Source organism: Sturnus vulgaris, chromosome W, assembly GCF_052056855.1.
Source record: "Sturnus vulgaris isolate bStuVul1 chromosome W, bStuVul1.hap1, whole genome shotgun sequence".
Taxonomy (NCBI): Eukaryota; Metazoa; Chordata; class Aves; order Passeriformes; family Sturnidae; genus Sturnus; species Sturnus vulgaris.
Window position 1 is genome coordinate 67,069,737 of NC_142282.1, and position 71,498 is coordinate 67,141,234.

The following is a 71,498-nucleotide window of genomic DNA, read 5'->3' on the forward strand; positions in this document are numbered from 1 at the left end:
TTTCTCCAGAATCACGCGGGAAAGGCCACAATTCAGCTTGTGGGAAGAGTCTTCTCTCCCCATCTGGGGAACGTTTACGTTTGGGGCCAGAACCTTTGATCCGTATAGCCAAGATTTGGAGAATGTCCTCTTTAATCTCCTCCCTGAGTCTCTTATGATTTTCCTCCTTCCGATCTTCTAATTTCTGCGGACATGTTTCCACAGCTACAATTCTGGCATGGGTTGGGCCATGCACAGCATCTGCATATGCTCGGAGCTTCTTCGCCATATTGAGCATGGTCTCCTCCCTGTCATGCCCTTCATTATTGCTAAAGCAGAAGCGTATTCTTGTGGCCCAAGTCGTACAAGTTTTCGCCACATCACAGGTGTACATGGTACCAAGTCTGGATTCCTAGTTGTTAGGTCATCTGAAAAGACAATCTCTGACACTGCCATTTCTCTCAAGCGTTGAATCCCTTGTTCTATGGTCTTCCATTGGGTTTGCTGCATATAGAGATAGTCTGCACACAGGTATCTTTGTGCCACACTTTCCAGGACCCGTGCCCAGAGACTCTGAGGATTAGCCCCCCCTCATCATTCCTTGGTCAATAACCGGATCATGTGACACGGATCCCAAATGCCTGGCTTCAGTGCCATCCAGAATTGTAGTCTCGCCTGCAGCATCCCAGAGACGGAATAGCCAACTAATTATAGATTCATCAGGTCGTCGGGTGTAATCCTTTCTCAGGCCACGAAGGTCTTTCAGAGATAGGGACTCAGTATTGGTTTCTGATCCTGTGCCAGTTGTTCTGACTTCTGATTTTGTATTGGAAGCCTGCCTTGAGGGTCCTTCCCCCTCATCATCATCGTCCACTGGCCGATCAGTTTTGCTGGTGTGTTTTCTTCCTGCAGCAACTGCCAGTGGCTTAGGTTTACTATCTGGTTTAGCTACAACTTGAGTGACTGGGGTATTGGCTGGTTTATCTCCCTGCCCCTCTGCCTCTCTCTGCTGCCCTACGGTATTTAGCAGAGTGCGATAAGCATATGCCAGGGCCCAGCTTATTGCAATGATCCTTTTTTCATTAGAATCATCATGGCACTTCTCTTCCAGATATTTCCCCACCTCGTCTGGGTTCTGAATTTGTTCATGTGAAAATTCCCAGGCTGGGGGATCAGAAAATTTCTTCAGGGTTCTACCCATTCTCTCCTATTCCCCACACCACTCAGAATTTTTCACACCTGGGCCTACTCCTGGGTCAGGGGTCCCATCAGCTCCTCTGGACACCTCAGCCCTCACTCTAGAGAGACTGCAGACTGTGTAGAGGAAGCTTACCAGATTAAATACCAGGACGGCGGTTTCCTTGACATTCAGGGGAAACTTAACATCCTCAAAAATTGACTTAACAGATTCAAGAAAGAAAAAAGAAAGTAAAGGCTGAAAAGCCTCATTCTCTGCTCCTCCTCTAATAAACTGGGTGCAATTACTAATGAACCTCCAAAACATGCTATTAGAACTGGGATGCAGGGTAGGACGAAGAAACCATAAACCATAGATACCTGGAACAAACTCCAGTAGCTTTATGAACTTTCTATAAATCATTATTACTGAGCTCAGCACAATAGCTATTTTAATTCGTGCTCCTCTACTGAAAAAACTGCATGTTAGGGACACTACTGGAGCTATCTCCAAATAAGAAAATAAGCCCAGAGACTAGAAAGGTATTAAAACCTCAAAAAAGCCTAGAGACCCGAGACCCGTAAAAGCCTCTACCCTGACAGACACAGCAGACATTATGACTTCAAACAACATGGTTACTGAGTGCTTTACCCCAATACAGAGTAAGTATAATCAAAATGCAATTAGAACAGTTTCTTTTTTTCACTTTCTCGAGCCCCGCATTTGGGCGCCAAATGTATTTGTCCTGGTTTAGGGCAAATTTGGGAGGAAACCTCTGAATGAGGACCTTTGGAAAAAGGGAAAAAAAATCGGAGAGAAGTGGAAAAAAGAAAACTATTTATTCAACAGGCAACATACCTCCCAGCGCAACAATGAACAATATCAAACAGCAAAACCTCTCGCCGTTCTGAGGAGATGGCAGATTTAGAAGAGTTCTTTCCGTGGGCTGCCCGGCTCACTCAGTCTGTTCTCAGTCCCTCCTGGGCTGGGAAATGCCACAGCCCAGGCCAGGCCTGGTGGGCCACAGGTGTGAGCACCTGGTGCTCTTCTGGGTTTTCAGTCCAAAGCAGGTTCAAATAGTTCCAGGAAAACAGAAAAAGGGGAAAAAAACAATCCAGGGGGCTTCTCTGCCTCAGCTAGCCAAAAAACTAACCAAGAGCAAAGGAGAGCTCTCTCTGCCTGTCCACCGCAGGCAACACAGTCTGAGAGCAGGAATGCGGGGGAGCCAGTGCAGTCTCTGATAACAAACTCTGCACTTCTTCTTCCCCCCGCTGCCCATTCACTCCTGGAACCAGTCTTAAAGTTGCAGAATTTAATATTCAACACCAACAGAACAGACGATTTGGGGATATAGGCATCATACAGTCACCCCAAGACAACTTGGAGCAAGCATCAGCATTATTTCCTTTTATCATCATTAGCAATAGGATGACTCCCATGACCATTTTAATCCCTCTGCCTCTCTCAAGGCCTACGGGGTTGCTGCCAGTAGCTGAGGTTTGTTTAATCTTCTCGGCAGCAGGGAATATGTCCTGGGGTCTCCTACTTTGTCTTTCTCTTTTGGTAGTGTTTCTTAATTTTGTTCCAGCTTTTAGCTTTAACATTCCAGTACGAGGTACAGCAGTAAGAGCACGGTATACGCAACCCTTTCCGGCACTTTCTTGCCAATACCTCTGGTCTGGCTCTCTTCTTTTTCCTTATTCCATTCTCAAATAACTCCCACCAGTTATGATAATCAATTTCAATTTCTCCTTGTGCTGATAGGGTATTAAGTATCTTAATAGTTTCCTTACATTAATTTCTTTTACACTGGACACATAATGGGAATGGGGGATACCCACCATAGGAATGACACCACCACATTTTAGTACAATATGGACTCCTTTTTTTTTTTTTTTTTTTTTTTTTTAATGAACAGGCTACAATTACACCCCTTCTGGTGACTCAAAAGATTGTATTAATTCTTCTAGGGCTTGTCCAAAGAGATTAGGGGATTTTGTAAAGCCCAGAGGCAATACTGTCCAATGCAGTTGTTGTTTCCTGCCCTTATCAGGATTTTCTCATTCAAAGGCAAAGTAATCTCTACTACTTTCCTCTAATGGGCATGCCCAGAAGGCATCTTTTAGATCTATTACACTATACCAAGTGTAGTCAGGGGACAACTGGTTTAAAAGAGTGTAAGGGTTTGCTACTACGGGAAATTTGGTAACAGTTCATTGATTTATAGCCCTCAAATCCTGTACCAATCTGTAATTCCCGTCTGTCTTTTTGACAGGCAGAATAGGAGTATTATGTGGGGACATACATGGTTCTAAAGCCCCCTGTTGCAAAAGGTTTTCTATGAGAGGCTTAAGGCCCTGTCTCCCTTCCAGTGATAGTGGATATTGATGACCTCAGATAGGCAAATCGGGATCAGTGATTTTCACTTTGATAGGTTTCATTTTTAACTTCCCTATTTCTCCAGGGGTGTACCACACCTCAGGACATATTTGCTCCTCGTCCTTTTGGGTTCAAGCAAAAATTTTAAGCTGCCTTTGGGATATTTCAATTTTCAAATCCAATGCTATTATTAAATCCCTCTCCAATAAATTATTTTCTGCCTCTGGCAGTAACAGCAGATCTTTTAATTCGATTTTGGTTTGGGTCTCAATTTGCACATTTTTAATAATCGGGACCCAAAATGGTTCACCTTTTCCTCCAACCACGAGTGCTGTTTCTTTACTAGGTTTACACCCTTTTGGTAGGTGTTTAATTGTGGATTTTTCGGCTCTTGTATCTACTAAAAGTTCCATTTCCTCTCCCTGGGGACCAATCCTTAATTTTATTAAGGGCTCTTTGGATGGTATGGTCCTTAATACATACAGCCCCTGACACCCCTATTCATCCTCCTGGAACATGTTTTCATCCCTTATCCGTTCTTTACAATTTTTCTTTTTATGACCTTTCTTGTTACAGTAAAAGCAGGTTCGCCTTGGTGAATTATTTCCTGCTTCATTTCCTTGTTTTGGTGGGGGTTTTCGTGGTTTCCCTCCTCTCTGGTGATACTATCTCTCCTGGTATTTATTTGACTGGAGCGAGTTCTTAGAGCTATGGGAGTACCAGGAGGAGAAGTGGGTGCGGGGGAGGTTTCCTGTATTTTCTGTATTATACGGGGGTGGGAGATTATCGAGGGGTTCCTAGGTAACCTTTTTTTTTATCTTTATCCTCTTTTTCTTTTAAAGTATATATCAAGGATGGCTTGGACTGTTTTGCCCACAGGGCAGCATACTCACATTCCTCTCTGTTAAATGGTTCTTTATGAGCCACATATGTGTTTAATGCCCCACAAATCCAACCCTCAAATGATCCAAACATGGGCCAGTATAGGTTATCTTTACGGATCATTTCTCTGGTCCATTCTACCATGCAATATTGAATTAATTTTTTTTTACTTTTTCCTCTGTATACTGCCCCTGTGTCCCAACATTTTAATATTACTCCCAATGGGCTGCCTGGTGGTATTTCTGGCAACCTACTTGTTTTGTCTTTATTTTCCCAGTCTCCTTGTGGACCAAATGAACTTGAACCTCTTTGTGGGTTCCTGGGACTCAGAATCTTACTCCCTCTTTGTCCCATTTTTACCTCAAGGGACTGTCTTGAGGTGTTTGTACTCCCCGATGTGTTCCGCCCAAACCCTTGCCTCTCCTTGGGTCAGGATGGATTGGAACCCGCCTCTACTTGGGCTGGGATAGGAAAAGCAGCTTTTCCCTTCTCCCTCCGTGACTGGTGTGTTGCAATCTGCTTTTCTATTCCTCCCCCTTCCCCCCCCCCCCCCCCCCTTCCCGTGTCCTGCCTTTGCCTGGACTAGGATGGGAAGGACCTAGCCTCTACCTGGGCTAGGACAAGAAACGCAGTCTCTCCCTTTGTGCTCACTCGCTTCGTCCGGTCACCTGCCAGGTCCCTTGCGGGATGATGGAAACGCGGATAGAAGGACTCCACTCTCACTTCGCAGCAAAGGCCATGTCTCATTCAGGCAAGCACACAGTCATCCCCACCAAACTAGACAGATACTCACAGTCCGATGCTCCTGTCTGGGTCTTCGTGCACGAAAATTACAGGTGATTTTGCCACGGCCTTCCGGGGAGATTTTCCTTGCTCAGTCTATGCAGTGCTGTACGTCGATGGGTCCCGAGAATCACTGACAAACCGGGGCCACAGTAGTGGGGCGCCTCCCCGAAATCGCAGTGCCTCTCAGGGCTCCAAGGACGTCCCGGGTTTCGGCACCAAATTGTTATAAATGAGAGACAAAAGTCTTGATATTCAGCAAAATTTAGATTGCTTTATTTGATATAGAAAGAGCAAGCAGCGTGCTGGGGAACGTGAGGGGTCACCGCCCACTCCACGCTCCACTGAACCTTGGTTTGCAGCCTCTTTTTATACTGTGGTTTCTCGTTGTTCACAAATTCACAAAGCCTTCGGATGATAATCAGTCACAGATAGCCATCCGGTCCTTGTAGATGACCACCAGGGAAGTTCTGGGAGTCTGGTTTTTGGGATAGGCAGTATTGATTAGACAAAGGCAGGAAGGGCTTTTTGGGAAGTCCGATTTTGCAAGCTGGTAGCCGATACAACTTATTTGAAAAACATAACATAACATATTATAATGTAACATAATACAACATAACATAACAAGGTGATGTTAAACAGAATTATTTAATCATATAATTTCCTTTATCTAGTGTCCATGTTTCACTTCAGAGCTTAGTAATCTGGTTTATACAAACCCCAATGCTTTTGTGATTAACACAAATCTTTTATCAATTGTCACAGATACAAGGCCTGACCATGACAAGGTAAAACCCACTGAGTGCTGGGGGAAATCCATGCTTTCATCCTCCCTGCCTGCATGGCCCAAAGAACATTATGAGGCCACGGCAAACAAGGTGAGCACAGCAGTCCAAGCCCTTTCTCATCTGCAGACCAAACCAGCTGGTGCTATGTTCTGGCCCCCCCTCTCTGCCACCCCCACCCACAAGTGTTTCTGTCGGGCTGGGTGGCCCAGCCCCAGTCCTGGGCAGAGTAGCTGGCAAAGGCTGCCAGCAAGGCTGGAAGCTGGCTCTCCACTTGCCCCAACTCAAAAGCAACTCGGCTGAAGGCTCAGTGCCATGACTGGCAGCAAAAAGGAGAATCCCCACTGCCACACCCAGGCTGGGCCCTGAGATATTGGGCCAGGAGATGCCAGGAGCGGGAGCACACCGCTGTGTGGGCTTACCTGCAAAGTGAGTGTAGGCTGTGTCCTGCAGGTAGGTGCCACAGCCAAAGTCAATCAGTTTTGCCTGCCCAGTGGCCAGGTCAACCAGGACATTCTGTGGCTTGATGTCCCTGTGCAGGACCCCGCAGCTGGTGCAGTGCTGCACGACCTCCAGCACCTGGCGGAACAGCTCCCACGCCACCTCCTCGGACAGGAAGCCCCGTGCCCAATGAAATGCTGCAGGTCCTGACACCCCTCCGGGCGCTCCAGCACCATCACGATGTTGTTGGGGAGCTCAAGCCACTCCAGCACCTGGATGACACCAGGGAAGCCGGTGGACACCTTGTCCAGCAGCACGATCTCCAGGGGTGCGCTGGTGCCGTCAGGCTGCGGGAAGACCACCATGCCGTCAGCGGGGCTGATGCCGTGCCAGGGCTCGGGAAGCCCTCATGCAGCCCGGGATGCTCTGCTGGCCCCACGCCCGCTCTCCCTCTAGGGTCCTGGCGGCTTCCACTCTGCCGGGCCTCAGTTCTTCCCCGCCCGGCACGTTCCGGCTTCTCCCGCTGGTCCCGCTCACTCACCAGCTCGTCCCAGTGCCGGACGCTGTTCCTTGGCACCCTTTTGATGGCCACCTGCAAGCGATGGCCAACAGCGGGCTGAGCTCGCCGCCCGCTCCGCCGAGACCCATCCTCCTCCTCCTGCGCCCCCTCCTGTGCCCGCCGCCGGCCCCGCCACGCACCAGGGCGCCGTCCGAGAGCCGCGTCGCCGCCCAGACGCTGCCGAAGCCGCCGCGCCCCAGCAGCGAACCCAGCCGGTACCGCTCCTTCAGGCCCTGCTACGCCTTCCCTGCCAGCGAGACGCGGCTGTCAGAGCTCGGCCCGGGGCCAGGAACGGCCCCCGAGCGCCCCTCAGCCTCCCCGGGCCGGGCAGCCCCAGGCGTTCGCTCTGTGGAACGGGACAGCGGCGGCTGGGGGCCGGCGGCCGCGCTGCCGAGCGGCGGAGCTCGGGCCGGGGGAGCCGCAGCGCAGGCGGCGGGAGCGGCCGCTCCGCGTGTGTCCTCCGCGGGCCCCGGGAGGAGCCGGGGCCGGGGACGGGGCCGGATCCCACGTTGGGGTCGGGGTCGGGGCCGGGGCCGGGCTCGGGCCAGGGCCAGGTGGAGCCAAAGGGCGGCGATGCCGCCCCAGCCCCATGCACTGATGCCCGCCCAGCAGCGCCACCGCCAGCACGCCCAGAGCCAGGCGAAGGCGAGAGCACGGCGGGACGCCCGGGGCCGGGGACGGGTCAGGGGCATGGCCCGGCCTGGAACGGGGAGAGGGAGACTGGGAGAGGAGGGGGACACCGGGAAAGGGAGAGAGAGAGAGAGAGAGAGAGGGTGCGGGACTTCGGGAGAGGGTGTGGGACAGCGGGAGAGAGACAGGGGAAACAGAGAGTTGATAAAATTGTTTCTTTTGCTGCTGCCGCTGCTGCCGCTGCTGCTGCTGCTGCAACTGAAGCCCTGGGGCCGTTTGTCCCCGTGTCCGTTTTTCCGTTCCCTGCTCACGCCTGTGCCAAGCCCCGCGTGCCCCAGGGGCACCCCCTGAATCTTCTCTTCCCATGGAAAAATAATCTTTCAAGTGCAGGCATCCACGGCCAAAATTGGGAGTCTGCCTCCAAAATTCCCTCTCTATGCAAGGATAGCTCCCAGAGAAAAGCTGCAAGGACTGTGTAGGTTCCCTTGGCTTCCTGAGGGCCAGCTCTCATTGCCTTTGAAACACTGGGGCTCCCTACTTTCCTTCCTATGGAAAAGAAGTGTCCTTCTTGTCCTGACGCCCATGGACAGAACTGGAATTTGGCCTCCCAAATTCCATCTATGCAAGGATTGCTCCCAGACTAAGATAAACAGGTCTGGCTTGCCTTGGCCTCTGGTGACTGCCTCTCATCTGCCTTCAAAACCCTGGGCTTCTGTGCTTTCCTTCCTACAGACAAGAACTGTCATTCATGTCCAGGTGCCCATGGCCTCAAGCACATGACCACTTTATAGTGGTCAAAGGAGCTCTGTGCTCAGTGGGCTGGAGACTGAGGAGAGCAGAGGAAAGCCCCGAGAGGGATTGACAGGCAGTTTCAGAGATGATGGATCCTTTTGACGTAGTAGAGAATATCCAGAGAAAGAAACAATTAATGCCAAGAGCAGCTGGGGAGGCCCAGACTGGAAACAAGGAGAAAGGAATCTCTCTCCCAGGGCAGGGCTGTGATACAACATATCCCCCCAGAAGAAGTCTGGGCCAGCCCAAGGCACAGGGATGGGCAGCAGCTGAAAGGTTCTTCTGAATTGGACTCCTGGAAGGGTTTGTGCAATCTCCTCTTAGGCCCTGAGTTTCAAGGGCTCAGCACCAAATGCACCACGGGGCTTATTGAGGTCAAGCAAGTCCTGACAAACCATGGCTCTACATTGGCTTCCCTCTGGTCTTCTGCAGTTCATGAGGAAGGTTTCTTTCTACAGTTATGGAGAAATATTTCAAAGACCATGTAAGAAATATCCATTCCAGTTTTTAAGGGTGTATTTTATTACTGCTTTCCAGAAACAATAAAGTGCCTGTCTGCATAACATTAAGAATGGAACTCATTACAGGCTGCCCAGACTGCTTTGTGCCATGTGTCTTTTTTGCTATTCTAATTAGTGTGTTCTACTTTTCCTTTTTTTTTTTTTTAATTTTGATAATATTTTCCATAAAGGGATGCCATTAGTCACAGTATTGCTACATCAGTATCTACTGGGCTTGTGTTAAGCAGAGACAGTAAGGAGCCATGATCACTGTGCATTGAAGTAAAATAAAGTGTCCTGCTCTGCCCTGTGTGACCCAGGTGCTTCCTGAGCCCTTCTCTATCTCTGCAGGGCAGTGCCTGTGAGCAGAGGTGGAGGGAAGAGACTCCCAGCACAGCAGCATAGATGCAGGTGGTTGTCAGCTCCACTTCTTGCCTAGAAATCCTGAAACTGCTTCTAAATGCTGCTCTGCTCTGATGCCTTGAGGAACTGGAACAGAGGCTACACACAGAGATAAGGAGAATAAAATGGGTATTTATTGAGAGGCCTATGAAAGGCCTACAAAAGCCACACACTAGCAGTATGAGTGCTACAGTTGTGACCCCTGCCTGGATGGCTCCAAGATGGAAGGAAAGGAGGGGTTGGTCACAAAATCTTACACTTCTATAGGTTCTGGTTAATTTGCATGAACCCACCCTCCACCTTTCCACGTAGTTTGTGCTTAGGGTCTGAAGTTTGGAGAAACTGTCCTTGAGTTCTTAACTAGAATAGGACTGTTTTGTCTTCCTCACCCTAGCACATCAGAAAAGCACATCCAAGGAGAACAGGAAAACTTAAAACTAAAGGCATCATTTCCCTCCTTTAGAGGCTCGACAAGGCCTCTACCTTGTCAAGTCTCTATTCTAAATATTACTAACAACAAGTATTTAATTACAGATAAGTGACCAATAATAATAAATACCTAACATTAAATAAATACCTAGTAGTAAATACATACTTAATAATAAATGTAAACATAAACCTAATAATAATGAACCTCTAACAAGAACAATATCTTACACAATCAAATGTTATATAAAAGAAAAGTAATTAGACCCAGAAGAAAAGCTATGATTTCCACCAGACTTCGTTGTTACAATTGTTCAGAAGCAGAAGCTTTCTTAATTCTGGAATAGGGAATCCAGGGTCCTCTGCCAGCAACTTTGACTAGAGTGAAGGTAGTCAGCAGGACTTTAAATTGTTCTTTCCACTTGGCTTGCAGAGGATCACTGTCCCACCACTTCACATAGACCCAGTCTCCAGGCTGGAACAGATGTGCAGGGGTTTCCAGTCCTATGGGTCTGGATAGCACGATGTAACTCTGAAGCTTTCGGAGCTTCTGCAAAGTGAAACTTAGAGCCATTAAATAACACTGTAAATCACATTTCCTCTTCATGTGAATTAATTTCACCTGGAATATGTGGGGTTTTACATGGTCTACCATATGTTAACTTTTGCTTCAATCAAACAACGAAACATATTTGCCCAGAGAGGTTGTGGAGTCTCCATCTGTGGAGCTGCTCAAAGTCCAGCTGAATGCAGTTCTGGGCAATCAGTTCTAGGTTACCTGACTTGAGCAGGTTGGTTCAGACTAACTGCAGGCTGTTTGGCCTGTCTTCCCCTCCCTTTCATCAGGGTCTGGCATGGCGTGTGTCCCCACCACCCAACACCTGCTGGGTTGCAGCCAACAGCGGAGCCATAAGATCTTCTTGGTGGCAAACACAGAGGCCAACCCAGTCTTGCCCCTGATTATTTCATGAGGGTCTTGGCCAGCCCTGCTCCTTTCACCTGGTTATCAAAGCTGAGTTTCACCTGCCTCATCCGGCAACAAGTGGCTAACAAAGCACACAAATTTGCATTAACAGTGTAACTACAATGGGGTGCAGCAGCTCATTGATAATGCCAGTGGCCATGGAGAACCAGCCAAAAGGAACTTCCCACCAGTGGTGTTCTCCCGCCCTCCTAATTTGTTCCATTCCCTGTTTATAACTTTACCATCATGGTGAACTGTTATTAGAAACGTTTTAGCTTTGGCCTTGGCATTTTCTGGCAGCTGCTGTAACATTTCTTTTACAAGTGTTTGTGTTTATACACAAAACCACAGTCTCTAATTGTAGTTACATTACAAATACACATATTTAAGTTACCAAACACAGTCTGGTTAACAGCTTCCAAGCTTCTAATTCTTCTTCTTCTCCCCAACAATGGTTTTGGTGAGTTAGGCATGTAAATTGCAGTTACATTACAAATACACGTATTTAAGTTGCTAAACACAGTCTGGTTACAAGCTTCCAATTCTTCTTCTCCCCAGCAATGGTTTTGGTGAGTTAGGCATGTAAAGGAATTGATGCTTCTCCAATTTGAATTCCAAAGGTAGAAGAAAAACTGTGTTTCTCTTACCCCAGTCACCCCAATAACATGTACAGTGTTGTGACTCAGTTTCCCTTCTAAGGTATTTAACATAGAATATGCTGCTCCAGAATCTACAAAAATTGCTTGATGTCAACTTTCCCCAGCTTAGTTATAATCAAGGGCTCTGCTGGGGGAATAGCCCTTGGTCTTCATCAGTCAGAGCCTGAGCCACTTGAGGTTTGTGCTACAGAGAATTGGGGAACTGAGGATTTTTCTTTTAACTCTGGACAGTCCTTTTTCCAATGTCCCCACTTTCTACAGTATGCACACTGGTCCTTCTGTGTAGGGGAAGCTTTGTTGGGTGACTTTTCCTGAGTTGCCTTCTTACTAGGTTGGGATTTAACTCTTTCAGTTGAACCTCTATCTCGAAACACTTTCCAGGCAACCTCTAGCAGCCTCTCCATATCTCGGACCCCTTCTATCTTTTGCAGCTTCCTTCTTATATCATTTGAGGCCTGACCCATAAACAACAAAACCAGATGTGCTTTGCCATCAGCTGATTCAGGGTCTAGATCAGTGTATTTGATAGCAGTTTCTCTTAACCTGTTCAAAAAATCAGATGGTGATTCATCATCATTTTGTCTTCCTTCATAAAGCTTTGACCAATTTATAGCTTTAGGTACTCCATGTTTTAACCCATATACTACAAGACTTTGATATCGTTTTAGCCTCGCGATATGTTCTAGTATATTTGGATCCCACCCAGGATTCTCAAGGGGAAATACCTGAGTGACAGTACCTTGAAGCAATCCACTGGCTATGCTCCCCTCCACTGAGGTTATGATGGCTTTATTGACCATTTGTCTCTCAGTGGGGTCAAGTAATGTATCCAACATGGAGTTAAATCTGCCCAGTCAGGGTTTTGTGAGTTAATAGCCTGTTCAACCAGCTTTGCCACTTTATTTGGGTTCTCTTTATATTTTCCCATGGTAGTTTTCCACTGTTCTAACTCTATAAGGGAGTATGGTACTTTCACATATACTGGTCCCTGATTACCGACTGCCTGTCGTAAAGGGGCTTGCAAAACTGGTTCTCTGTCTCTTTCCCTTTTTGATCTAGTGTGGTGAGCAATTGGGCTACGCTCTCTGAGGGCTTTTCTTGCTATCCTTCCCCTCCTCCGCCTGTTTAAGGCAGCAATAATCTCGTCCATTTCCTCATCCTCCTCTTCCTCCTCAGAGACGTTTGAGTAAGAGCTGTCTGACTCTGCTGTAGCCAAGAGTCGATCTCGGCTAGTCCCAATCCTAGAAAGCATCATACAAGACCTGTTGCGACTCCGCTGCCGGGCTGTGTGTCTGCAATCTTTGGTGATGTCACCTTCCGAGGCAGCTTCTTGACCTTCGGCGTTGCCATGGCACCTCACAGGCCTGAGAATGGAGGGGGCACCGCTCCCCCCATGGGAGGTTCCCTCTCCGCCTTCCTCGTAAAAGGCTCTGCCCCCCAGCCTCTCCCCTCGGGAGGGTGCCGAAGTCTGCACACACTGGCTATCTCCTCCCCCCTTCCCCTCCCCTCGGGCTGCTGCCGGAGGTGGCGGCGGGGGCAGTGTCCATTGCTGCCCCGGCCCGCCTTCCTCCTCCTTCACTGACCAGGGCCCCGCCTGAGCTGTGCCGGCCCCAGCCCCCCTTTGCGGCAGTGCCGGAGGAGGGGCTGTGCCCTGGCCTGAGGCTGCGCCCTGACCCGGGCCCCCACCCAGCGCAGCCGGGTCCGATCCTGTCCTCATGGCAGGAGCAACCAGATCTGTCTCCGCCTCCTCTGGGTTTTTATATATACTACTGAAAGGTAGCTCTTTCTTTTTATCTTGGTCCCGCTCACATGCTAATACCATAAAAAGTCGGGCATACTCTAATTCTTCAAAGAATCTATCTCCGCATATTCGGGATATTAAACTTGATATTAATTTTCGATCTAAACTTCCAACTTTAGGCCACGTTTTTCCATTATCTAGTTCATATGTTGGCCAGATTTTCTCAGAGAGTCTGATAAGTTTAGGTTTTGAAAGTATAGACTCTTCCCCAATTAGATTCGCCCACTTTTTCAATATTAACCCCAAGGGGCTATCCCTTGGAATACTACCATTATCATGTTCACCAGAAAACACACAACCCATTCTGATGCCCAAAATAAAGAGTAAGAGACACAAACAGGGACTCGGGGTGGAACTCACAACTCTCAGAGTCACAGCAAATGCTACGCCACCTTCTGGCTCTAGATGCTGCAATTTAAACCTGCTCTTTAAGAAGAGGGATAAAGAGCAAAACAATTCTACTTGGAACTCAAAGGTTCCCCAAACAAATTTACAATTTACAAAACTATAATCCACCCAGATGCTAAACAGAATACCCTTTTATTCGGTCACTCACGTGCCTCTGTCCCCAGGGTTCTTGGCTCTGATACCTCTGGACCTCTGCTGGGCCTTTCCAGGGCTGATGGCAGAACTTCAGTCCAGGGGTTTTTCCAGATGCCTTCACTGTCCCATCTGGGGTGCCAGCTCTGATGCCTTGAGGAGCTGGAAAAGAGGCTGCACACAGAATTAAGGGGAACAAAATGGGTATTTATTGTGAGGTCCACGAAAGGCCTACAAAAGCCACACTGCAGCAATACAAGTGCCACAGTCCTGGCCCCTGCCCGGATGGCTCCAAGATGGAAGGAAAGGAGGGGGTTGGTCACAAAATCTTACACTTCTATAGGTTCTGGTTAATTTGCATGAACCCACCCTCTACCTTTCCACGTAGTTTGTGCTTAGGGCCTGAAGTTTGGAGAAACGGTCCTTGAGTTCTTAACTAGAATAGGACTGTTTTGTCTTCCTCACCCTAGCACATCAGAAAAGCACATCCAAGGAGAACAGGAAAACTTAAAACTAAAGGCATCAGATACCAGTGAGCCCCATGGTGCATTTGGTGCTGAGCCCTTGAACCTCAAGGCCTGAGAGGAGATTGCACAAACCTTTCCAGGAGTCCAAGTCAGAAGAAAAACCCAAAGTGTCTTGAGGCATTAATGGGTCCCACTGAGGTCCATCCCCAACACAGGCTCCACATCGACTCTTTGGAGGAGAGAATGGGAGACCATGATTACCCAAAAACCACTCAGAGTAAGAGAGGAAAGGAAAAAGGAAAGTACCTTAAAAAACTGAAGTAACTTGAAGCATTAATGAGCCCCAGTGAGTGTCAGTACAAAGCTCTCAAGGGACTCGTTAAAGCAGATAATTGGAGCCATGATTGCATAAACTACTGAAAGAGTTGGTGTCAAAAGGGAAGCTCCAAGTACCTTAAAAAAACAGAGTGCCTTGAAGCATTAATGAGCCCCACTGAGTATCATTACTGACCAAGGCTCTCAAGGGACTAATTAAAGCAGATAATTGGAGGCCATGATTGCACAAAGCTCTCAGAGACTCCAAGGCAAAAGCAAAACCCAAACCTTGAGTATCTCAAAGTATTAATGAGCCCCACTGAATGTCAATAGAAAGCTCTCAAGGGACTAATGAAAGTAGATAATTGGGGGCATGATTCTATAAACTACTAAAAGAGTTGCTGTCAAAAGGGAAAGACTTGACATTTCTTTGTCCCCATCTGTCATCTCTGCCTCGAATTTCCTGCTCTAACTGGAACCTGGGGACATTTTCTCAGTTGTGTCCCTCAGTGGGACCCATTAAAACTTCAAGAAACTTCAGCATTTTAATTTGGGTTCTTGAGAAGGTTTTGGAACACTCTCTCAGGGAATGATTATGATGTAAACATTTAATGATCCGAGAGGGTCATTAAAGTCCTTGTGCTGTGTCTGTGCTGCTGAGCTGGGCCGGGCTCCTGGCACAGAGGCAGCTCCCAAGGTAAACGAAGAGAAGCTTCAAAAAGACATTTCTGCTGAGGAGCAGCTCCTCTCCCAGCCCAGCAGGGCTGAGGGCACTGCCTGCAGGCACTGAGGGGACAGGAGCCAGGCACAGACAGGCTCAAGGCAATCAGGTCTGGGAAGACATTGAGCTGAGACTGCACTTGGGGAAACATCTTCACAGCCCTGGACATGGTGAGTGTGTGGGTTCAGGGCAATGTCCCCTGTGCTCCTGGAGGGATCTCCTGGAGCCAGCACAGCCCACAGCCTGGGGGATGTGTCAGGAGGACTCTCCCAGTTTCTCTGAGGCACAGGAGGAGGAGGAGGAGGAGGATGTGCTGCAGAGCGGGGCTGCCCTGGGCACCGTCAGAGGGACAGGGCAGGATGACTCCTGCTGCCAGGGATGGCTGCAGGGGCTGAACCTGGGGCTGCAGCCAGGGCTGCCCAGGGCTATCCTGCAGAGCAGCTCCTGCAGCCCTCAGGGCTCTTGGCCAGCCCAGGCCATGTACCACCTGCCAGGGACAGCTCTCAGCCTGCCTGGCAGCTCCCCATGGACTGTGGGGAGAAGTTGGAGGTGCAAGGAGGGCAGATTTCTCCTGCTGTGGAGATGGTGCTGCATGGCCAGGGCTGCTCTCAGCTTTCTCTTCAAGGGAAGGCAAAGGGGCTGTCAGGTGTGTCTGTGTCACTGACACTCCTACACTGTCCCACTGGGCATCAACAGATGTGCCTCACATCTCCCTCACAAAGTGCCTCCTCACCCTCCTCTGCCTACAGACAGCAGCAGCAGCACCTTGGCTTGCAGGAGTTCAGTTTGTGTGAGCTGCCCTTAAGGCCCTGCTGGCAGGGAGATGGCCCTGGGCAGTGCCCTGTGCTGGGAGGGGTGTGCAGGGCAGAGCTGAGCCCCCAGGGCTGGGCTGGGCTCTGGCAGCACTGGCAGGGACAAGGCTTGGATAGAGAGAAACCGCTCCCAGTAGGCACAACTCCAGGCAGCAGAGAGCCAGACCAACCCTTGGTTTCCCTCCCTCTGTTTTGAAATTAGACACTTCAAAAAGGCTATTTATTACTCAAGAATATTTTAGTGCCATCACCCTGAATTAGAGTGAGGTGTGATTAGCAAAGAGCAGCAGGAACTAGCAGGACTGACTGCACTGGGGGTCAGAAAGCCCTGTCTTCCCTCTGTGCTCCTCAGTGTTCAGACTGAGAGCAGAGTTGAAGATGAAGCACTAACTCCCCAGCACAAACAAAGCTCAAAAATAAAAATCCTTAGTGAATTTGTGCAGAGGAAGAGAAGTAATTTTGAGTGAATTCTATATATTATTGCATAGGATTGATTCAAAGAGGTTGGTCCCACCTTGTCAATGTTTTCTTTCAACAGTTCACAATGCCCAGAGAGCAGAAATGTCCAACAGCAGCTCCATCAGCCACTTCCTCCTGCTGGCATTGACAGACACGCAGCAGCTGCAGCTCCTGCACTTCTGCCTCTTCCTGGCCATCTCCCTGGCTGCCCTCCTGGCCAACAGCCTCATCATCAGCGCTGTAGCCTGTGGCCACCACCTGCACACCCCCATGTTCTTCTTCCTGCTCAACCTGACCCTCACTGACCTGGGCTCCATCTGCACCACTGTCCCCAAAGCCATGGACAATTCCCTCTGGGACACCAGCAACATCTCCTATGCAGGATGTGCTGCACAAGTCTTTTTCTTTCTGTTCTTCATTGGTGCAGAATATTATCTCATGATCATCATGTGCTACGACCGCTACATGTCCATCTGCAAACCCCTGCAGTACGGGACCCTCCTGGGCAGCAGAGCTTGTGCCCACATGGCAGCAGCTGCCTGGGCCAGTGGCTTTCTCTGATCACTGGTGCACACAGCCAATACATTTTCCCTGCCCCTGTTCCATGGCAATGCCCTGGGCCAGTTCTTCGGTGAAATCCCACATATCCTCAAACTTTCCTCCTCACACTCCAGGCTTAGGAAACTTGGGCTCATTGCTGTTAGTGCCTTTTTAGGACTTGGATGTTCTGTGTTCATTGCTTTCTCCTATGTGCAGATCTTCAGGGCTGTGCTGAGGATCCCCTCTGAATAGGGATGGCAGAAAGCCTTTCCCACCTGCCTCCCTCACCTGGCTGTGGTCTCCCTGTTCCTCAGCACTGGCACATTTGCCTACCTGAAGGCTCCTCCATTTCCTACCTATTCCTGGATCTGGCCCTCTCAGTTCTGTACTCAGTGGTGCCTCCAGCTCTGAACCCCCTCATCTACAGCCTGAGGAACCATTAGCTCAAGGCTGCAGTGTGGACAATAATAACTAGATGGTTTCGGAAACATTAAACTGCTGACCAATTTCTGCAAATCACTTGTAATAAAAGTCATCTTTGATACTTCTTTATGGTTTAATTTTGCAGATTTTTTTCTTTGATTTATATTTTAATATTCTACACAAATAAATATCACGGTTTGTACCATTACTCATTTTGTTTCTATCCACCTTTGCTGTGGACACTTACTGTGTAAATAAGCATCTGCACTCTTGATGCTTTTAAACAATATAAAGGATCTCTGTCCAAGCGAAGTTTTCTCCAGAGATGCCCCTTCTGTTCCCTTCTCTGGAGCTGCAGCAGCAATGTCTGTGTGCAGAGCTGGGGCAGATCAGTGCTGGCACAGCAGCTGTGCCCAGCAGCAGCAGCAGCACTTGGTATTGCCAGTGCTGCTCCTGTGCCACTGCCCCGCTGCCCTCCTGGCCCTCGTGTTGCTGGAGGGCCTGAGTGCTCTCGGGGCCGGGCTCAGCCCTGGGGGTGGCAGTGCCGGGGCTGCAGCAGGGACAGGCCATGGGCACTGCTGGGGCAGGGCTGATGCCTCAGGGCAAGGCCTCGGGGCTCCAGGATCCTTGGCCAGGCTCTCTCCACAACACTTGGCCAGGCCAATTCTGAGCAGAGAAAATCCCCAGGAGCAGCCCCAGGCTGGCCGTGGGCAGGCTGGGGGCAAACAGCATGGCTGGTGCTCTGCAAGCTCCCTGCAAGGGGGACACACTGGCAAGGAGCAGCAGAGCAGGGGCTGATCCATCCCCACTGCGCTGGACACCCCAGGGCAGCGTCCCAGAGCGTCCTCATGCACCTGCCAACAACATCCCCCCTCTGCAGCCCTGGCCTCTCCCATAGCTCACACAGGAGCCGCATCCTTGCAGGCACACACACGGCAGCAGTGGCTCAGGAGCCCCTGTTTGCATTGCACAGAGCAGGGTCAGCACCCCCATGGTGCTGCTGTGGGGACATGGAGCTGAGTGAGCACAAATGCCATCAGCCCCTGGGGCCAGCAAGGGCTGGGGGACAGCAGGGAAACCACTCAGCTTTGTCGTGGCCTCTGAAGTCAGCCAGAAAGTTTGTTCCCATGAGCTGTCAGTTTCTTGTCCCACTGCAGATGTTGTTGCTCAGAGCCAGGGCTGCTTGGCAGCCACACCCAAACTGCCCTGAAAATTTCCTTTGCATCATCTTTGCTTTTTATTCCTCTTTCCTGATCTATATTTCTTCATGTTGCCCATCCTTGGGAAGTCCCCTCCCCTGCAAACAGCCTATCCCTGTTTGCCCTTTCCTCTCTGGCCCCACTCCCTATTTCTGTTCCTGAGCTGGCACCATGGGAACATCCTTTGAGGAGCAGAATCATCCTGCAAGTGCTTCAGGAATTGTCTGCAGGGTCCTGCAGTGCCTCGTGCTGCTCCCTTGCCAGAGGCACCACAGGCCAGGGGGGCACATCTGGGCTGCTGTGTCTGGGTGTGGGGCTCCCTGTTGTGGGCAATGAGGAGGGGCTGGAGAGGCTCTGCAGGACTGACAGGATGGGCTTTGGGGCTGTGTGGAGAAGCTGAGGGACGTGGGCTGCTGGACCTTGTGAAGAGGATCCCCAGGGCTCATCCTGCAACTGCCCCAGGAAGGGTTTCAGAGAATCACAGAATCAGCCAGGCTGGAAAAGACCTTGGAGATCATCAAGTCCAACCTGTGCCCTGACATCACCTTGTCTCCCCTGAGCCTCCTCTTCTCCAGGATAAAGAACCCCAGTTCCCTCAGCCACTCCTCACAGGACTCAGGTTCTAGACCCCTCACCAGGCTTGGTGCCCTTCTCTTTACACGCTCCAGCCCCTCCATGTCCTTCCTAAATTGGGAGGCCCAGAACTGGGCACAGCACTCGATGTTCTGCCCAAACAGTTCTGAGTACAGGGGAAGAATCACTGCCCTGCTCCTGCTGGCCACACCATTCCTGTTCCAGGCCAGGTGTCATTGGCCTTCTTGGCCACCTGGGCACACTGCTGGCTCATGTCCAGCCTGCTCTCCATCAGTGCCCCCAGGTCCCTTTCTGCCTGGCTGGTGTCCAGCCCCTCTGTCCCCAGCCTAAAGCTCTGCAGGGGTTGTTGTGGCCAAAGTGCAGGACCCAGCACTTGGTCTTGCTAAACCTCATCTTGTTGGATTTGGGCCCTGGATCCAGCCTGTCCAGGTCCCTCTGCAGAGCTCTCCGACCCTCCAGCACATCCACACTCACACCCAGCTTGGTGCCATCTGCACATTTGCTGATGGTGCACTCAATGCCCTCATCCAGATCATCAATGCAGATATTGAAATCCACACTGGCTGGCTCTGATCCCTCAGCCATCCTGTAGGTGCCCTGTGATGGCATTCAAGGTGATCTGTTCCATCGCCTCACCAGGCACCCAGGTCAGGCTGACAGGCCTGCAGTTCCCCAGATCCTCCTTCCAGCCCTTCTTGGGGATGAGCTCACATTGGCACCTCCAGTCCTCTGGCACCTCCCTGCTGAGCCAGCACTGATGAGAAACGATGGAGAGCAGCTTGGGGAGCTCATCCAGCAGCTCCCTCATCCCCCTAGGATGGATCCCATCTGGTTCCAGAGACACCTGTGAGCATCTGAGTGGCTCAGCAGGTCCCCAGCTGCTTCCTCCTGGATTACAGGGGCTCTGTTCTGCTCCCTGTCCCCATCTACCAGCTCAGGAGAACATTTGTCCTGAGGACAACCTGTCTTATTTTTGAAAACTGAGGACACTAATGGGTTTAGGATCTCAGCCTTTTCCTCGTCATTAGTTACTCTATGCCACACAGCATCCAATAAAGAGCTGAGGTTCTCCTTGTCCCATGGTTTGCTAATAATATATTAATAGAAATATTTCTATTATTTTTCACAGAAGTGGCCAGTTTAAGTCCTAATTGAGCTTTGACTTCTCTCATTTTCTTTCTGCATGACCTAATAACATCCTTAAACATTTCCTGAGTTGCCTGCCCCTCTGTCCAAATGTGATGCACCCTCTTTTTTCCCTGAGTTGCTGGAAAAACATCTATGCCCAGCCAAGCCAGTAATTTTCCTCACTAGCTCACTGTTGGTACACAGGGACAGGCTGTTCCTGCTCATTCAAGATTTCTCTCTTTAAGTGTCCCCTTCATTCCTGGAATGCTTTCTTTTTAAGGACTGTTTCCCTTAAAAAAGTCAGTACCTGATTTAGTTATACCCAAACCTGCATCCTGGATATTCTGAATTCTGATCTCTGTAAGGCCACTGTAGAAATACTGTTGAACCTCCTTCTTTCACAAAATATTTAAAAACTCAATAATTTCATGGTCACTGTACCCCAAACAGCCTCTCAACAACACATCTCCCACCAGCCCTTCTCTGTTTGTGAACAGCAGGACACAGAGCTTTCCTTGGGAGTGGGAAGAGAAGGAAACCTTCCCAAAGTGCAGCCTGGAAGGTTCAGCCTGGAGGTGAGGAAACAGAAAAGTCCCTCCCAGGGCAGAATGTTGGTGTCCGAGGTGTCCCAGCGTGAGGCTGGGCCATGCCGTGGCTCTGTGTGCCAGGAGCCAGCAGCGCTGGGTGCAGGGAGCCCAGGGAGGGCACAGCAATGCTGGGCTGAGAAATGCTGGGGGGGACAGCGAGATGGGTGTGTGCAGCCGACCAGGTCACAGGAGCAGCACGCACAGGGGGCACAGCCTGCAGGAGAGATGGCGAAGGGCTGGGCAGGGCTGGCAGGGCCAGAGGCACCCAGGCCTTTGTGCCCTGGGCTTGGGCAGGGCCTCTGCAGCCCCACAAAAGGAATGTTCCTGGCAGGGGCTGCACTTTGCTTCTGCCTCGGCCCTCCCTCAGGAGGCTGGCAGGGCTTGCACCTTGATGACATTTGTCCTTGCTGCCCCTGCCATCCCACTGCCCCAGGAACAACCCTGAGCCACCTGTGAGGGACAGGCCCTGCTGGCCCAGGCCTGGGCTCAGGCCTTGACCTTTCTGCTTCCTCCACCCAGCCCAGGCCTTGCTCAGCATTGCAGTTCCCTGCTCACAGCCTTGGGCTCCTGCAATCCTGCCCTCAAGGATCTGCTCTCACCAGTCCCTGGGGATCCTTTGGCACTCCCTGCCCTCAGTGGGGCCAGTGATGCTCCAAGGGACTTGGAGTTTTGCTTCTGACTCCTGGAGCAGCTTCTTCAACCTTCTCTCAGTGCCTGGGGGTCCTGGACTCAGCCCCAAATCCACCAAGGAGATCATTAAAATACAGAAATGTCAGGAGCTCTTTGTCTTCCTTCAATTGTCTTCAAGACTCCAGGGCTTGTGCAGCTGATTGGAGTCAGTTTGGAGTTCTTTTAAGGAGGAAGATTTCAAAGTACCCCTCATGACTTTTTTTCTTTTTTCAAGTGAGTATTTTTTTTTATTTTTTGATTCAGAGAAGAGCTGGTAAAAGCGTTTCCCATGTGATCTTGATGCTGAATGTCTCCTTGGGAGGTCTGGGCATGCAGAACAATGATCCCCTTGCAGGCTGACCCTGTTTGGACAACCTGCTCCTCACCCCCAGCCTCACCTTGTCTGACATCGCCCACCTGGGACTGACATCCCTGTGCCCTGCATCAGAACCTTGTCCCCTGAGCTCTGCAGGTGGGTGTCCCAGCCCATTGCTCCATGTCCCACCTGCTCTCCTCAGGGCTCTGCCTGCACACAGGCTCAGGAGATGTTTTCCTGTTTGTGAGCAAAGAATGGAAAAGCCTGAGCAGGTTTCCTGAACACCAAACCCCACTGAGGAACCACATGATCAGTCCAGGCTGCCTGGAATGATGTCACCTTTCTGCAATGGACAGAGTGACCAGAAATGATGTCTGTAAGCAGAATTCTCTGAGTCTTTCAGCTGAATTCTCTGAGTCTTTCAGCTGAATTCTCTGTCCCTGTCCTCTCTCTGGGTCTCTGACTCAGATGGAATCTGCTGGTGCCATTCTCATCTTTAACCCCTCTTTTGAATGCAGACAGATGTTCCCAAGTGTGTTAAGCAGGTGCTCCTCAGTGTTTATGCAAAGCTTTGGTGTGCTTATAGAACCAAGGAGACCCTTGTGACACAGTGGGGGCTCATGGAACCAAGGAGACAATTGTGACAGTTCTGAGCCTCACAGAAACAAGGCTCCATTGTGACACTGAGGGGAATCATGGAGTCAAGGAGACCATGGTGACACAGAGAGGCCACATGGAACTAATGGTCCATTGTGACATTGCAGATCCAAGGAGACCATGGTGACACTGTGGGACCTCATGGATCCAAGAGGCCACTGTGACACTGAAGAACTTCATGGAACCCAAGGTCCAGTGTGACACAGAGGTGCCTCATTGGAACAAAGGAGCCATTGTTGACAGCACAGAAACTCATGGAACCAAGGGGCCCTGGTGACACAGCAGGGCCGCATGGAACCAAGGACACCAGTGACATTTAGGAAGCTTATGGAGCCGAGAGTCCACTATGACACTGCAGAAACAAGGAGATCATAGTGACACTATGGAAGCTCATGGAACCAAGCAGCTATTGTGACACTACAGGGCCCCATTGAACCAGGGAGACCATTGTGACACTCCAGAATCTCTTGGCACTGAGGTTTTATTATGACACAGCAGGGCCCCATGGAACCAAGGGGACATTGTGAAACTGTGCAAGGGCCATAATGGAGTCAAGGACAGCACTGACACTGAAACCCACAGGATAGAAAGTTTTGAACACAGTTTTGAATATCTGAAAACAGATATTCTTTATTACATCATGGTAGTCACTGTGGCAAACCTTCCTCCATTCGAGTGCACTGACCATTGAATGAACAGAGTTTTTATCACACACACTGGTTACATACTCTTTAGCTACCCCCACTTTCTTTGAATTTATTGGACATAGTTACACTCCTTATCACAAATCCTTATATGGTTCTTTGGGGTCTGTCTTCAACATCCAGTGCCCTTTTCAGGGAGCTTCTTCTCAACCTCCACTTTTGAGTTAGGGCAATATTATTGTTTTTTATAATTTCTGCTTTATCAGCCTTGCAGAGCTGAGCTGGCATCCTTCTTGCATTTTGTGTGACTTCTGTTTGCCTCATCTACATCCTTTATCTGTTTCTCCAAGGCTATGCTACTGTTCTGTTCTCTGCCCTTGATAAGAGTAAATGTTGTTCTTGTCTCCTGTCCTTGTCACAGTGCTCGCCCCACATGAGGCATGTCTGCAAGCCCCTCCAACCCATGGGCTTGGGCTGGGCAAGTGTTCCTGAGGGAACAGGGATGGGACAGCTGGGGTGGACTGACCCAAGGGATGTTCCATTCCATGTCACACCATGATCAGCAATAAACTGAGAGAAGAGAGGGGCAAGAGGCGTAGGGAATTGATTTCTTTTTTAAGAACATTTTTATTCAAAACAGCACCTATACATTCAGAATCTACTCCTGCCACAACATGGTTAAGTATTTTCTGCTGCTAGGAGATTTCCTGTGGATTTGCTTTTCTTCTGTGTATGGCCATTGCTTTTTGTGGTTGCTTGGTTTGTGGGGTTTTTGTTGTTGCGGGTGGGTCTTGCTTTGATTTTTTTTTTTTTTTTGGTTGAGTTTGATTTTCCGTATTGAACTGCCTTTTTTCTGATAGATAAATTCTACCTTTTTTTTGTGGATTGGTTGACACCTGATGGCAAGAGAAATTTACCCAACTCAGTCATTTTGCCAAATTACATTTTGCAGTCACCATTAACTGGATGAGATCAGTCACCAACTCCCTACAACTTGGCAGCATCCACAAAGGAATTGAAAGTGCATTTCATGCCCTTGTAGAGATAATAGAAATGTTCCACACTGGTGGTCAAGGGCTGGTCACTGAGGGATGTCACCAGGGAGTGGCTGCCAAGAGCACTCTGTACCATGGATGACATTTGACCCTCATTGTTCAGCCAAATTCCCACCCACCACATGTTCCACTCCTGCAGCCCAGCTCTCTCCAATCTGGCTCTGAGGAGAGCACAGCAGACCATGTCCCAGGCCTGGCTAAAGTCTGGGCACACAACATCCCCTTCTTTTCCCTCCCACGGGGGTTCTGCAATCCCTGCCTTGTGCTGCCAGTGCCTGGAACGGCTGCAGGAGGATTTGCCACCTGCCCTTCCCTACTGAGCCTGACCAGTCTGTGACTGTCCCAGTGCCCCTCCCTGCCCTGTTTGCAGACTGGTTCCATGTCTGCCCTTCCCAAGTGCCCAGGACCCTCTGGGATGGCTCTGTCCTTTCCAAGGTGTTTGAGAGAGGTCTCACAGTGACACTGTCCAGCCTTGTCAGCATCCCTGACTCCAAAGGCCTTTTCCACGTCCCTCAATTCCAGGTCAGTGCCCAGAACACAGCACAGCCCTCTCCAGGTCCTTGGAGTGGTTCAGAAGGGAGGCAGCTCTGATTTCTCCCCACAGACCAGAGTACTTCATTTAAAAAATGTACAGAGAATAAGCTTTTAAAAAGTCATTGTGCTATAAAGGAAAGGTAAATTTTGATGTAGAAGTATTATGAGTAGTGAAATTAATTTCTGAAATACATTATAGCAGTAGAAAAACAGTATAACAGTGGCAAAAAATTACGAAGAGGAGCAAAACAGATTATAGTTACTCCCATTCTGAGTACTCTGCAGAAGAAAGGTGCAGTTTATTGCTTCAGAAAAAATCCAGCCAACCCTTTCCTCAGGGCATCCTTGAGCTCCTTGTTCCTCAGGCTGTAAATGAGGGGGTTCAGGGTAGGAGGCACCAACGCGTACACAGCTGACAAGGAGAGATCCAGTGCTGGGGAGGAGATGGAGGGGGGCTTCAGGTAGGCAAATATGCCAGTGCTGATAAACAGAGAGACCACAGCCAGGTGAGGGAGGCAGGTGGAAAAGTCTTTCTGCCATCCCTGCTCAGAGGGGATCCTCAGCACAGCCCTGAAGATCTGCACATAGGAGAAAACTATGAACACAAAACAATCAAAAGCTAAAAAGATACTAATCACGATAAGCCACACTTCCCTGAGGTAGGATAGAGAATAGGAGAGCTTGAAAATGTGTGGGATTTCACCGAAGAACTGGCCCAGGGCATTGCCATGGCACAGGGGCAGGGAAAATGTATTGGCTATGTGCAGCAGAGCATTGAGAAAGCCACTGGCCCAGGCAGCTGCTGCCATGTGGGCACAAGCTCTGCTGCCCAGGAGGGTCCCGTAGTGCAGGGGTTTGCAGATGGACACATAGCGGTCGTAGCACATGATGGTCAGGAGGGAAAACTGTGCTGAGATGAAGAACATAAAGAAAAACACCTGTGCAGCACATCCTGTGTAGGAGACGTTGCTGGTGTCCCAGAGGGAATTGTGCATGGCTTTGGGGACAGTGGTGCAGATGGAGCCCAGGTCGCTGAGGCCCAGGTTGAGCAGGAAGAAGAACATGGGGGTGTGCAGGTGGTGGCCGCAGGCTACGGTGCTGATGATGAGGCCATTGGCCAGGCGGGCAGCCAGGGAGATGGCCAGGAAGAGGCAGAAGTGCAGGAGCTGCAGCTGCCACGTGTCTGCCAATGCCAGCAGGAGGAAGTGGCTGATGGAGCTGCTGTTGGACATTTGCTGTGTCTTGGCATGGGGATCTGTAAGAAAAGTAATCATGGAATAGTTCAGTTTGGAGAGGACTTTAAATATCCCAGCCCAGCCTGGTGGCACTTTCCCCCCACTGCCTGCCCAGGGCTCTGCTGCCTGGAGCTGTCCCTGTCAGCAGCTGCTTCCCTGTGCCCAAGGCTGGGCCCTGCCAGTGCTGCCAGAGCCCAGCCCCGCCCTGGGGTCTCAGCTCTGCCCTGCAGACCCCTCCCAGCACAGGGCACTGCCCAGGGCCAGCTCCGCCTCTGCAGGCTCGGATGGCAACATCAGAGCTGCCCTGAGTAGGTTGGAAAAGTAACACTGATGCCACCTCTAAGGGGCCTTGCGCTGATTTCTCTCACTGCCTGCTATATTATGATCTGACATAAATTTGTTTTAATTTTCTCAACCTGAACTGAGAGATTAATATCAATGTGCAATTTCTCATCCTGGAAACCCAGAGGTCTAATAAAAAAGCAGAATTTCCCCTTTTATGCAGCCTTTGCCTCAATCTGTTCCCTGTATAATCTACTTGGAAATGTTCTGCAGTTAAATGTCATGATGGGAGCAGCCCTGGACTATCCTCATCACACAAGAACACTTCCAAGCCTCACCAGCTGTCTCCTTCCACCCAGACCTGGTCCCCCAGTGCTGGGAGCAGCTCCCAGGGCTGGCTGAGAGCTGTCCCTGGCAGGCAGCAGAGTCCCTGCCACAGCACAGCGCCCTGGGCTGCAGGACCCTGCTCTGCACTACATCCCTGGCCACCCCTGGCTGCTCTACACAAGAGATCATCAGACAATGTACTTACAGAGTCTGCAGGCATTGGGATGTTCCAGCTTTAGGAGATCACTGCAGGAGCTGCAGCTGCATTGTCCTGCAGCCAGAGGCTTCCTGTGTCAAGGGCTGGGAGTGATTCTGCCCCAGTCACTTGTGAGCATCTTCCCAGCCCTGACTGATTGAAGCTCTCTGTGCCCCTGTGCTGTGCTTGGGGTGGCTGCAGGCAGTGCCCCAGCCCTGCTGGGCTGGGAAAGGAGCTTCTCATGAAGAGAAATGTGCTTTTGAAGGCTTTTTGGTTGCCAGGATCTCCCTTTGTGCCAGGAGCCCAGCCCAGCTCATCAGCACAGACACAGCACAAGGACTTTAATGACCCTCTTGGGCTTTGTGCTGAGGTCCTGAACATCACTCCCTGAGACGGAGTTGAAGAAACCTCTCGAGAACTCTAAGTCACAATCAAACTCCAAAGTTTCTTCAAGTTTTAATGGGACCCACAGTGGGAAACAACTGAGATAGTGTCCCCAGGTTCCAGTCAGAGCCAGAAATTGGAGGCCGAGATGACAGGTGGGGACAAATGGAAGCCAAGTCTTGGAGCCCTGGGGCACAGCAGGGTCTGTGCTACCAAGGGCTGTGAGGAGACACCTTGTCCTGAGCCACTGGGGCCTCCTGGCACAGCCCCAGCAAGGCTGGGCACTGTCACCCCTTGTCCTGCCCTCAGCATCCCCCCACATCCCAGTGGCCTCAGGGATCTGCTGGGACGAGTCCCTGGGGAGCCTTGGTCAGGAATGTCCCTGGGGGGCTCCTTCATGCTCCCAGAAACTGCAGGTTTTTCAGAGGACTTGGGTTTTGCTTTTGCCTTGGAGTCTCTGAGAGCTTTGTGCAATCATGGCCTCCAATTATCTGCTTTAATTAGTCTCATGAGAGTGTTTGTCAGTAACAACACTCAGTGGAGCTTAATAGTGCTTCAAGGTACTTCTTTTTTTTTTAAGGTACTTTCTTTTTTCCTTTCTTCTTTGAGTCTCTGAGTGGTTTTTGGGCAATCCTGGTCTCCCATTCCTTCCTCCAGTTAGTCTATGAGAAGCTTGTGTTGGGGATTGTCTTGGTTTGAAAGACAGGTATGGTCTAAGGAAAGGCAAGAGCCCCCTTCCTGAGATGCGGAATGTAACCCCCTCCCTTTTAATTATTTTAGTTTCAAATCAGAGGCCTTCAGGCAGGTGATGTGGGGATAAGAATAACAGTTCTTTACTGATATCTAATAAGGCAGAAAAAAAGCAACAACAGCTATAAAAATTGGCAACAGAACAGAACAGTATAGCTCAGCTCCAGTCCCTTTTGGCCGCAGGCCATCTCCCTGCGCTCAGTTACCGGTGCTGTGGGGGCAGGGCAGGTCCCGCGCAGTTGAAGAGGGCTGGGTGATGGCGGCAGCGGCCCAGGGGTGAGAGGGGATGGGAAAGTGACTCCCCCTCCCGGTGTCGGTCGTGGTGCTCAGCAGGGTGTCCGGAGATAGTAGGGTGAGATGGGAGAGTAGCAGAGCGATGTCCAACAGCAGGGAGTGTGGATCTCAGTGCTGGGATGGCAGGGGAGATGCCAAATCGGAGCCCGGGTTGTCCTTCCACTCCATGAGCCAAGCGAGAGAGAGTCCCCTGCTCCAGACCCCCCGTCCCACCTTTCCTTTTCCGGTTCCCCTCCCCCTCCCCCTCCCCCTCCACCCACCCCCCTACAAGAGAACATTATCTGTCGTTTTAAGGTGTAGCCACAATGACTTAGCATAACAATGGGAGAAATTCCACAGAAAGAAAAGGGAACAATTCAACCCCCAACAGGGATGGACCTCAGTGGGACCCATTAATGCTTTGAGTCACGTTGGGTTTTTCTTCTGACTTGGACTCCTGGAAGGGTTTGTGCAATCAACCCTTAATCCCTGAGGTTTAAGGGCTCAGCACCAAATGCACCACGGGGCTGATTGGGATCAAGGAAGTCGTGAAAAACCATGGCTCTTCATTGATTTCCCTCTGGTCTGGTGTTGTTCATTAGCAAAGTTTCCTACTACAGTTATGAAGAAATATTTCAAAGAGCTTCTAGGAGATATTTAGTAATATTTTAGAGGGTATATTTTATTATTGTTCTGTTTAGAGCAGAGGTGATTGCAGTGTTCTGTGATTGATATTGGTACAGGGTCTCTCCTCAGGAGGTCTGGCTTGCTCACAGAAGCTGTGCCTTGAGGTCTGACCCAGTGTGGGCAACCTTGCTCCACATTCCCCAACCCCATCCTGTCTATCCTCACTCACCTGGGACCTGCTTTGCTTGGAGAACTTCCCTACATTCAGGAAAAGACATAGTTTTCCTTTATTTTTTTCATTCAAAAACTCCTGAATTTCCTCATTGAAAACAGACACCTTTGATTAGTGTGTGCCAGCCCAAGCTTCCACCATTGAAGTTCCCCTTCCCCAAGGCAGAACCATGCATGAACTCTTTTAGACCTTTGGACTTTTTGGTTCTATGAGGCCTTGCTGTGCCACCATGCAGCCTTGGTTCTCTGAGGTTCCGTACTCTCAACAATGGTCTTTGTAGTTCCAAAGTGTCTCAATGGACTCTTGGTTCCATGAGGTTCATCAGTGTCAAAATGGAATCCTTGGTTCCGTGAGGCCCTCAGTGTCACCATGGTCTCCTTGGTTCCACAAGGCCAGGCAGTGTCACAATGGCTCACAGGTTCCATAGGGCCCCACAGTGTCACAGTGGATGCTCAGTCCCATGAGTTTCCCTTGTGTGACAATGGTCTCCTTGGATCTGCAGTGTCCCAATGGTTCTTTGGCTTCATGAGGCCCCACTGTGTCACAATGAACTCTTGGTTCCATGTGCCCCACAGTGTCACAGGGGTTTCCTTGGTTCTGTGAGGTTCTGTGGTGTCACAATGGATGACTGTTTCCATGACGCCCCACAGTGTCACAGTGGTCTACTTTTTCCTGTAGCAATCAGCAGCAAATCTCACTGGCAGGGCCAAATGCTTAGGAAGAAGGAGAAGGGAACTTGTGGAGTGATGATTTTGTCTTCCCAGGGCATAGTGACATGGGGTGGGGCCCTGCTGTCCTGGAGATGGATGAACACTGGCCTGCCCATGGAAGGGATGAGAGACAACAACCTCAGAGAGCTCAGGCTGAAGGCTGGGTTTAAAAGACTGTCACCAGCACAGGAAACATCAATGTGAGAGGAAAGATGTGTGCTCATGTCTTTACAAATCATTTGGTGGGTGAAGGGATGGGTGTTAAGGTGTTTGAAATGGGTGGCAACATTTCTACTGACTTTGGGCAGCAGGTTTGTTACCGGGCCCAGCCAGTTTGGCTCCTGAAAGAGACAAGGGTTTTCACTGGTTTGTACTGGTCCATACTGTTTTTTTCTGGTCCATACAGGTTTGTACTGGTTACTACCGGTTTGCATTACACAGTTGGTTACTGTTTTTTAATGGTTTTTATCGCTTATACTGGTCCATACTGGTTTATATAGGTTTCAGGGTGCCATCAGAGCTGTTGTTTGTGGGGCAGTGCCTGGGAGTGAACACAAAATTCTATGGGGTGTGCCACCACAAGGGCTGGATTCTGAGCTGCACTGCAGCACCCCCTGCTGGCTGGGAGGACCTGGTAGCCAACTGTGAGTTATGCCGGTTTATATTGGAATGGGGTGCTGGGGGTCGCTGGGTTATACTGGGTTATACTGGTTTATACAGGGATGTGGTGCTGGGAGTGACTGGGTTGTAGTGGTTTATACTGGGTTATATGGGGTTATTCTGGATTTTACTGGGTTAAACTGGGGTGTACTGGATTATACTGGGAGGGGTCTTGGGGACGCTTGGCACTCGACTGGTAGCAACTTCTGGGGATGATGGCCTTACTGGTTTATACTGGGATGGGGCTTGGGATCTACTGGGAGTGACTTCAGGTTGTGCTGGGCTTACTGGTTTGTACTGGGAGCTGCCGCCATGGGCTCAGGGGCTCAGGGGTGGCTCGTAGTGCTTACTGGTTTATACTGGTGCCTTCCCAGTATAAACCTGCGAGCCCCAGGACCACACTAGGAGCCCCTAGACTACACTGGGAATGGGTTTGGGTGCATGAGGCCTTACTGGATTATACTGGGAGCTGCTGCCACAGGCCTCAGGAGCTCGGCAGTGACTCCAAGTCCTTACTGGTTTATACTGGTGCCTTCCCAGTCCACGCCTGGGAACACTGGTAGGCACTTGTGGCCAGGCAGGACCTCAAGGCTGAGCTGGCCTTCACCAGGGCCTTGCTGAGCCGCAGCTTCTCCAACTTCTCGGCCTGGCAACACTGCCTGGGGCTGCTGATGCCCACCAGGAACTACGGCAAGGGCACTGCCCCCTGGAAGGCTGAAGGAAGGTGAGGGATTCCTAAAAAAAACTCCCACAATTTTGCAGGATCCCAATAATTTTCCAGCCCCTCCCTCACCTAAAGTGGGACCTGGTTTGTTCTGTTGGGTTGAATTTGTAGACCTAGTGTTCCTAAATCCCCAACGACTTTAATGGGCAGACCTGAACTCCTGGATACCTGGGTGCCCCCAGTGAGATGTTGGGGTTTCCCCCGCTGCCCCCCTGAGATTTTTGGGCCCCTCCTTTGCCCACCCCAGAGCTGGAGCTGCTGCAGAATACCATCTTCACCAACCCCATGCACCAAAGCACCTCGCTGTACCTGCACTGCATCCTCTCCCAAGGTAACTCAGGGCTCCCTCTCACCCCTGATGTCCTCACCTGGAGTTTTGGGGTACCCCTGAATGTTGTGGTGCCCCCCGACAGCCCCACAACTGCCAAGACTCATCTGTGTCCACATCGACTGGGAAGACAGTGGCCATCATCTTCTCCTGGCCTGTCAGGGTGAGTCAGGGCACTTGGGTGTCCCAAAAATAACCTGGCTATCCCCAAAAATCACCTGGTTCCCCCAGAAATTACCTGGATACACCTGGGGACCCCTTGAACACCCGGATCAACAAAAATCCCTGGCATCCCCCAAAACATCCTCGTTGCTTTGACTGGGTAGACCTGCTGTCCCTAATTTCCTATTGATTTCAATGGGTTAGACCTGGAGTCCTGTTTATCTTCATTTATCTCTACAAATCCCTCCCAGTGGTCCCACTTTTGCTTCAGTGCTCCCGGTCACCCCAGTGTCCCCCTTAGCCCTTTCCAGTGCTCCCAGTTTAAACAGTAACTCTTCCCAATGAAGCCCTATCAATGGGTAGACCTGGTGTCCCTAAATCCCTATTGACTTCACAGGGGTAGACCTGGTGTCCTTCAATCCCTGTTGACTTCAGTGGGCAGAGCTGAAGTCCCAACATATTTGGTGCTAAAATCCCAATTTTGGGCTCATAATTCCCAGATTTCAGGCTGAAAATGAAAATGTTTGGGCTTACCTGGAGGCACACCATCAGCATGGACAGCAGCTGAGGGATCAGGGATTTGGGATTGGCCTCCAGGAATTCATCCAGGACATCCAGAGCATCAGCACTGTGATCCTGGAGTGGAAATTCCCAGAATTCAGCCCAAGATTTCCCCCAAATTTACACAAATTTCCCCATTTTAGGACCAAATTTCATCAAAATCCCCACTGACTTTAATGGATAAACCAGATGTCCCTAAATCCATATTTACTTTAATGGGATAGACCTGGTGTCCATAAGTCCCTATTGATTTCATTAGTCATGTCTGATGTCAAAAAAATGTGTATTGGGAGATTGATATTACAAGAGATGGGGCAACTGAGAGATGTTGTAAAACATGATTTATGGCCTCATGGTGTCAGTCTCATAGAAGGGTGAGACATTAAAGGTGTTACATCCAACACCAAACTATCAGAAGCCTCCTCATTCTTAGTTACAATGCCTTATGTTAGTTTTTTAGCCAATCAAATACTTCTGTGAAGTTTGCTAGCATCCTTTTACACCAATCATTAATTGCTTTCTTTCCCATGGCTCTGCTGCAATTTTTCAACCAATCCTATAACATTTCACAAACCTACTTTGATATATCTTAAACTTCTAATTAACTTTATAACAAGTTCTATTGCTAAGCTTTACAGTCTTTTACTATCTTTCTTAACATACTGCTTTACATACATAATGCATATTTCTGTTTGCTTAAAACATATTTCTACGTAAACTAAAAACTTATATTTTTGTTTTATGTCTATTTTACTTTTTATGCTCTAATTGCTCAAGATTTCTCCAAGGTCTTAGGTCAAACCTTGTATCCATCTCTATCTCTGAGCCAGTATGCACAAGGCCCTGAGAGCTCTCCGTGCCTGCATTTCCCACACCACCTGTCATCTCTGCCTCCAGTTTCCTGCTCACACTGGAACCTGGGGATACTTTCTCAGTTGTGTCCCTCAGTGGGACCCATGAACGGCATCAGAAACTTTGGAGATTGATTCTGACTGAATTCTTGAGAGGTTTCCTAGCAAACCACAGTTCTGCCTTGATTTCCCTCTGGTCTGGTCCAGTTCATTCAGAAGTTTTTCAACTCCAATTAGAGAGAAATATGACAAAGAGCTTCTTAGAATTATCGATTCCAATTTTCAAGGCTGTATTTTATTAATGTTCTCTTTAGAGCAGAGGTGATTGCAGCATTCTGTGATTGATATTTATGAGAAATTAATTTGTAAAGGATTCTCAAAGCCTGACTGAAAGCTCACACAGTCTTGTACATCTGTATGCAAACTCTGAAATAAGGTGTGCTGACTCGGAAAGGCCCTGGAATAGAGAAGACAGTGTTGAGAGAGACATTGAACTAGAAACAAATTTCAGACGATGGCCTTGCAAAAAGATCAGGTATTTTGGAGAATTAGAACTGTGAAAAATCCATTGTGGCAAGACTACGTGGAGTAAAATACTAGGTGATTGGTGTTAGGATTCTTAGCACCATTGTGTGGCAAAAACTAATACAGTGAAAAGCATTTATAAAATATTGTAATCAGGAAATAAGTTGGCTTTGGATAGAATGGCATGGAGTTTTACATGTCTTATGTTTCACCCTTCAAAGAGTCTGATAATGGATTAAATCTTTTTAAAACCCCTCTCAGTTGCCCCGTCTCTGTAGAGCTGGGATTTTCCAATAGTGCTGAGTCCCTGGACATCAGTCGCTGAGAGAAAGCTGAAGGAAAACTTCTCAAGAACTCAAGAGTCAGACTCAAACTCCAAAGTTTCTTTAACTTTAATGGGTCTCAATGAGGGATATGACTCAGAAAGTGTCCCCAGGTTCCAGTTAGAGCACAACACTGGTGGCACTAATGACAGGTGGGGACAAACAAGGGAAAGGTGTCTCTGATGCTGAGCAAACCTGGATGTGTTTCAGGAATGCAAAGGGCCAAGTGCTGAGCCCCAGCCCCTGGCAAGGCAGATCCTGTCCCTCCCTCATTGCTCAGGGCTCTTCCGGGGCCACTGGGCTCTGGGCATGTGCAATGCCAAGGGCAGCACCATGGGGCGGCCCCTGCCAGGCTACTGAGCAGGGACAAGGAGGCAATGAGGCCCCAGCACAGCAAGGCTCACTTGTCCCCTGCTGGCCTCAGGCCCAGGGCCAGCCTGCATGGCCCAAGTGCTGCAGGAGTTGGCTCTGTCAGGGCCTTTCAGCTGCTGCCCATCCCTGTGCCCTCTGCAGCCTAGGCTGTCCTATGGTGTCCATGCCCTGCGCCTCTGTCCCTGCAGGCTGTCGTCATCCCCCAGCTGCCCCACCTCGCTGGCCCCTTCCTTTGCTGACAGCTCTGCGTCCTGCCTGCCTCTGCCTGGACACACAAAGCCTTGGGCTGCTCCAGGCTCCTTCTGGGCATCGTATTGCACCACAGCCCTGCAAGAGAAATTCCTTTTTCCTTGCGTCCAGTCTTGGTCTCCCCAGCTGCCCTTGGCATTAATTCTTTTTCTCTCTGGCTGTTTTCCACTATGTCAAAAGGATCCACCGCCTCTGAATCTACCATTCAATCCCTCCCAGTGCTCTCCTCTGCTGTCTTCAGTCTCCTCTCCACTGAGCACAGAGCTCTTTTGTCCCTATACAGAGGTCACATGCTTGGGTCCATCAGCAGCAGAAGAAGGACAGTTCTTTTCTCTCAGAAGGAAAGCACAGAATCAAGAGTTTGGAGGCAGATGAAAGTCAGCTGCCAGAAACCAAGGCAAGCCAGACATGTTTGTCTGGGCAGCATTTGTCTGGAAGCAGTCCTTGGATATATGGGGAGTTTTGGAGGTGGAATTCCATCTCAGTCACGCGTTTTTCAACTAAAACAGCAGTTGTCCATAGGAAGAAAAGGGCAGAGCCCCAGTGTTTCAAAGGCTGATTAGAGGCAGCCCCAAGGAGGCCAAGGCCAGTCAGACCTTTTGTCAGGGAGGAATCCTTGCATAGTTGGAATTGGAAGGCCAAATCCCACTTTTCTCTATGGGAACCTAGACAAGGACAATCCTTCTATATAGGAAGGAAAGTGAGGAGACTCAGTGTTTCAAAGGCAGATGAGACAGACACCCTCCTGTCAGAGATTTGTAGAGAGCGATGATGTCTCCCCTGATCCTCCTCTTCTCCAGGATATATATCCTCAGCTCCCTCAGACGATCCTCTCAGGACTTTTGTTTCAGAACCCTCACCAGCCTTGTTGCACTTCTCTGGACATGCTCCAGCCCCTCCATATCCTTCAGAAATTGGGAGCGCAGAGCTGGACTCAGCACTCAAGGTGCTGCCTCACCAGTGCTGAGTAACGCGGAACAATCACTGCCCTGTTCCTGCTGGCCACACCATTCCTCATCCAGGCAGGATCCATTGGCCTTCTTGGCCACCTGGGCACACTTCTGGCTCATGTCCAGACTGCTGTCCATCAGTGTCCCCAGGTCCCTTTCTGCCTGTCTGCTCTGCACTCACTTTGTCCCCAATCTGTAGTGCTGCAGGGGTTGTTGTGGCCACAGTGGAGGATCCGACGCTTGGTCTTGTTAAACCTCACCTTTTTGGATTTGGGCCCAGGATTGAGCCTTTCCAGGTCCCTGTGCAGAGCCCTCCTACCCTCCAGCAGATCCACACTCACACCTAGCTTGGTCTCACCAAGTTTTCAAGAGGCCTTAGAGTGTCACAATGATCTCCATGATTCCATGATGCCCCCCAGTGTCACAATGTCCCTTTGGTTCCATGGGACCCCTTGGTGTCATAAAGACCCTTGTATCCTTTGACCTTGCAGTGTCACAGTGGCCCCTTGATTCCATTGGGCCCCAGCTGGAGCTGACATCAGGGCCTTTTGCAATTGTTCAAAGGCTCATGTGGCCTGTTTGTCCCATTGCAGATGCTTCTGTTCAGTGTTGATCAGTGCATACAGGGGTTTAACAAGCAACTCGTAATTATAGATCCAAAGGTGACACCGCTTAGTCATTCTGAGGAAAGTTCTCAATTCTTTCACAGTCTGTAGTTTTGGTATTTGGCATATAGCCTCTTTTCAGGCTTGCCCCAGAATTCTTTGCCCCACATTAATTTCATACTCCAAGTAAGTGACTTCCTGCTGCATTACCTGGAGTTTCTTCTTAGACACTCGGTGCCCTTGGAGCCCCAAAGAGTTTTAGAGACTCACCGTCCGAGGCATGCAAGTGTCTTCTGTCTCAGTGGCAATCAGGATGACATCTATGTATTGTAGCAGTCTCCCCTTCCCGGGTGGGGTTTCCCAAGACTCGAGATCCTTGGCGAGTTGGTTGCCAAATATGGTGGGGAAATTCTTGAATCCTTGAGGCAGTACAGTCCAAGTGAGCTGGGTCCTTTGTCCACTTTTCCATTCAAAGGCAAATATATTTTGACTGGCTTCATAGAGAGGGAGGCAAAAGAAAGCATCTTTGAAATCTAAACCAGTAAACTAGGTTAGTTAAGGTGTCAATACTGTTAACAAAGTGTATGGGTTTGCTACTACAGGACATAAATCCTCTACTATTCTATTGATTGCTCTTAAATCCTGGACTACTCTGTACGTTCCATCAGGTTTGTGAACTGGTAATATGGGAGTGTTAAATTCGCATTCCCTTAACAGATCCAATTGCATGAATTTTTCTATTACCAGCTTGATTCCTTCCCTACCCTCTCTTTTTAAGGGTTATTGTTTTATCCTTACTGGTCATTGTCCCTCTTTAAGCTTTACCTCTATTGGTGATGCATTCTTAGCTCTTCCTGGCTTCTCAGTGGCCCACACACCAGGGTACACCTGGTTGATGATATCTTCACTGATTTTTCCTTCTATGGGAACCTCATTATTTGAATATATCCTTGAGTATCCACCTCCAGAGTAATCTCCCCTTTTTCAAATCTGATTGTTGCATTCAGTTGTTCAAGCAAATCTCTTCCAAGGAGTGCATGTGGTGAATTAGGCATGTATAAGAACTTATGCAAGCCTACTGGTTTTCCCAATTTATATTTTAGTGGTCCACAAAAATAAGCCTTTTCAGCTTGGCCAGTGGCTCCCTTAACCATAATATAATCTTCCCCCACCTGAGTTAAAGCTGTGTTTGAAATCGAACACATTGCCCCTGTATCAATTAAAAATTTTATTTGCTTTTGATCTTTTCCTTCCCCTAGCTTCATTATAACCAAGGGATCAGCTAGGGAAGATCCCCCTGGTTCCTGTCAGTCTTCATTTACATTTGCCACTACCCGTGCTCCTTTGTTTCCCTTTCCTCAGAGTTCTGGGCATTCATTTTTTCAGTGGCCAAATTGCTCACATAGAGCACATTCTTTTCTTCCTAGGCAAGGAGGGAGAAGCCGCTTCTAAAATTTTCATCTTCCTTCTTAACTACTGCCATCACCCTTCCTTGTTTCCCCTTATTCCCTTCTTCTCGATTGCTAAACACCCTCCAGGCTTCATCCAATAATATTTCTAAGTTTCTTCCTTCAGTGGGTCTGAATTTCTGAAGTTTACATCTTATATCACTGGTGGATTGGCCTGAAAATAATGACACTAACTGCTGTATCCCGATATCTGATCTGGGTCCAAAGGTGTACTACGACACATTGTGTCTCAGCCTGTCTAAGAACTCAGGTGGTGACTCAAAGGGACCTGGACCTTGTTTAATAGCATATAAAGTTGACCAGTTAATAGATTTGGGGATGGCTTTCTCTATTCCCTTTGCAACCCACTCCTGATATTCTTGTACTTTCTGTCTTCCTGCCATTCTATTCACATCCCACTTTGAATCCTGGGGGGGGGAAAGAATTCCTTTACATCCTCTCCCATGTCTTACAGTGCTCCTGGGCCAAATCCCAGTGTACCTTTGGGATCAGCTGTTTCTCTATTTCTGTCATTGCATGTAACAGTAACTGTATAGCATTCCAATCCAGGTTATGTGATTTCACTATTAACTAAAAGTGTTCATCTATACTTAGAGGGTCCTTTCTGTAATCCTTTACATTACTTTTCCAAATTTCCAAATCATTGGTATTGAAGGGAACCTGTAGTAGCATCATTGTTCCATCTGGTCCCACTTCTTCTCTAAGAGGTGCCTGCAAAACTACTTGTTCCCTAGCTTTGCCCTTGTATGGGAGGATGCTGGACTTCCCAGGGGTGTTGGAGTTTGATCTGGTGCCCTTCCTGGCTCCCACCCAACTCTAGTGATTGAGAAGGGGAGATCATCCAGATCAGAGCCTTCTTCCTTATAGACCCTGTTATTTTTAGTGCACTTCTGACCAATACTACAGGCTGAGCAGCATCATTTTAATATATGTGAGACCCTTCTGTTTTCTCTTTCCATTGCTAGGATCAGTGGGTCTTGTGGAGGGTTAATACCACAATCCCTTTGCCATTCTGGATGGTTCTGTAAGGTGAAAAACATCTGCATATGGTGCCTCATCCCATTTTCCTTCCCGCCTTAGAAACAACATTAACTTCAACATGGTGTTATAGTCCCATGTTCCATTTAATGGCCACTTTGCCCCATCTTCTGATTTATACAGAGGCCACCATTGATTAGAGTATTTGATGAAAACACTTTTGCTCTCCGTTTCTCCTGTCCCCACAACTTCCTTCCAGTGGGTTAGTATGCATCCTAAAGGGCTCCTCCTAGGCACCTCTTTATTTTGCTGGGTCCCCATGATTTCTCTCCTTATTTCTCTTATCTCCTCTCCCAAACCTCTGCTGGCAATATTCTTTCACTTCCTCATCGAAAACGTGCCAATCCTTGGGAACTGAAAGACTCGTTCCAAAGATCAAATTCACAATCTCACACTCAACCTGTATTAATTCCTGAATATGAGGCCATGGGTCCGGGGTACACCTGGGGCATGTAGGCGTCCACCTCCTAGATTTGCAGTACCACTTCCTTTTGCACCAATGACACTGTAGGAGGTCCCAGGTTGGATGCCACTTTGGTGTCCAAATTGCTGGTCCACACGCAAAGGAAGGAATTGGTCTAACCCTTCTAGGTTCCCTTTCGATTAGAGGTTGCTCTAAATCAAAACCCAGATAACTATCTATGGAATCTGAGAATATTCCTCCCAAGTATACCTGCTTTACTCCCCTGTCCTCCCGTACCAACCATACAAGTCTCCCTTGATCCCTCAAGAAATCCGGGGGCTCAATCTGGAGCCACCTAGAAAGGGCTTCCTCCTTACTTGGTCGAGCCCTCCGCACTCACTCCCAGCTTCCACCACCTTTTTAATTCTGACAGTGTCCAAAAAAACTCACTAATCTGTCATTTACAGTTTCAGACACAAGAGGGCAGAATTACATCAGAAACTATATTATCTCATGCCTCAGAAAGGAACACAGCTTAACTTGTTGCAATTACAGTTAATAACACAAGAGGGAAGTGTTACAGCAGATCTTGCAGAGGTCCACTACAGAAAACATGGAAGACATTACCCAAAATCCAAAATCTCCACCACCAAAATTAGAGTGATGCAAACACAAAACACCAACCACCATATAAAATACTTCCTTCCACCACCCTACAACAAACAACAAGCACAATTTATGGCAGTTAGGTTTAGAGCAGTGAGTTATGCTGTTAATAATACTGATAACACCTTGGTTCCTTCAAGTTACCTCCAAACTTGCTAGTGGCCACCAACAGAAACCCCTTTTCCAGCTTCCAAATACCTTCCCCAAACCTGTCAGCTCTATGAGTCGGATGTCCCCGACACACTGTTAGCCATGTGCAGGCATCCCTAGTGTCTTACAGGCTCACCTTACCTTGGGCCTTCACCAATAAATTTTGGTAAAATGTACCTCTAGGCCACATAGGAGGCTGGTTGCTTGTCCCTGCAGTGAGCGACGGGGAAGCAGAGGTCAGCTCCAGAAAAAGTCCGGGGTGCACTGGGATGTCGATGTCCCCTGTGCTCCAGCAGACAGACGAAGACTTTCTGGCTGGCTCGCCAACTGATTTCGAGAATCAGCACTTGACACTGAAATTGCAGAGAGTGTTTCATTGCCAGCACATGGGGGACACATGGGGGGATATTTCTTCCAAACCATGTGTACCTGGTCAAGACAGGTTCCAGGTATAAATACACATTGGTCCCACAAGCCCACACCTCCCTGCCCGCCCATCTCCACCTTCTCTCCCTTTGTATTATAATTAGCTGCCACCCCTCCTGGTGGTTGTGTTTAGTGGTCTTTGGGATGAAGGCAGTATGTCTTCCTTGGTGATTGCTGTTTGACCTCTGGTTTTGGGCAGGTGCAGCGTAGGTTTTGCTCTCCCTCAGGTCAGCTTGTCCCACTCAAAACCACGTGTCTGGACCTTGCTGGTTTCTGGAGCCACGGGTTTCTGTTTTGTTGGGTTTGTACAATAGCCAGGTCTTGCTTTGCTGAGTTTTTGCAATCTATGTTATCTTAATGTTTTTTTCCCAGCAAATCAGTTTCTATATATTTTATTACATACCATTTCTGCTATGTGATCTATTTCTCCTCTACCTGCTTAAGCATATCATAGACTTCTAAGGTTCTGAATATTCAAAACCATATATGTTCCCCATCTCACAAGATCACACTGGGAGCAGGTTTGGGTGCATCAACCCTTGCTGGTTTATACTGGGAGCTGCTGCCACAGGTCTCAGGGGCTCAGGAGTGGCTCCCAGTGCTTACTGGCTTATAGTGGTGCCCTCTCAGTATAAACCTGGGAGCCCTTAGACTACACTGAGGATGGGTTTGGGTGCATGAGGCCTTACTGGTTTATACTGGGAGCTGCCATCATGGGCCTCAGAAGCTCGGGGGTGGCTCCCAGTGCTTACTGGTTTATACTGGTGCCCTTTCAGTCTATGCCTAGGAACACCAGTGGGTGCTGGCGGGCAGGCAGGACCCTGAGGCCAAACTATCCTTTGCTGGGGCACTGCTGAGCTGCGACTTCTCCAACTTCTCGGCCTGGCACCACTGCCTGCAGCTGCCAGGGTCTCCAGAAAGGGTGAGGCTTTGGGACTGCCCCACAAAAGGCTGTAGGAATGTGAGCAATTCCCCAGAAAAATTCCCACAATTTCACAGGATCCCCAAAATTTTCCAGCCCCTCCCTCACCTAAAGTGGGAGGTGATGCATCCTGTTGGGTTGAATGAGTAGAACTGGTGTCCGCTTTGATTTTAATGGGTACACCTGAACTCTAGTACGCTTGAGTATTCAGATATTGGGGCGTCCCTCACTGCCCCCTAGAGATTTTGGGGTGCCCCTTTTGCCCCCTCCCCAGAGCTAGAGCTGGTGCAGAACACTTTCTTCAGCAACCCCATGGACCAAAGCACCTGGGTGTACCTGCACTGCATCCTCTCCTGAGGTAACTCAGGGCTCCCTCCCACCCTTGAGGCCCTCACCTGGAGTTTTGGGGTACCCCCTGAATGTTGGGGTGCCCCCCAACAGCTCCTCGGCTGCCAAGGGTCATCTGTGTCCACGTCGACTGGGAGGACAGTGGCCATCATCTTCTCGTGGCCCATCAAGGTGAGTCGGGACACTTGGGTGCCCCAAAATAGCCTGGAGATCCCCAAAATTATCTGGGTATACCTGTGTACTCCCCCAAATCACCTGGATCTCCCCAAAAATCACCTGGGTACACCTGGGTACCCCTTGAACACCTAGATCACCCAAAACCCCTGAGGGCCCCCAAAACTGGTGTCCCAAAAATCTTCGTTGCTTTGACTGGGTGGACCTGGTGTCCCTGAATCCCCATTGACTTTAAAGGGTGCATGTTGAGTCCTGTTTATCTCCATTTATCTCTATAAATCCCTCCCAGGGGTCCCACTTATGCCCAAGTGCTCCCAGTAACCCCAGTGTCCCCCCTTAGCCCTTCCCAGTGCTCCCAGTTGAACAAACCACTAGCCCTTGATCAAGCCCTATTAATGGATAGACCTGGTATCCCCCAATCCTCCTTGACTTCAACGGGTAGACCCAATGTCTGAAAATTTTTCCTGCCAGAAATCCCAACTTTGGGCTCAGAATTCCCAGACATGGGGCTGAAAACCAAGATTTTGGGCTTAAGTGGAGGCAAAGCTCCAGCACAGGCTGAAGGTGTGGGATCAAGAATTTGTGATTAGCTCCCAGGAATTATGGCAGGACTTGCTGAGTGTCAGCACCATGATCCTGAAATGGAAACTCCCGGAATTCAGCCCAGTATTTCCCCCAAATTTCCCCAAATGTCCCCATTTTAGCACCAAATTCCTGCAAAATCCCCATTGACTTTAATGGGTAAACCTGGTTTCCCTAAATCCCTATTGATTTCAAAAGGTAGACCTGATGTTCCTAAATCCCCTTTGATTTTTTAAAATAGGTAGGCTTGCTATTCCTACATTGCCATTGATTTCAAAGGGTAGACCTGATGTCCATAAGATCTCTATTGGGAGACTAATATTACAAGAGATGGAACAACTGAGAGACATTGTCAAAGATGGTTTATTCCTTTATTTCATCAGTCTCAGAGAAGGGTGAGACATTAAAGGTGTTACATCCAGTGCCATAATATCAGAAGCTTCCTCATTCTTAGTTACAAATGCCTTATGTTAGTTTTTTTAGCCAATGAAAAACTTCTATGAACTTTGCTAGTATCTTTTTAATTAATTAACTTAATTAATTAATTGCTTTGCTTCCCATGGCTTCAGTGCAATGCATCATTTTTCAGTATAACATTGCAGAAACCTACATGGATACATCTTAACATCTAATTAACTTTATAACAAGTTATTTTTGCTAAACTTTAAAATCTTTTACTGTCTTACTTAACATACTGCTTTGCTTACATAATACATATTTCTGTTTTCTTGAAACATATTTTTACTTAAACTACAAACTCATATTCTTGTTTTATGTCTGTTTTACTTTAATGCTCTAATTCTCTAAGCCTTCTCCAAGGTCTTAGGTCAAACCTTGTATCCATCTCAGTCTCTGAGCCTGTATGGCCAAGGCCCTGAGAGCTCTCTGTGCCTGCATTTCCCACACCACAGTATCCCAATGGACCCTTAGTTCCATGGGGACTCACAACAGCAGACGGGTCTCCTTGGTTCCACAAGGTCCTGCAGAGCCCCTTGATTCAACAAGGCCTCAAAGTGTCATCATGGCCTCCAGGATTCCATGAGGCCCCACAGTGTCACAATGGACCTTTGGTTCCATGGAGTCCTGCACTGTTCCATGAATCCTTAGTTCGATGAGGCCCTGTAGTGTCACAATGGACTCCTTGGTTACCAAGGGGCCACAAAGTGTGACAACTGCCCCTTGGCCTGCCAGGACTCCACAGTGTCAGAATGACCCCTTGGTTGCATCAAGCCCCACAGCGTCACTATGATTTCCTGGGTTTTATAAGGCCCTGAAATGCCACAATGGCCCTTTGATTTTACAAAGCCTCAAATTGTAGAAATGGTCTCCATGTTTCCATTATGCCCTGCTGTGTCACAATGCACCTTTGGTTCCATGGTATCCCATAGTGTCACAAAGGTCCCCTTGGTTCCACGGTGTCAGAATGGCCCCTTTGTCCCATGGAGCCCCACACTGTCACTGTGGTCCCCTTGATTCCATGAGGCCCTGCCGTGCTATAATGGCCCCAATGGCTACAATGGTCTCCAGTGAGACTCTCTACAACCACCTGAACAGAGGCTGTAGTCAGGTGGGGGTCGGTTTCCTCTCCCAGGCAATCACTGACAGAACGAGAGGACACAGTCTGCAGATGAGCCAGGGGTGTATAGGTTTGACATCAGGAAAAAATTCTTCACTGAAAGAGTGATTGGGAACTGGAATCTTCTGCCCAGGGAGGTGATGGAGTCACCATCCCTGGTACCATTAAAAAAAAGTCTGGACGTGGCACACAGAGCCGTGTTTTAGTTGATGAGGTGATGTTAGGTCATAGGTTGGACTTGATGATTTCAAAGATCTTTTCCAACCTCGTTCATTCTGTGATTCTGTTTCATAACTGTCTACATTGTTCCATAAGGCTCTGTGATGTCACAATGGACTCTTGGTTCCATGAGGGGTGGCAGTATCAGAATGGCTCCTTTGTTTCTATTAAATTCCACAGTCTCACAAAGGCGTCTCTGCTTCCATGAGGTTCTCCTCCATCACAATGACCCCTTGGTTCCATGAGATTCCAAGCTGTCACAGTTGACTCCTTGGTTCTGTGAGGCCCCGCTGTTGCCAAATCTCCAAAATATCAGAATAGGACTCCTTAACACTAATTTGGTGTTAAAGAGGACATCGTTTATTCAGGCTTGAGGTCCAACATGAGATAACTCTTAACCTTACATGGACATGTGATTCATTTCCTATGGGAAAAAAGCACCTTTCACATCCAGGCGTACATGGACAAAGTTTGGAATCGGCTTCCAGAACTCCCTATATCCAAGGACAGCTCCCAGACAAAAGCTGTCATGACTGGCTGGCCTTGGCTTCCTGAGAGCCAGCACCCATCTGCCTTTTGAAACAGTGAGGCTCTTGGCTTTCCTAATGAAAAGAAATCTTCTTCCATTGCAGGCACCCACAACCAAAGTTGAGATTTCACCTCCAATAATCCCTGTGTCCAAGGATAGTCACCAGATGAAAGGTGTCAGGAGAGACAGGTCAGGCTGGCTTAGCCCGTGGGCGATCGTCTCTCATCTCCTTCCAAAACACTTGGGCTTTGCGCTTTTCATTCCTATGGAAAAAAGCATCCATTTGACCAGGCATCCATGGCCGAAATTTGGATTCCATCTCCAAAACTCTGTACATCCAAGGATTGCTCCCAAGTGAAAGCTGCCAGGACAGACACGTCTGGCTGCCCCTGGCCTTTTGGGGGCTGCCTCTCACCCGCTTTCCAAACACGGGGGCTCTGTGCTTTCCTTCCTATGGCAAAGAACTGTCCTTCTCCTCCGAGTGTCCATGTCTAAGATTGGCATTCCACATATAAAATTCTGTATATCCAAGGATAGGTACCAGAAAAAATCTGCCAGCACTATTTAATCGGGATGTCCTTGTCCTCCAGTGACTGCCTCTCATCTACCCCTGCAACATTGGTGCTTGGTTGTTTCCTTCCTATGGAGACCATTGTGACACTGTGGGGACCCCATGGAACCAAGGACATCACTGTGGCCCTACTGGGCCACATGGTGCCAAGAGGTCGGTGTGAAGCAGCAGGGCTTTGTGGAACCAAGAGGCCATTGTTGCATTACAGGGCCTGGTGCAGCCAAAGGGCCATTGTGATCCTGCAGGGCACTGTGGATCCATGGAGACCATTGTGACATTGGAAGGCCCCATGGAATCATGGAGACAATTGTGACACTGTGGGGAACCAAAGGGCCATTGTGACCCTGCAGGGCCTCATGGAAGCAAGGGGCCATTGTGACACTACAGAAACAAGGAGAACATTGTGACATTGACGGGCTCCATGGAATGCAGGGGACATGGAACAGGTCTGGCTGGATTGGCCTCCTGGGGGCCACCTGACAGGTCCAGCTGACTTTGTCATGCCAAAAGCTGCCTCTCATATCCCCTTGGAGCACTGGGGCTCCATGCTTTTCTTTATATGGAAAAGAACCTTCCTTCTTTCCAGGAGCCCGTGGCTAAAATTGATATAGGCCCTAAAAAATTCCCTGTATCCAGGGATTTCTCCCAGACAAAAGCAGCCAGGACAGGCTCTGGTAGTCACCTTTTATCGGCCCCTGTAACAATCAGGAACTGTTTCTTCTACCCATGGAAAGGAACCGACCTTCTCGTCCAGGGCCAAAATTGTGATTTGGACTCCCAAATTCTGTCTATCCAAGGATTGCTCCCAAACAAAAGTAGTCAGAAGAGAGAGGTCTGGCTGGCCTTAATCTATTGCTGATTTTCTTAGACTATGAGAAGATTGTTTTCATTAGCCAACACATTGGAGAGGTCCCAGAGATGTCCCAAGGTGGGTTTTGAAGACTGCAAGCACATGACCACTGTATAGGGACAAGGGAGCTCTGTGCGCAGAGGAGTGGAGACCGAGGACAGCAGAGGACAGCCCTGGGAGGGATTGGAGGGTGGTTTCAGAGATGGAGGATCCTTTTGACACAGTAGAGAACAGCTGGAGAAACAATTAATGCAAGGAGCAGCTGGGGAGGGCCAAAGCGGACATGAGGACAAAGGAGTTTCTCACCCAGGGTAGAGCTGTGGTGCAACATGCCCCCCATAAGGAGTCTGGAGCAGCCCAAGGCTTTGTGTGGGCAGGCAGAGGCAGGCAGGAGGCAGAGATGTCAGCAAAGGAAGGGGCCAGCGAGGTGGGGCAGCCGGGGGATGACGACAGCCTGCAGGGACAGAGGCGCAGGGCATGGACACCGTAGGACAGCCTAGGCTGCAGAGGGCACAGGGATGGGCAGCAGCTGAAAGGCCCTGACAGAGCCAACTCCTGCAGCACTTGGGCTATGCAGGCTGGCCCTGGGCCTGAGGCCAGCAGGGGACAAGTGAGCCTTGCTGTGCTGGGGCCTCATTGCCTCCTTGTCCCTGCTCAGTAGCCTGGCAGGGGCCGCCCCATGGTGCTGCCCTTGGCATTGCACATGCCCAGAGCCCAGTGGCCCAGGAAGAGCCCTGAGCAATGAGGGAGGGACAGGATCTGCCTTGCCAGGGGCTGGGGCTCAGCCCTTGGCCCTTTGCATTCCTGAAACACATCCAGGTTTGCTCAGCATTAGAGACACTTCCTTTGTTTGTCCTCACCTCTCATCACTGCCTGCATTGTTCTGCTCAAACTGGAACCTGGGGACACTTTCTCAGTTGTTTCCCTCGGTAGGACCCATTAAAACTTCAATAAAATTTGGACTTTGAGTCTGAGTTCTTGAGAAGTTTTCTTTCAGCTCCCTCTCAGAAAATGATGTCCAGGGACATTCCAGTATTGTTGGAAAATCCTAGATATACAGAAACGGGGCAACTGAGAGGCGTTATTTTTTAAGATGTTCTTCCGTTATCAGTCTCCTTGAAGGGTGAAACACAAGAGATTGAAAACGCAATGCTATTCTTTCAGAAACCAACTCATTTCCTGATTACAATGCCTTAGAAATGCTTTTCAGCCTATTTGCTTTTGCCACACAATGTTGCTAATAATTCTAACACAAATCACCTATAAGTCTACCCCATGTGGTCTTGCCACAATGCATTTTTCACAGTTCTAATTCTCCAAAATATTTGGTTTCTTTTTGCAAGGCCATTGTTTGAAACTTGTTTCTAGCTCAATCTCTCTCTCAACGTCTTCTCTATTCCATGGCCTTTCTATGTCAGCACACCTTATCTCAGAGTTTGCATACAGATGTACAAGACTGTGTGAGCTTTCAGTCAGGCTTTGAGAATCCTTTACAAATCCATTTCTCACAATATTAATTATAGAATGCTGCAATCACCTCTCCTCCAAAGAGAACATTAATAAAATACAGGCTTGAAAATAGGAATGGATATTTCTAAGCAGTTCTTTGACATATTTCTCCATAACTGGAGTTGAAAACCTTCCGAATGAACTGGACTAGACCAGAGGGAATTCAGGGCAGAACCGTGGTCTGCTAGGATACATCTTAAGAATTCAGTCATAATCAAATTCCAAAGTTTCTGATGCCATTCATGGGTCCCGCTTAGGGACACAGCTGAGATAGTGTCCCCAGGTTCCAGTGTGAGCAGGAAATTGGAGACAGAGATGGCAGGTGGTGTGGGAAATGCAGGCACAGAGAGCTCTTAGGGCCTTGTGCATACAGGCTCAGAGATTGAGATGGAAACAAGGTTTGGCCTTAGACCTTGGAGAACTCGTGAGCAATTAGAGCATGAAAAGTAAAATAGACATAAAACAATCCTGGTGTACAATGCAAAAATGTGTATTCTATCACCATTTGTTAAAATGTAGGAGGGGTGGTGATCCTTATCTCTGTGGGAGATATCCTCTGCTAATGTGCCATCTGATAAGATCAGGGGGATGATCATCGTTATCTTTTCACAACCCATCCTTCCTCCAGAAGATATATTCCGTTAATGGGCCATTAAGTCCTATTGTGTGACTGATAAGATTACATCATCCCATTGGAAGATGCCCCAGCCAGGGGCAGGAGCCAAGCCTTTCCTACCTAGATAAAAAACTCGGGTTTGGGACGTGAAGGCAGTCCTTTCCACTGGATCCCAGAGGGAAGTCGGACCATTTCCATATCATCGCTGGATCTTTCGAGGAAAACTGCTCCTTCTACAGGAGCACTGCCTCAACTGAATCATATCTGTCATCCAGGAGGACTGCAGCCACCATTTATACGGACTGCTACCAACACCCTGACTGACAGGGTGTCAGGTTGTATTTCTGACTTTGTCGGTGGTTTTTCTTTTATATTATTGCATGTATTTTATTTCTTCTCTTTTCTTCTATTAAATTGTATTACTGACTTGGAGTCTCTCACTGGTTTTACTTTCAAACCAACATAAACAAAAATATAAATTTGTAGTTTATGTAGAAATATGTTTTAAGCAAACAGAAATAAGTATTATGTAAGCAAACCAGTATGCTAAGTAAGATAGTAAAAGATTTTAAACTTTAGTAATAGAACCGCTTATAAAGTTAGAAGTTTAAGATGTATCAATGTAGGTTTGTAAAGTGTTTTATGACTGGTTAAAAAAATGATGCGTTGCAGTAAAGCCATGGGACGTAAAGCAATTAATGATTGGTGTAAAAGGATGCTAGCAAACTTTGTAGAAGTATTTGATTGGCTAAAAAACTAACATAAGGCATTGTAACTAAGAATTAGGCGGCTTCTGATATAATGGTGTTGGAGGTAACACCTTTAATGTCTCACCCTTCTATGAGACTGACACCATGAGGCCATAAACCATCTTTTACAACGTCTCTCAGCTGCCTTGTCTTTTGAAATAATAATATCCCAATAGGCATTATTCGGACATCAACACCGCCAAGTAAAATCAGTATGGATTTAAGGACACCACGTCTATCCATTAAAATCAGTGGGGATTTTCAGGAAATTTGGTGCTAAAATGGGGAAATTTGGGTCAATTTGGGGGAAATGTTGGGCTGAAATCTGGGAATTTCCACTCCAGGATCACAGTGCTGATGCTCTGGATGTCCTGGATGAGTTCCTGGAGGCCAATCCCAAATTCCTGATCCCTCACCTGTGGTCCATGCTGGAGCTGTGTCTCCAGGTAAGCCCAAACGTTTCAATTTTCAGCCTGAAATCTGGGAATTCTGAACCCAAAATTGGGATTTTAGCACCAAAAATGTTGGGACTTCAGCTCTGCTCACTGTAGTCAAAAAGGATTGGGAGGGATCTCTGAGTTACCTTGGGAGAGGATGCAGTGCAGTTACAGCCAGGTGCTTTGGTGCATGGGGTTTGTGAAGATGGTATTCTGCAGCAGATCCAGCACGGGAGTGGGCAAAGGAGGCACCCCAAAATCTCAGGGGGGCAGTGGGGGAACCCCAATATCTCAATGAGGGCACCCAGGTATCCAGGAGTTCAGGTGTACCCATTAGCGTCATTGGGGATTTAGGAATACCAGGTCTACCCATTCAACCGAACACACCAACTCCCACTTTAGGCGAAGAAGGGGCTGGAAAATTTTGGGGATCCTGCAAAATTGTTGGAGATTTTCTGGGGAATGCCTCACCTTCCTTCAGCCTGGTGGGCATCAGCAGCCCCAGGCAGTGTTGCCAGGCCGAGAAGTTGGAGAAGCTGCGGCTCAGCAGGGCCCTGGTGAAGGCCAGCTCGGCCTTGAGGTCCTGCCAAGCTGCAAGTGCCTACCAGTGTTCCTGGGCATGGACTGGGAAGGCACCACTATAAACCAGTAAGGGATTGGAGTCACTGCCGAGCTCCTGAGGCCTGTGGCAGCAGCTCCCAGTATAAACCAGTAAGGCCTCATGCACCCAAACCCATTCCCAGTGTAGTCTAGGGGCTCCTAGTGTGGTCAATGGGCTCCCAGGTTTATACTGGGAGGGCACCAGTATAAACCAGTAAGCACTGTGAGCCACCCCGGAGTCCATGGCGGCAGCTCCCAGTAGAAACCAGTAAGGCCAGCACGACCTGAAGCAACTCCCAGTAGGTACCAAGACCCATCCCAGTATAAACCAGTACACCCCAGTTTAACCCTGTAAAATCCAGAATATCCACTATAACCCAGTATAAACCACTACAACGCAGTCACCCCCAGGACCACATCCCAGTATAAACCAGTATAATGCAGAATAACCACGTGACCCCCAGTACCCCATCGCAGTCTAAACCAGTATAACACAGTATAACTCACAGTTGGCCACTAGGTCCTCCCAGCCAGCAGGGGCCACTCACACACCCCTGTTCCCTTTCCCAGTAAAACCCAATAGAAACCAGTAACACCCCAGCACCCCATCCCAGTACAAACCAGTATAATCTAGTAACCCCCTAGCACCCCATCCCACTACATACCAGTATAACCCAGTACACAACCGGTACACACAGTGCTAGGTCCTCCTGGACACTCACACACCCTCTCCCAGTATAACCCAGTGCAACCCAGCAACCCCAGCCTGATCCCAGCACCCCCTGGACCCCATCCCAGCACAAACCAGTACAAGCCACTCACAGTTGCAGGGGTTGGCCACCAGGAGGTGCTCACACAGTGCCAGGTCCTCCCGGCCAGCAGGGGCGCTGCAGTGTCCATTGTGACACTACAGAACCAAGGATACCCCTGTGACACTGCGGGGCCCCACGGAACCAAGAGTCCATTGTGAGACACCTGGGCTACGTGGAGCCAAGGAACAATTGTGACACTGGGCAAACTCATGGGACCAAGGGTTTACTGTGACATTGTGGGGCCTCATGGAACCTCTGAGCCATTGTGACACTGCACGGCCTTGTGGAACCAAGGAGACCATGGTGACACTGTGGGGCCACATGGAACCAAGGATTACATATTGACACTCTGGAACTACAGAGACCATTGTTGAGTACAGCACCGCATGGAACCAAAAGTCCACTGTGAGAAATCAAGGACTCATAGACTCAAAAAGAGCATTGTGACTCCGTGGGACCCCATGGACCCAAATCTCCATTGTGTCAGCCCGGAACCTCAGGGAACCAAGGAGTCCAAAGGTTCGAAATAATCCTTGTAGGGTTCTACCTTGGGAAAGGGGAACGTCCTTGGTGTCACCTTGGACTGGGTTCACACCTGAAGAGTGTGTCTTTTTGCAGTGTGGAAACTTAGGACTTTTAGATTGCTGCCAAAAAAACAAGGAAAACCCCTTTTTTCTGGAGTGCAGGCAGTTCTCCAAGCAAAGCAGGTCCCAGGTGAGTGAGGACAGACAGGATGGGGTTGGGGAATGTGGAGCAAGGTTCTCCACACTTGGTCAGACCTCAAGGCACAGCTTCTGTGAGCAGGCCAGACCACCTGAGGAGAGACCCTGGATGAATATCAACCACAAAATGCTGTAATCACCTCTGCTCTAAAGAGAATAGCAATGAAATACTTCAAAATAGGAATGTGTATTTCTTAGAATCTCTTGGAAATATTTCTCCATAACTGGATTTGAAAATCTTCCTAATGAATGGCACCAGACAAGAGGGAAATCAATGCAGAGCCATGGTTTGTCAGGACTTGCTTGATCCCAATCAGCCGCGTGGTGCATTTGGTGCTGAGCCCTTGAACCTCAGGGCCTGAGAGAAGATTGCACAAACCTTTCCAGGAGTCGAAGCCAGAAGAAAAACCCAAAGTGTCTCAAAGCATTAATGGGTCCCACTGATGTCCATCCCCAACACAGGTTCCTCATGGACTCCTTGGAAGAGAGGATTGGAGGCCATGATTCCCCAAAAACCTCTCAGAGACTCAGAGAAGAAAGGAAAAAGGAAAGTACCTTAAAAAAATGAAGTACCTTGAAGCATTAATGAGCCCCACTGAGTGTTCTTACTGACAAAGGCTCTCAAGGGACTAATTAAAGCAGATAATTGGAGGCCATGATTGCACAAAGATCTCAGAGACTCCAAGGCAAAAGCAAAACCCAAAGTCATCTGAAAAACCTGCAGTCCCTGGGAGCATGAAGGAGCCCCCCCAGGGCCATTCCTGACCAAGGCTCCTCAGGGATTCATCCCAGCAGATCCCTGAGGCCACTGGGATGTGGGGGGATGCTGAGGGCAGAATAAGGGGTGACAGTGCCCAGCCTTGCTGGGGCTGTGCCAGGAGGTCCCAGTGGTTCAGGACAAGGTGTCTCCTCGAAGCCCTTGGTGACACAGACCCTGCTGTGCCCCAGGGCACCAAGACTTGGCTTTTCTTTGTCCCTACCTCTCATCTCTGCGTCAAATTTCGTTCTTACACTGGAAACTGGGGACACTTTCTCAGTCAAGTCCCTCAGTGGGACCCATTAAAACTCGTAGAAACTTTGGAGTTTGATTCTGACTTGAAGTTCTTGAGAGGTTTCTTCAGCTCCCACTCAGGGACTGATGTTCAGAGACTCAGCATGAACCCCAAGAGGGTCATTAAAATCCTTGTGCTATGTCTGTGCTTCTGAGCTGGGCTGGGCTCCTGACACAGAAGATGATCCTGGAAACCAAGAAGAGCTTCAAAATCACATTTCCCTTCATAAGCAATTCGTGTGCTGGGCTGGGGCACTGCCTGCAGCCACCCCGGGCACAGCACAGAGGCACAGAGAGCTTCAATCAGTCAGGGCTGGGAAGATGCTCACAAGTGACTGGTGCAGAATCACTCCCAGCCCTTGACACAGGAAGCCTCTGGCTGCAGGACAATGCAGCTGCAGCTCCTGCAGTGATCTCCTAAAGCTGGAACATCCCAATGCCTGCAGACTCTGTGAGCACAACTCTCTGGGTATTTCTGGTGTAGGGGAGGTGAAATTCTCATGAAGCTCTAACATGTTGAGGGCTTCGGATAAATTATGGAATATTTCCAAAACAAGTATTTTGATAAAAATGAGGACATTTCCTAAGACTTTGTATTCGGTTTCCTACTATATGAGAATGACAGGGAGAGGGGGTAAATATTAAAGGTATTATAAATTTTGACAAATGCCTCAGACATCCAAAGTGTTACATTTAGTGATCAATAGGTTCACAGGAAATTCATGATGTGCTCCCAGGCTCTCTGCCCATGCACAGCACCAGCATCCCCTTTGCTGGACCAAACAAGCTTAGTCCTGTCCTTTCCCTGAGCTGCAAACAGAACCTGCCCCAGCCAGTGCCCTGCAAACAGGCAGGGTTCTGTAGGGCCAAGGAGAGTGCACAGAGATTTGGGGTCTGTGAGTGGTGGCAGGGAGACATCAGGCACAGGGAAACACCTCCAGGAGGAAAATCTCCCAGAAGCAGAGTGATAATCAGGAAATGAGAGAAAACAAAACCCAGAAATGTTGTGGCAGGGAGAGTTCAGAGATCTCCATAGGATCCCCTGCAGTGCAGCCCCTCCCTCTGAACAAGCCCCCTCCCTCCTGTCCCCCAGCCAAGCCTCTGCCCTCAGGGCCGGGGGTCCAAGGTGTGGAGCCTCTCCTGTGCAGGCAGAGCTGCAGCAGAGCCGTGGGGCAGCTCTGCAGCCCCGGGCCCAGTTCCCTCTGCAGAACACAGGGCTGGGAGCAGCTGCCCGGCACTGGGGGCTATGGGAGGGGGCACAGCTGGCTCAGGGTGACGCTGTCCCCAGTGCCCGTCTGTGGGCAATGCTGTCAGTGAAGCCAGGGAAGGAGCTGGATCTGCCTTACTCCAATGCCATCACTGGGACACTTGGAAGTATCTCTGAGATTTCAGTCCAAGCTGGGAGCTTCAATCCAGGATGCAAACCTGTCCTAGAGCATCTCCTTGTTATAAAATTAATGGGGAAAGGCAGAGGTGTTCTGACACTGAAAATGCTGTTGGGTTGGTCAAATGAGCAACCTGAGTCCTCGGTTAACAAATGTGGTGCTGGGCTGTGGTGGATCCATTGGCTCTCAGCAGTACCTTGTGATTTGTTAAGGGAAACCCTCCACCTGAGAAAGGTTAAAGCACGGAGAAATTCTGAAAATGTCAGAATGACAGACCATCTCACTTCACTTTCTCTTTATCACTTTATCTCACAGATCTTGCTCTGTTCTCCCTGAGCGCAGCAGAAATGCTGAGGGTTTGATATCAAATAATACCAGGAGAGACATGGGGAGAACTTACAAAGAAAACTCCAGAACTCTTATACGCAAAAGGGTGTCTGTGTGTTCATGGCAGGGTGTATGGGAAATTACTTTGATTTCGGTTACAGGCATCTCCTCTAATTCTTCACTGCCTTTTTCTCCCTGAACAGGTCTCCATGGCCAGACACAGGAAATGTCCAACAGCAGCTCCATCAGCCACTTCCTGCTGCTGCCATTGGCAGACACGCGGCAGCTGCAGCTCCTGCACTTCTGCCTCTTCCTGGCCATCTCCCTGGCTGCCCTCCTGGCCAACGGCCTCATCATCAGCGCCATAGCCTGCGGCCACCACCTGCACACCCCCATGTTCTTCTTCCTGCTCAACCTGGGCCTCAGCGACCTGGGCTCCATCTGCACCACTGTCCCCAAAGCCATGCACAATTCCCTCGGGAACACCAGCAACATCTCCTATGAAGGATGTGCTACACAGGTGTTTCTGCTTATTTTCTTCCTTGGATCAGAGCTTGCCCTCCTGACAATCATGTGCTACGACCGCTACGTGTCCATCTGCAAACCCCTGCACTACGGGACCCTCCTGGGCAGCAGGGCTTGTGCCCACATGGCAGCAGCTGCCTAGGCCAGTGGCTTTCTCACTGCTTTGCTTCACACAGCCAATACATTTTCCCTGCCCCTGTGCCAGGGCAATGCCCTGGGCCAGTTCTTCTCTGAAATCCCACAGATCCTCAAGCTCTCCTGCTCTAAATCCTACCTCAGGGAATTTGCAGTTTCTGCTTTCACTACCTCCTTAGCAGTCAGCTGTTTTCTGTTCATTATTTTCTCTTATGTGCAGATCTTCAGGGCTGTGCTGAGGATCCCCTCTGAGCAGGGACGATGTAAAGCCTTTTCCACCTGCCTCCCTCACTTGGCTGTGGTCTCTCTGTTTCTCAGCACGGCAGCATTTTCCTATCTGAAGCCCCCCTCCATCTCTTCCCCATCCCTGGATCTGGCACTGTCAGTTCTGTACTCAGTGGTGCCACCAGCCCTGAACCCCCTCATGTACAGCCTGAGAAACCAGGAGCTCAAAGCTGCAGTGGGGAGAATGATGACTGGATGGTTGAACAAAGAGTAAACTCCTTGCCAATTTCTGCAAATCACTTGCAATAAAAGTCATCTTCGACAGAACTTGTTTGGTTTGGTGGGTGAATTTTTCTTTTCTGTCACTTGCTTTAGTATTTTATTATATTCCACAAAGAAATGTCATTCTTTGTGCATTATTCCATTTTGTTTCTCCCCATGTTTTTTGCAGACCCACATAGTGTCAGTGAGGGGCTACCATCTCAGTGACTAAATGAATTGAAGGATCTCTCTGCCAGCAAAATTTTCTCCAGAGATACCCCTTCTGTTCCCTTCTCTGGAGCTGCAGCAGCAATGTCTGTGTGCAGAGCTGGGGCAGATCAGTGCTGGCACAGCAGATGGGCCCAGCAGCAGCAGCACATGGTGTTGCCAGTGCTGCTCCCGTGCCACTGGCCCGCTGCCCTCCTGGCCCTCATGTTGCTGCAGGGCCTGACTGCTCTCGGGGCCGGGCACAGCCCTGGGGGTGGCAGTGCCGGGGCTGCAGCAGGGACAGGCCATGGGCACTGCTGGGGCAGCACTGACGCCTCAGGGCAGAGCCTGGGGGCTACAGGCTCCTTGGCCAGACTCTCTCCACAACAATTGGCCGTGCCAATGCTGAGCAGAGAAAAGCCCCGGGAGCAGCCCCAGGCTGGCTGTGGGCAGGCTGGGGGCAAACAGCATGGCTGATACTCTGCAAGCTCCCTGCAAGGGGGACACACTGGCAAGGAGCAGCAGAGCAGGGGCTGATCCATCCCCACTGCACTGGACACCCCATGGCAGCGTCCCAGAGCGTCCTCATGCACCTGCCAACAACATCCCCCCTCTGCAGCCCTGGCCTCTCCCATAGCTCACACAGGAGCCGCATCCTTGCAGGCACACACACGGCAGCAGTGGCTCAGGAGCCCCTGTTTGCATTGCACAGAGCAGGGTCAGCACCCCCATGGTGCTGCTGTGGGGACATGGAGCTGAGTGAGCACAAATGCCATCAGCCCCTGGGGCCAGCAAGGGCTGGGGGACAGCAGGGAATCCACTCAGCTTTGTCGTGGCCTCTGAAGTCAGCCAGAAAAATTTTTTCCCATCAGCTGGGAGTTTCCTGTCCCACTGCAGACGTTGCTCAGAGCCAGGGCTGCCTGGCAGCCATCCACAAACTTACATGAGCACTTCCTTTGCTTCACTTTTTCTTTCTTTCCTCTTTCTTGATACAGATTTCTTCCTCTTGCCCATCCCTGTCCTCTCCCCTGCAAAGACCCCATCTCTGTTTGATCTTTCTTCTCTGGCCCCACTCCCCATCACAATTCCCGAGTTGGCACCATGGGAATGTCCCTTGGGGTGCAGCATCATCCTACAAGTGCTGCAGGAATTGTCTGCAGGGTCCTGCAGTGCCTCGTGCTGCTCCCTTGCCAGAGGCACCACAGGCCAGGGGGGCACATCTGGGCTGCTGTGTCTGGGTGTGGGGCTCCCTGTTGTGGGCAATGAGGAGGGGCTGGAGAGGCTCTGCAGGACTGACAGGATGGGCTTTGGGGCTGTGTGGAGAAGCTGAGGGACCTGGGCTGCTGGACCTTGTGAAAAGGAGGCCCAGGGCTCATCCTGCAAATGCTCCAAGGGTGGTTTCAGAGAATCACAGAATCAGCAAAACGGGAAAAGATCCTTAAGATCATCAATACCAACCTGTGCCCTGACACCACATTTTCTCCCCTGAGCCTCCTCTTCTGCACGATAAACATCCCCAGTTCCTCAGCCACTCCTCATAGGACTTGTGTTCCATACTCCTCACCACCCTTGTTGCCCTTCTCTGGACACGCTCCAGCCTCTCCATGTCCTTCCTAAATTGGGGGACCCAGAACTGGCACAGCACTTGAGGTGCTGCCCAAACCGTGCTGAGCACAGGGGAAGAATCACAGCCCTGCTCCTGCTGGCCACACCATTACTGATCCAGGCCAGGTGCCATTGGCCTTCTTGGCCACCTGGCCACACTGCTGGCTCATGTCCAGCCTGCTGTCCATCAGTGCCCCCAGGTCCCTTTCTGCCTGACTGCTCTCCAGTCACTCTGTCCCCAGCCTCTAGCACTGCAGGGGTTGTTGTAGCAAAGTGCAGGACACGGAACTTTGTCTTGTTAAACTCAACCTTATTGAGTTGTGGCCCTTGCTCCAGCCTTTCTAAGTCTGTGTACAGAGCCCTCCTACCTTCCAGAAGATCCACACTCACATCCAGCTTAATGTCAGCACAGTTCCATATGGCCCTAGAGTGTCACAATTTCATGAGGCCACCCAGTGTCACAATTTTCTTTGGGTTCGATGGAACCCCTAGGTGTCACAAAGTCCCTTCTATATTTGAGGCTTGCAGTGTCGCAATGGATCCTTGGTCCATCAAGGCCCTGTAGTGTCACATTGGTTCCTTGGTTCCATGAGGTCTCATAGTGCAGCAATGCTCTCCTTGGTTCCACAGTGTCACAATGGCTTCTTGTTCCCAACAGGCAGGACAATGTCAAACATGTTTCCTTCATTCATCCATGAGTCTCTGCAGTGTCACAATGGCCTTTCGGTTATACAAGGTCCAGCAGTGTCACAGTGGTCTCTGTGGTTCCACGAGGCCCAAAGAGTGACACTGCCCCCATGGTTCCATGGGGCCCTGCAGTGACACCATGACCCCATTGTTACCCGAGGTTCCACAGTGTCACAATGGACTCTTCGTCTGCACAGTGTCACAATGGAACCCTGGTGACACAAGATCCTGCACTGTCACAATGGATTCTTGGTGCCATGACACCCTGCAGTGTCAGTGTCCCTGTGATGTCTGAGTACATGAGGCCCTGCAGTATCACAGTGGGCCCTTAGTTCCAGGGAGCACCCAGGTGTAAAAATTGTTGCCTTAGTTCCACGAGTCCTTGCAGTGTAACTGTGGCCCATTGGTTTAACAAAGCCCACTGTGTCACTGTGGCCTCCATGGTTCCACGATGACCCAGAGTCATCAATAGACCTTGGTTCCATTTAGCCCCACCGTGTCACAATGGCCCCTTGCTTCCCCAGGGCTCTGCAGTATCACAATCATCACAGAATCACAGAATCAACCAGGTTAGAAAAAGACCTTTGTGATCCCGAAGTCCAAATTTTGACCCAATACCACCTTGTCACCCAGACCGTGGCACTCAGTGCCACATCCAGTCTTTCCTGAAACAGTTCCAGGAATGGTGACTCACCCACCTCCCTGGGCACTCCATTCCAATGCCAAATCACATATGTTTGTGAAGAATATTTCCTAAGGTCCCGCCTAAGTGTCCCTTGGCACAGCTTAAGGCTGTGTCCTCCTGTCCTGTCACTGTTCCCTGGGCAAAGACCCCGACCTCCACCTGGCTGCATCCTTCTGTCAGGGAGTTGTAGAGAGTGAAGAGGTCTCCCTGAGTCCTCCAGGATAAACAACGCCAGCTCCCTCACCAATTCCTCACAGGACTTGTGTTCCAGACCCCTCACCAGCCTTGTTGTCCTTCTCTGGACATGCTCCAGCCCCTCCATGTCCTTGCACCAGCAGATCCACACTCACAGCCAGCTTGGTGCCATCTGCACATTTGCTGATGATGCACTCAATGCCCTCATCCAGATCATCAATGCAGATATTGAAATCCACACTGGATGGCTCTGATCCCTCAGCCATCCTGTAGGTGCCCTGTGATGGCACTCAAGGTGATCTGTTCCATCGCCTCACCAGGCACCCAGGTCAGGCTGACAGGCCTGCAGTTGCCCACATCCTCCTTCCAGCCCTTCTTGGGGATGGGCTCACATTGGCACCTCCAGTCCTCTGGCACCTCCCTGCTGAGCCAGCACTGATGAGAAATGATGGAGAGCAGCTTGGGGAGCTCATTCAGCAGCTCCCTCATCCCCCTAGGATGGATCCCATCTGGTTCCAGAGACACCTGTGAGCATCTGAGTGGCTCAGCAGGTCCCCAGCTGCTTCCTCCTGCATTACAGGGGTTTTTTTCTGCTCCCTGTCCCCATCTACCAGCTCAGGAGAACACTTGTCCTGAGAAAAACCTGTCTTATTGTTGAAAACTGAGGCAATGAATGGGTTAAGTGTCTCAGCCTTTTCCTCATCTTTGGAAACCATACCCTCCCAAATAAACAATAGAGGTTCTCCTTTTCCCTTCTTTTGCCATGAATGTATTTCTAAAATCATTTTTGTTATTCTTCACAGAAGCATCCAGGTTAAATCCTAATAGAGCTTTCACCTCTCTAGTTTTCTTTCTGCATGACTTAGAGACATCCTGAAACACTTCTTGAGTTGCCTCTCCCCCTCTGCCCAAAGGTGATGCTCCTTCTTTTAACCCTGAGTTCCTGGAAAAGCTCCATGCCCAACCAGGCCAGTCAGTTTCCTTTCTCTCTGACTTTTTGGCACAGTGGGACAGGCTGTTCCTTCAAGATTTCTATTTTGAATTGTCTCGGTCGTTCCTGGGAAACCTTGCATTTTAAAGGCTGTTTCTCTTAAAAAAAAAATCAGTACCTGATTTGGTACTCTCCAAAACTGCATCCTGAATAAGCCAAATCCTGCTCTCTCTAAGTCCAATGTAGAAGTTTTGTAGATGCCCCTACTTCTTTCACAGAATATTTAAAAACTCTATAATTTCATGGTCACTGTACTCCAAAAAGCTTCTGACCACCACATCTCCCACCAGCCCTTCTCTCTTTGTCAACAGAAGGAGACAGAGCTTTCCTTGGGAGTGGGAAGAGAAGGAAACCTTCCCAAAGTGCAGCCTGGAAGGTTCAGCCTGGAGGTGAGGAAACAGAAAAGTCCCTCCCAGGGCAGAATGTTGGTGTCCGAGGTATCCCAGCGTGAGGCTGGGCCATGCCATGGCTCTGTGTGCCAGGAGCCAGCAGCGCTGGGTGCAGGGAGCTCAAGGAGGGCACAGCAATGCTGGGCTGAGAAATGCTGGGGGGGACAGCGAGATGGGCGTGTGCAGCCGACCAGGGCACAGGAGTAGCACGCACAAGGGGAACAGCCTGCAGGAGAGATGGCGAAGGGCTGGGCAGGGCTGGCAGGGCCAGAGGCACCCAGGCCTTTGTGCCCTGGGCTTGGGCAGGGCCTCTGCAGCCCCACAGAAGGAACTTTCCTGGCAGGGGCTGCACTTTGCTTCTGCCTCGGCCCTCCCTCAGGAGGCTGGCAGGGCTTGCACCTTGATGACATTTGTCCTTGCTGCCCCTGCCATCCCACTGCCCCAGGAACAGCCCCGAGCCACCCGTGAGGGACAGGCCCTGCTGGCCCAGGCCTGGGCTCAGGCCTTGACCTTGCTGCTTCCTCCACCCAGCCCAGGCCTTGCTCAGCATTGCAGTTCCCTGCTCACAGCCTTGGGCTCCTGCAATCCTGCCCTCAAGGATCTGCTCTCACCAGTCCCTGGGGATCCTTTGGCACTCCCTGCCCTCTGTGGGGTCAGTGATGCTCCAAGGGACTTGGAGTTTTGCTTCTGACTCCTTGAGCAGCTTCTTCAACCTTCTCTCAATGCCTGAGGGTCCTGGACTCAGCCCCAAATCCACTGTGGGGTCATGAAAATACACAAAGTCCTCCGGAGCACCTTGTCTTCTTCCAGTTGTCTTCAAGTTATGAGGGATTGTGCAGATGCTTGGAGTCAATTTGGAGTTTTGTTAATGCGGAAGGATTTCAATGTGCACCTCATGACTTTTGTGTTTTTAATCACATGAGTATTTTTTCAATTTTCATTTTAGAGAAGAGCTGATAGAAGCATTTCCCAAGTGATCTTGATGCTGAATGTCTCCTTAGGAGGTCTGGGCACCCACAAGTACGAGCCCCTTGAGGGATGACCCTCTTTAGACAACCTGCTCCTCACCCCCAACCTCAGCGTGTCTCACATCACCCACCTGGGACTGACATGCCAAAAAAAAATTATTAATTTATAGAATTAAAATAATATTATTACATAATAATACTATTCTCTATTTTTATTAACTTAATTTTCTATTTATGTAAAAAAATCCATACATTTTTGGCAACCAAAAATTTTTTTGGTCATTGGTTCTAAGTAACACAATTCCCTTCATTAATAAGTGACCAGTATTGGCTATGTAGTTCTCCAGCTTTATGATTATTAGTCCTACTTTTAGTACCATTGTCATATTTTTAATCATTTTCTCAGATCATATGAAAGAGACCCATTTGGGATTCATGGAGACATTTCTGGGGTATATTTGAGGCATTTTTGGTTCTGGAGAGGAAATTTATACAGAATTTTAGAGTCTAGAAGAAACTTGGGGGACCTGAGAGAGAACTAGGAGGGGCACTGAGAGATTGGGATGGACACTTTGGAGCCTGGGGAAGCTCTTGTTTGTCCAGGAGGGCACTTGGGAGGTCAGGAAGGAGAATCTGGGGCCCTTCAGGGTCCGTGCGGGCACTTGGGGGGCTCTAAAGGGGCTCTCTGGGGCGCGGGGTATAATGGGAGTTGTAGGCACAGGTATAATATGGTTCAATGGGGCCACGGAGCATCATGGGAGATGTAGGTGCAGCTACAATGTCTCTCGGTGGGGCGCGGTGCATGATGGGGGATGAAGTCACGGCTGCAATAGCACTCTATGGGAACTACGAAGCATCATGGGAGATGTAGTCCCGGAAGTGGCTCTGATGGAAAAAGAAAACTCCTCTTTGCCAGATGTCCTGAGAGACCCTGGATCAAGATCACTAACAGAATGCTGCAATAACCTCTGCTCTAAAGAGAACAGTAATAAAATACACCCTTGAAAATAGGAATGGATATTTCTTAGAAACTCTTTGAAATATTTCTCCATAACTGGATTTGAAAACCTTCCTAATGAACTGCACCAGACCAGAGGGAAATCAAGGCAGAGCCATGGTTTGTCAGGACTTGCTTGATTCCAATCAGCCCCGTGGTGCTTTTGGTGCTGCCAAGGAGCTCCAAATAATATTTTGGAAATATTGGCTCTCTCTCTTCAGTGCTGCCTTTGCCAGGAGCCCGGCCCAGCTCAGCAGCACAGACACAGCACAAGGACTTTAATGGCCCTCTTGGGGCTGGGGCTGAGTCCCTCAACATCATTTCCTGAGAGGGAGTTGAAGAAACCTCTCAAGAATTCAAAGTCAGATTCAAACTCCAAAGGTTCTCTTAATTTTAGTGAGTCCCACTGATAAACATTGTTATAAATGAGAGACAAAAGTCTCGATATTCAGTAAAATTTTGGATTGCTTTATTTGATATAGAAAGAGCAAGCAGCGCACTGGGGAATGCGAGGGGTCACCGCCCACTCCACGCTCCACCGAACCTTGGTTTGCAGTCCCTTCTTATACTGTGGTTTCTCATTGTAATTAATAATTTTTGGTTGTTTTTTTTTTTTTGCTGTCATAATTTTGCTAGGTAAGCAGTGGTGGTCGAATAAACATTCTTACACAAATTCACAAAGCCTTTGGGTGATAATCAGTCACAGATAGCCATCTGGTCCTTGTAGATAACCACCAGAGAAGTTCTGGAAGTCTGGTCCTTGAGATAGGCAGCATTGATCAGACAAAGGCAGGAAGGGCTTTTTGGGAAGTCCGATTTCGCAAGCTGATAGCCGATACAACTTATTTAAAAAACATAACATAATATAACATAATGTAATGTAACATAATACAACATAATATAACATAACAAGGTGATTTTAAACAGAATTATTTAATCATATAATTTCCTTTATCTAGTGTCCATGCTTCACTTCAGAGCTTAGCATTCTGGTTTATGCAAACCCCAATGCTTTTGTGATTAACATGAATCTTTTATCAATTGTCACAACATGTAGGAGAAGGTTTCCCAAGGGTTGAATTAGAGCACAAATTAGATGACAATGATGTCAGGAAGGCAAAAATAGGGTGAAGGAGGAAAAGAAACATCTGAAGAATTCAATGTCAGAATCCAAGTCCAAAGTTTCTTGAAGTTCTAATGTATCCCACTGAAGGACATGACTGAGAAACGATCCCCTATTCGGATTTATTGTTTTTACGTTACGTTTTTAAACTCTGTGTTTATTACTTTTATGATATATTTTTAAAGTGTGAGCTTATATTTTTATGTTACAATTTTTGTAGGGGATTTTTTTTTCTGAATGAAGCAGAGAGACAGGACTTCTGAGTTGCTTTAGAAAGTGGTTTATTTTTTTTAATTTCTATCCAGACAGAAAGTGCAAGTTTCTCTTACAGATATTCACAGCATGGATTAGAAGTCACAATACTTATGGTTACAAGGTCTTTTCAGGATTTATTAACCAATAAAATACTGTCAACAAAGATATTTAGGTTTCTAATTCAATACTAAGATATTTCATCTTACTGACTCGTAATACAGATTGAACTTTTTTAGCAAATTATATCCCAACACACAAACTTACATTGCTGCACTCAAAAACTTCTTGTAACCTTTGTAAGTACCTTAATTTCTTCTAGATCTTAAATTCGAAAGCTAAACCTATCTCTACTTAACTGTGTTTAGTTCTAAGCTTTGGCTTACAGACCTTTGCATTTTGAATTGCAACACAGCAAATCACAGGGGCGAGTGCCCAGGTCTGGAAGTGGGGGATGGAAGAGGCTGCAGGGATGCTCAAAGCCCTGGGGCACCTTCTCACACTGGCCATGCCACCATGGCCACAGACCAAGCTCCTCAGTGCTGCACCTGCCTGTGTGAGATCCCTGCCAGGGGACTGGCACAGCAGCACACACCTGCTGGAATATGTCCTGGCCCTGCAGAGTCACACAGCTCAGCTGACACGAGTGGGTTTTATCTCCTGGGCACTTCCCAGTCTAGCCCAGCTTCTGCCCAGCTCTGTCCACCTCTCCTGCCTTCAACTCAGCACAGCCCAGCCCAGCCCAGGCCATTCTGGGTGAGCCCCATGGCAGTGCCTGTTCTGGGGTGCTCCAGCACTGGGGGCACTCACCCCACAGCCCTGGCCCCCTTGAAGGGCTCGGCAGCTGCTGAGGGGCAGAGAGCGAGCTCAGCCTCCACACCAGCCCCAGGGCTGGAGCTCCCCATGGCAGGGGAAATGGAGCTCAGGGACAGTGCAGAACTGCTGGTCCTGGCTCCAGGAGATGCCAGCACAGGCTGCCTCTGCCTGCTCAGTGCCAGCCCCTCTCTCTCCCCAGGCCAGCAGAGCAGCCCTGGACAGGGGACAGAGGGGCCTGGCCGGAGCTGGTGCCTGCAGCAGCAGCAGCTTCCTCTGCATTCCTCCCTGCAGGCACAGAAACGCTCCCTTGCTCCTCACCCTGCACATGCCTTTCCCCAGCTGAGCGTGTCCTGGCTGGCCGGGCTGGCTTGTCCTGCTGGCCCAGACCCTGCTCCCCACAGGGCCCTGAGCTGGCTGGCCCTGCTGCTCGGAACACACCAGGTTCTGCTGCTGTCCATGGCTGGGGCTGCAGGGAAGCAGCAGCTCCAGGGGGAAGGTTGCAGAAAGGCTCTGGGCAAGGAGGCTGAAAGGGGCACCCCAGGGTCTGCAAGTTCTCTGTGTGGGAGCTGAGCTTGTGACCCCTTGAGCCCTCCCAAGTGCTGGGGCTGCACCTGCAGCTCCAGAGGAGATGTGACAGATGGGAGCAGAGGCAAATAATTCCTGCTGGATTCTTTAGTGTGTTTGCTTCTACACGTGACCTGGATCCATATGTAGAGGAGGTGTTTTGTGTCAGATAACACTGCTAGAGTGATAAGAATAATATTTTTAATTCTTATGAAATATGAATAACTAAAATTTTAATATAATAACATAAATGGTAATATTAAAATTATATATTATAATAATTCTAAAAAATAATATTTTGTGCATAATGCACAATGAGAAAAAAAATACATATGATCAGAAGAGCATCTGAGTTTTTCAGGGGATGAGAGACTCATTGATATTCCAGTAGTCAAACCTGTTCAAATACTTTCCTTAGAGCTTCCTTGAGATGAGAGGTGACCACCAGTGGGAAAGGCCATCCAGAGCTCTCCATCCTGTCCTGGCAGCTTTTGTCTGGGAGAACCCTTGCATAAAGGGAATTTTAAGGGAGAGTACCAATTTCAGCCTTGGGCACCTGGAAAGACCCAGTGCTCCAGGGTCTGATGAAAGGCAACCCTCAACATTCCAAGATCAGCCACACCTGTCAGGTGGCCCCCAGGAAGGGAAACCAGCCAGATCTGTTCCATCTCCCCTTGTTTCCATGAGGCCCTGCAGGGTCACAATGGCCCTTTGGTTCCATGGGGTCCCACAGAGTCACAGTGGCCCCTTCATTTCAGAAGGCCTCAGTGTCCCCATGGTCTCCATGGTTCCACGGGGCCCCACAGTTTCCCAATGGTCTCCACAGGAAGGAAACCACAGAGCCCCTGTGTATCAGGGGCTGATGAATTGCAGTCACGTGAGGCCAAGGCCAGGCAGACCTGTCCCTCACGGGTGGCTCAGGGCTGTTCCTGGGGCAGTGGGATGGCAGGGGCAGCAAGGACAAATGTCATCAACCTGTGTGACACTCCAGATGCTCATGGAACCAAGGGCCAGTGTGACACAGCAGGACCTGATGGAAACAAGAGGCCATGGTGAGCCTGCAGGGTGGTAACACCCCAGAACACTGAAATGCTGGGGGTAACCAAAGGTTCCTTTATTTGAGTTTGGTGCACAGGAGAAACCCCAATCAGATATTTTCTAAAGATCAAAATGACATAAAATTTTACTATCCAAGTATAGAAAATCAAGGAACTTTGGAAAAAGATTTAATACAACATCCAACTCAACATAAAACACTTATCATAGCAGGAACGTCATTAACTTTGCCTATTTAATCTCAAAACCTTTAAACACTTAGATTGTTGAGGTGCCCAAAATTGTTCCATATAAAGAGCATTAGAAGGAGAGGAAAGAGAGAGAGCCAGAAAGACAGAAGCTCTATAGAAAGACACACACATGGCTCCCAGCTCCTAGGGTTCCAGTGTGGGTGAGACACAGATCCCAGGAGAAGGCAGGGTATGGACCATGGGCTGAGTGCCCGCTCCATGTTTTAAGCCCCTGGGCCTTCATAGGCCTCCCCCAGGTGGGACTTGTGATTGCTGGGACAATCAGAGCCTGGGTCAGCACCACCCCACTGTGTGACTGATTGACAGCTCATCCCCAGGTGTCTGGGACATTGATCTCATCCAGCCTCTGACAGCAACCATGGTGACACTGCAGAACCTCATGGAACCATGGATCAGTTGTTGCAAGGACAGCAGCAGATCCAGAGACACCATGGAGACACCGTGGAACCTCATGGACCCAAAGAGACCATTGTGACACTGGTGCCTCATGGAATCAGGGGGACCATTGTGAAAATCAGGACCCCTATGGAACCAAGGGTCAGGGATGAAGCTGTTGGGCCTGTAGAACCAAGGAGCTATTGTGACACTGAAACACGGGGAATTAAAATTTAAATAAAAAAGTTAAAGGTAAAAATACAGGTGGATGCTATAACTAGAAGGGAACTGACAAGATACTATGAATGCTTAAAATTCACTGTCTTTGCAAGAACAGGAGGACAGAGCAAGGCTACAAGACAAGATAGAGGGGCAAGAATGTGCAAACGGGATGGATGAGAGAGGCCACTTCCAGATAAGGGAGATTCCTTAGATACCTGAGCCAGCAAAAACTGGTATCAAGGTCTGGAAAGTGACCAGAGACTAATATGCACACACAAAGAAGGAGAGGTGAAAAGCTCAACTGAGAGGAAGACTGTTTACTTCATCCCAAGGACCTTCGGACATCCACCAGAGTGACCAACAAGGAGCAGTGAGCAGTTGCAATGAGGCGCGGAGCTTATTTTAATATGAAGCAGAGGGGATTAGGAAATGAATATGTATTAGGTGTATTGTGCAATCCTAGTTTGTAGAGAATAAAAAGAGAGGCTCAGGTCACCAAAGGTGTGCATGTTTTTGGAGGGGCTATCCCCCATGCAGCTCAGTGCTGAATAAAATACATACCTATAACTTTGTGGGTTATAAAGATTTTCTGTGCAACAATTTGGGTGACCCCGCTGCCCCCCTGAGATTTTGGGGTGCCCCCTTTGCTCTCCCCAGAGCTGGAGCTTGTGCAGAATGCTGCCTTCACCAACCCCACAGACCAAAGTGCCTGGGTGTACCTGCACTGCATCCTCTCCCAAGGTAACTCGGGGCTCCCTCCCACCTGGGGCCCTCACCTGGAGTTCTGGGGTACCCCTGAATGTTGAGGTGCCCCCTGACAGCCCCAAAGCTACCAAAGGTCATCTGCGTCCATGTCAACTGGGAGGATGCAATGCTGGCCATCATCTTTTCCTGGACCATCATGGTGAGTTGGGACACTTGGGTGCCCCAAACATCACCTGGATAACCCCAAAAATCACCTGAGTACATTTGGGTACCCCCAAAAATCACCTGGGTGCCCCAAAAATCACCTGGGTACCCCCCCCCCCCCCAAATCACATGGATCCCCCCCCAGAATCAACTGAGTACACCTGGGTATCCCCAAAAATATCCTGGATCACCTCAAAAATCATTTGGATACACCTGGGTCCCCACTGGACACCTGGATCACCCTAAACTCCCGCCCACCCCCCCAAACTAGTGTCCCAAAAATCCTCATTGCTTTGATTGGGTAGACCTGGTGTCCCTACATTCCCATTGATTTCAATAGGGTAGATCTGGTATCCTGTTTATCCCCATTTAGTTTTACTTATCACTTCCAGTGGTCCCAGTTATGCCCCAGTGCTCCCAGTAACCCCAGTGCCTTCTCTTAGCTGCTCCCAGTGCTCCCAGTGCTCCCAGTTTAACCAGTAACCCTTCCCAATCAAGACCTAGTAATGGATAGACCTGGTGTCCCAAAATCCCCAAATTACTTCAGTGGTGAACACCTGCTGAGCTTTGATCCCCTTTGACTTCAATGGATAGACCTGATGTCCACAAATTTTTTGTGCTAAAAATTCAAATGTGGGTTGTGGAATTCCCAGAATTTGGGCTGAAAATGGAGATTTTTGGGCTTACCTAGAGGCACAGCTCCAGCACAGGCCACAGGTGTGGGATCAGGGATTCAGGACTGGCTTCCAGGAATTCATCAAGGACATCCAGAGCATCAGCACTGCGATCCTGGAGTGGAAATTCCCAGAATTCAGCCCAACATTTTCCCCAAATTTCCCCATTTTAGCACCAAATTTCCTCAAAATCCCCATTGATTTTAATGGATAGACGTGGTGTCCTTAAATCCATATTGACTTTAATCAGCAGCTTTGATGTCCAAACACTGCCTTTCGGGATATAATTATTACAAAAGACGGGGCAACTGAGAGATATTGTAAAAGATGGTTTATGGCCTCATGGTGTCAGTCTCATAGAAAAGTGAGACATTAAATGTGTTATCTCCAAAGCCATAATATCAGAACCTGCCTATTTCTTAGTTACAATGCTTTATGTTAGATTTTTTAGCCAATCCAATAATTCTAGAAAGTTTGCTAGCATCTTTTTACACCAATCATTAATTGCTTTGCTTCTCATGGCTTTGCTGCAACGCATCATTTTTTAACCAATCATAAAACACTTCACAAACCAACATTGATACATCTTAAACTTCTAACTTTATAAGAGGTTCTGTTACTCAACTTAAAAATATTTTACTATCTTACTTAGCATACTGTTATGCTTACATAATACATATTTCTGTTTGCTTAAAACTTATTTCTTCTTCAACTATAAATTTATATTTTTTAATGTCTATTTTAATTTTTATGCTCTAATTCCTCAAGTCTTCTCCAAGGTCTTAGGTCAAACCTTGTTTCCATCTCAGTCTCTGAGCCTGTATGCACGAGGCCCTGAGAGCTCTCTGTGACTGTGTTTCCCACACCACCTGTCAGCTCTGCCTCCAATTTACTGTACACACTGGAACCGGGGGACACTTTCTCAGTCGTGGCCCTCAGTGGGACCCATGAATGGTATCAGAAAATTTAGAGTTTGATTCTGACTGAAGTTTTGAAATTCAAACCACGGTTCTGCCTTGATTTCTCTCTGGTCTGGTGCTATTCATTCAGAAGTTTTTCAACTCCAGTTATGGAGAAATATGACAAAGACCTTAGTGTAACGGCTTTTTCCCGGCCTATACAGAGTCTTTCACCCTCCACCGGTCTAGCTCAGGTGTTGGGGTGATATTCCCCTGGACACTAGCCACAGAGACGTAGATATCAAAAGAGGCTCTTTCCCCTAATAAAGTTACAGGTTTATTTCTCGTGGGTAGTGAGTGAAAAGGGAAGGGAAAAGAGCGGGGGAAGAGAGAGAAAAGAGGGGGAAGAACAGGGTAAAAGCGTGGGGGGGGGGAAGAGAACGGGGGAAGAGAAAAAGGGGGGGAAAAAAGAAAGAGCGGGATAAGAGATCTGGGGGAAAAAAAGAGATGCGGGAAAAGAGTGGGGGGAAAAAAAGAGAACGGGATAAGAGAGCGAGGTCAGCGGGTCCTGACCTTTTCTAGGGTCTGGAAAGGGGGGGCGGGGAGCAATTGGATCCCAGCCAGCTCTGTGTGGCCAGGAGGGGAGAGGGACCAAGATACAGGGTACAGCAGGGGTCACGGGATGTACCATTTACAATGTATCTAGGGAACGCAACATCTCCCCGTTTTTTGTTTAACAAAGTTGAAAGAAGGATATTGGTATCATTCAAATTACGATTTTGCCCACCACTTGTAGCTGGTGGGAGGGTTAGATTGTTTCAAGTCTTTCATTTCTATGTGATTGACTACTGAGGTAGAGGGAATGAGACTATGAATAGCCTTGAAAACCAAGTGACGTAGGATCCCGAATGCCATTATTACAAGGAAAAGAATAACAAAAATTAACATAATTGTTTTGACTATAGATGTCCACCACCCTGTGAGTCCCCAGCCTTTGAACAGTCCATTGAACCAATCTTCAGATTCTTGCTGCACTTGTCCGATTAAGTTGTTCATGTTTCGGAGGGCAGCATGGATGTTAGGAGCTTTTGAGGTCAGGTCCATACAGCAAAGTCCTTCAAATTCCTGGCACTCATGTCCGTGTAGTAGCAAGAGAAAATCAATAGCAGCACGATTTTGGAGTGTGGCCTGCCTGGTGATTTCCTCGTCTTCTAGGAGGGAGCTGATTGCGGTGGATGTTAAGTTTGCCTGTTTGACAACCCAACACTCTAGGTGGCCCAATTCGCCTAGAGCTTTAGCTGCTGCAACCCACGGAAGAAACAGGGATGCAGCAATTCTTTTGGACTTGGCCCAATGGAAAATTTCAGAATTACAGTTTGGGTCCATATTGTCTGCACTTCGTTTTTGGATTTTATTACCTGATTTGTTTTTGTGAGTCCAATCGCTAATTAAGGTTTCGTTGGGTGCCAACAGGGACAACCGCCCGAAGGTGCATGGCCCTCCTAAGAGCCGAGAAGGAATTCCTGCCCACGCCCGGTCTCCACAAATTAAGAACAATCCCTTTGGGAGGCTTTTGGGGCTTGAATAAGTTGGGGTATCAGTTGCAATATGGCTTATAGTATTGCACCACCTTTTGGCAGTGAATTCCCCACGATGTTGCATTATGTTGTGGAATTCCTTTATGCTAGAAGGTTTTGGGAAGATTGTAAAGTGAATGCAATATTGTGCTGGGTAGGAACCTAGCAGTTCTAATTCTTGGGGTTCTTGAGCTGTTTTGGGCAAACTTGGCAGCAGCTCTTCTATGGGGTTTTTATTTACTCCAGCTTGCTGCCTATGATTTTTGTGTGATGAAATGGTGTGTGACTCAGGAATTTCATTGGGCAAGTGTGTTTCAAAACTGGCTGAATATTCTCCAGCCTTCAATGGGATTCCTACCAGGCAGGTGGACATAGGGTTTGCTGTTGCTGCTGTGGACAGACATATGTTTTCTTGTTGGAGCGTCTGTGCCAGGGTCACCCAGACGTTCTGACGTGGCTGAGGGACGATCCATGCAGCTGCTAAGACTGTTCAGTGTTAGCAGGAAGACAGCTTGGATGGGGTTCATCACGGGACTGAGAGAAGAGAAGGTTTTCTCTAGAAGGAAAAACAAACATTATAAAACCTATTAAAAGTCTCTATTTGCCGGAATGCCACCTTCTATGAGGATTTCTT

At 49.0% G+C, this 71,498-nt stretch overlaps 1 protein-coding gene and 2 pseudogenes across 1 annotated transcript; 2 read left to right on the forward strand and 1 right to left on the reverse strand.

Moving 5' to 3' along the window:
* Positions 1–16,575: 16,575 nt before the first annotated feature.
* Positions 16,576–17,507, forward strand: LOC148220370 (olfactory receptor 14I1-like; annotated as a pseudogene).
* Positions 17,508–25,118: 7,611 nt separating this feature from the next.
* On the reverse strand, positions 25,119–26,051 carry LOC148220371 (olfactory receptor 14A16-like). The gene has a single exon (XM_088155478.1). It carries the CDS (start codon positions 26,049–26,051, stop codon positions 25,119–25,121), a length of 933 nt encoding a protein of 310 aa, XP_088011604.1.
* A 28,451-nt stretch (positions 26,052–54,502) lies between these two features.
* On the forward strand, positions 54,503–55,435 carry LOC148220372 (olfactory receptor 14J1-like; annotated as a pseudogene).
* Positions 55,436–71,498: the final 16,063 nt, after the last annotated feature.

What these genes read in the sequence shown, in the direction of transcription:
- LOC148220371 (XM_088155478.1), bottom strand. Translation starts at nt 26,051, where the DNA reads ATGTCCAACAGCAGCTCCATCAGCCACTTCCTCCTGCTGGCATTGGCA.